Source organism: Myripristis murdjan, chromosome 18 (assembly GCF_902150065.1).
Source record: "Myripristis murdjan chromosome 18, fMyrMur1.1, whole genome shotgun sequence".
Lineage (NCBI taxonomy): Eukaryota > Metazoa > Chordata > Actinopteri > Holocentriformes > Holocentridae > Myripristis > Myripristis murdjan.
In genome coordinates this window covers 26783666-26855754 of record NC_043997.1, presented here as the reverse complement: position 1 = coordinate 26855754, position 72089 = coordinate 26783666, and the positions used below count along the sequence as shown (strand labels likewise).

The following is a 72089-nucleotide window of genomic DNA, read 5'->3' as shown; positions in this document are numbered from 1 at the left end:
CAGTCTGAATGGACATTAAGTCCTTTCTCTTAAACACAGTGTTGTAGATCAGTAGGGGTGTGATGATATCCTCAGCTCGCAATACATAACATTGGGTTCACATTAACAATACAATATAACGATATTTTGTACAGAAGTTGAATGATGAAAATATATTACTGGAAAAATAGTTTTTTATTTGAAAGACACAAATGCAACAGTGATGTTTGCCCTATAGTTCCATTTTGTAATGTTTTATAACTTCTGACTGAGCTATTTTCTTATTTGCTTGCAGTCATGGATGATTGGATGAGCGACCTAAACTCATCCCTCAGTTCTGTCTTCCACCAACAAGATTCAATACAGCGAGTAACAGAGGTCATCAAAAACCTTAGTCTGTTCAGCTGAGGACCTGAAGTATGTCGAGGCAAATGACCTTTCAGCAGTCTTGAAGCCCATTTAGGTCAGGAAAGTTATGGCCTGCATCAAATCTAAGTAAAATATTAGCCGTGAGCAGCTGATAAATATTCAGCTTCATATAAAGTATACAGTTCAAAGCAGTATATATGACATCTTTCTTATACTTACCATTGTTTTCCCTGGATATTTTTGAGACAAAGGTGGCAAAGGCTAGAGAATGAATGATATATGATATTGACTGACATGAATGTGTCCTTTTGTTATTTCACCCTCAGAGATGAGAGAAGATGATTCCTCCTCACTACTTAGTAGCCAAATTGAAGAGGCAAGCACTGGCAAAGAATCATTCATGAGTGACATTGACGATAACATAACTAGCATTCACTCCACGCCAAAGTCCACTGCCACAAGAAGCCCAGCTTCAGTCACAGCCGTGAGAAGTCAAGCCTCACCTACCGCGTCAGACAGTGGGTCCTCACCTTTCGTCAGAGAAGATGGTAGCTGGCATTACAACTTTGATATACCCTGAGTAAGATTCCCTCAAATACAATGAAGGTACTGGATGCTGAGAAAAGGCCATCTGCAGCCAGGAGAAGGGAGATTATTAGGATTGTGGTTGCTGAAATACTGACTGTGTGCAGAAAAACAGGAAAGAGGCACATCACTGAAATAGCAAGGAAGATGGTAATTCTCTACCCCAAATCCTTCCGAGATGATATTGAGGGCCAAGTTGTGGTCACTGGATATGACTCGCTTGTGAAACAGTTCATATTTTGGATAGATAACTATCAACGACTCAAAGCTCCTGCTGCCCAGAAAAGGCTTTCCAAAAGTGACAGCCCTGACAATGCAAAGAAAGTGTACAGAGATGCGTATGGCTGCATTAACCCTGAGCCAGAGCTTCCTGCCAGCAAAACAAAACAATTGCAAAAGCAAAAACAAGAAGAGCTACAGAAGATAGATTAGTGGGAACCATGGCATGAGTGAGAGTAGGATGCACTGCAGCCAAGAAACTAATGCAGTGTTGCAGTCAACATCCTTGCCACTTTGAAGCAAACTTGCAACTCAGAGTCTCTTTAAATTGCTATGCAGAAAAAGAATGTCATCCACTGTCCCTGGTTTCAACTGGCTTCTGCGCTCTTGGATCACAAATCCAGCCGTGGAAAAGTCTCGCTCACTTGCTGCACTGTGTGTGACTGGCCTATCACACAACGTGGACACAGTCAGCTACCTAATGAAGATTTTCATTCATCACAAGCACGGATATTGACTCATATTACTCGGATCATACTCGTACTCGGCAAAAGTGCTATATCCGTACCGGATACTCGTTTCAGCCGTATCCGGCTCATCCCTAATAATGACTATTCCAATTTTGTGTTAACTTAATTTTTACCTTTAACAAGACGTCACACTTTGTGGTGCACTGTTGCCACTTCATGTTCATCTGCAAGAAGTGTAAGACTTTTCAGCTTTGGATGCAGAAACATGGCCAGCTTGTGCAGGAGGTGGACGTCGTACTTGTCGAGCAGGAATTTGAGGCATTTTCCCTTCAGAGAGGATAATGTTTGGTTATCAGTGGAGGATGGTTGCAGGTGGTGTTTCAGGCGGTCAAACCACACAGCAGTGAGGTGAAGGGATGGAGTTTTGGATGCCTCCAGTGCCTTGGTAGCCTCCTTGAACTTCTCAAGAAACATCACCATTGCATGCAATGTTTCTTCAGGCAAGTCATTAAGACGACCCTCTTCCCCCCTTTCCAGCAGCAAGGAACGAACATCTTCATATTGACAGCTGATCGACTCAAGCATAGTATGGATTGAATTCCAGCGTGTTTCCACTGATACCTTAAGTGTTTTTTTCAGCTGCGTCTGGAGACTTGTGTGCTTAAAGTAGGTTACCAGAGAGTTTGCTCCATTGATAAGTGCAGAAACCTCCTCTCCAAACACATCTTCCTCACTTGGTTTCCCAAGCGTAGTGTATGGTGTTCAGCACATGTGCAGCACAGTTTAGTCTTGTGACTGTGCGAAGGGCTGCCACTATGTTTGAACCTCTGTCTGTAACATACACAAGTTTGGAGAAGAAGTCCTCGATGCTGTATCTTCTCAGGGCTTGGATGACTGCTGGTTTGATGTTTTCAGCCGTTTTGCGTAGCGTACTGTCCCACTCCGACGTAGAAAGCACTCGTTCCACCAGCTCCCAGTTGTTGTTGATATAGTGTAGTGTGTGACAGATGTAGCCTATTTTTCTATAGTCATCAGTCCACATATCCAAAGTGACTGCTCTGTTAAACTCACTTAACTGTTCTTTCAGCTCAGGAATGATGCTTTGGCGAATGTCTTCAGCATATTTACTCACTCTGCGAGATACAGTTGTTGGATCTGGTAACAGCTGGTAACAACTGGTAACAACATCAACACGGCCAGCCCGCACACCAATGTCGATTAGTCCCTGTGCTAATCCCGTGAAGCCGTCCCCACACACCGTTTCGAAAGATCTGGTGTCACTGCATACAAACTTTACTGCTAGTTTTGTAACAGTCTCTGTCTTGCTTTCTTGGTGCGGCGGCGACAGCGGCATTTCCAGAGCAGCTTGACTCCGACTCCGAGTGTTTCTTCAAGGATGAAGTTCCCAGTTTGCGGCTATCGTAAGACAACACTTTCCTGCACCTTTTACAAGCAGTGAATCCAGCGATTTGATTATTTTCTTCATCTATGATAACACCAAAATGTTCCCAGACTTTAGACTTAGCTCTCGAGGATGAATTGTCGGCTAATTTGTACTCTCCGCTCTGTAGCTTTGCTCTCACATCCTCCGCCATTTTTGTTGTTTGCTAACCCAGAAATGGCTGCCGAGCAAATGAACCGGAAATGGCGCGGTGCAAGCTGCAGTCACAGCCCTTGGATCATGTCACAGCCTTACAACCAGCTTACAACTTATGTTTTTATTTTATTGTATTTATTATTATTATTTTATAGTAATTTTGATGTATCAAAGTAAAACACGCGACCCGACCCGCATGTTATTTTTTCCACCCAGATCCGAACCCGGGAAAAAAAAAGTTTTTAAAAACCACCCGCAAATCAGCTGTTTTGGGTACCCGACCCAGTGCAGGACTCTGCTCTGGAGTTCTTACAGAGGTATAGATATAAATAGTTATAAAGTCAACAAAATAATTCAACAAAATAGATGGATACTGTATTCCTCAAGGAAAATAAAGAATCTCTCCTCTCTTCCATTACAAAAATTGTTAATTGGTCCATTAATGAAGGACAATTCCAAGAAGCTTGGAAAACAGCAATAATTACACCAATTTTCAAATCTAGGGACACAATGGCCATACACAATTACAGACCAATCAGCATTCTACCAGCACTGTCAAAAGTTGCTGAAAAATGGATATCTGAACAAATTATATCTCATTTAAACACATCTCCATTCTCATTGCATCCTATGCAGTTTGGTTTTCGTCGACACCATTCAACCGAAACAGCAAACTGCTTTCTAATAGAAAATATCAAAGCTAAATTGGATAAGGGAGGTGTGGTGGGAGCCGTCTACCTTGACCTAAGTAAAGCCTTTGATACTGTTAACCATGACATTTTAATTGCAAAATTAACTAAATTTAATTTTTCTTCCCATGTTTTAAAGTGGATCAAGTCGTATCTTGCCGACAGAAAACAATGTGTTCGTGTAGGTGGTAAAACTTCACAAATAATCAGTAATTCTGTTGGTGTTCCACAAGGCTCTACATTGGGCCCCCTGTTGTTTAGCTTGTATATAAATGACCTTCCTGAAGCTTGTCCCTCTTCAGTTATGTGTCAGATGTATGTGGATGACACAGTCATTTATCTACATTCTAAAACTAAGAAAGACACTGCTGATGCTTTGTCAGCTGCAATGATCAATATTTCCGCATGGCTGGCCAGTTCATGTCTACATCTCAACATCAGTAAATCTGTATGTAGTCTGCAAATAAAGAACCCGAGCCTGTTGTCACAGTGGCAGGAAGACAATTACCACTTGTGAATGAGTATAAATACCTAGGTATACTAATAGACTCAAAACTCACCTTTAAAAATCAAATAAAAAAAGTTGTGAAAAAGGTTCAATTCAATCTGGTTAACTTCAGACATATTAGAAATAATCTAACAACAGAAGCTTCCAAATTGTACTTCCATGCTATGATTCTCTCCCACTTAAACTACTGCCTTACTAGCTGGTCACAGACAACCAAAACCACATTACAACCAGTGGAACGACTTTATAAGCAGGCTTTGAAAATCCTGAACAATAAATCTAATACTTATCATCACTGTATAATTTTAGAAAAACATGGCTTTTTTAACTGGGAAAACATGATCAGATTCGCTGACATATTATTACTATATAAGATCTTCCATGACTTGGCCCCCCCTCCACTCAGTGAGTTCTTTACACAAACTCATAACAACTACAAGAGCATCTACCAGAGGAGACTGCAAGATACCATACAGGAAAACATCCTTTGCACAGTCAGCTTTTTCCTACAGAGCAGCACACACGGAACACCCTACCTACTGCGCTCAGGGAAATTGCTAATATACACACTTTCTCAACATCCACAAAACAATGGTTGCTGGGTAATCAAACCTGCAATCACATGTAATTTTTTATTTGTTTGAATTACTTTAGCCCTTTAGTAATTGCTGTCTTATATATTGTATGCTTGTCAATTGTCTGTTGTGACATACTTCTTGTACCTCTGTTAGTTATTTCTCTGTAGCCTGCCATTCCTGGGCAACATCAACCTGCCAGGGACTACAGATGCAAAATAGCCTGATGGCTAAATCTGGTACATTTTATGCAATGCATGTGATTAATGTACACTGTCCCTTCTAAATAAACAAATAAAAATAATAAAAATAAATAAATAATAAAAAAAAGCAATATTAAATGCTTTGTTGAAGTAAAGTGACCCCTTTCAACGTGAGTGATCACTGTAGGTCTTCTTTCCACCATACAATTTACTGTATAGCCACCCTGTGGTTATTTCCTGGTCGAACCTTTACATTTCTGTATGAGCCCAAACAAGCTCCTCCTCTGCCCTCCACTTTGCCCTCTCACCACTTCAGCTTCATCCAAAGTGCCTCTGGAAACATCACGGTCTGCAGATAAAATATCCAACTTTCAGATCAGTTGTGCGTGTGCCATTGTCACTACAATCAACAGTGCAGCAACAGTAAAAGTCCACTCCAAGCAGCTTTCCTTGTAAGTCTACAGCTTCACCACAAATTGGAGCTCAGAGACTAAATAATCCAAGTAATCCAACAGGAGCCTTTTGAGTGAATGAACCAGGTTAGAGTGTTCCTTGTACAATTTACATAGTTCATTTTCTGAGAATCTCTTTTATGTCCAAGCAAAGAATTGCAACTGAAATATCCCTGACCGTATCCATATTAGGCCCGTTTCCACCGCTGGAACTTCGGGGTAATTTTACAGGGCCAAGGCCGTTGTCGCGTGTCTCCACCGCCAGACTCTGAGCGGCCCCGAAAAACTCCTGGGTGGGGCTTGGGGTTTACTTGGTGCTGATTGGATTTACTCACGGCGTGATGTGGTGCCAACAGAAAGCAACAAAATAGAGTGGTGAAGTCCCGCCCACCCACTTCCAGTACATGGGTCCTCAAAAGCAAAAAATTATGAATGCGATCCAATGGGTAGATAAAAATTATTTTCTGGTCCCGTTTGAATTGTGCCATGGATTTCACATATGTTGTTTGTGATATTTAAAGAAGAAGACTACAATTTAGTGCGAAGAATATTAATAATGTTAGGTTTTGTGTGAGCCCGCTTTGTGAACTACAACTCTTCGCTGCTCTCGGTGCGAATGATATACGTCACCACCCGCACTGGAAGCCTACAACAGACATGGCGATTTCTCTGCTCCGCACTGAGTTTTTGAGGTTCTGAGTTTTTCCGCCCGACGGCGGGGTCCGCTCGCCCTCCCGCCCGGCTCGGCGCTCCGTCGGCCCTCGGAGACGCGGACAATCGGTAACAAAACACACCGGCATCTTGACTTGAATCTGGATGGAGGGAAACGGCGATGACGTGACGTCACATACGCGACACAGTATGTAGTCTTTCTAATTGTGTTTTCTCAACAGCATTTAACTGAACAATGGCACAATAAACGGTCAAACTCTTGACATGAAAATTTGTTATTTAAGCCTATAAACAACATTTGTGTAATCCATGGCATAACGACGGGGGGACCAGAAAATAATTATTTTCTGTCCATTGAACACCATTCATTTTTTTCGCTCCGAAAGTGAAATGTTCAGCGGCAACAGCAAGTCATTTACTTGACAGCTAGCTACCGCTAACGTTGTTAGCTGGCTAGCTAGTACGGGAACGTTAACATTAGTTTGTTATTTCATCTGCATCGTGCCAATCAAAAGGGGTGAAAATACAACTTCAATTGAGTAACCTGGCATGTTTCATCGATTTAGGCTATTGCAGGTGTTATGAAAAAGAGGTGTTCTCTGACGTTTATCACTTTGGTGCGTAGCCTGCCTGATGGGCAACTGGGCATGTTTGTGTGTCATTTCATTGACCATGTAGGCTAGCTGGTGACAGTGCTGCGTGTTTGCATCACCCCGTGGCACGTCCCAATAGCTCCAATCTCATGGTAAATTCCAACACATTGTTGGTAACACTGTGAGCATGTTCATGTGTCATTTGCTCGACTCTGTAACTGGTTATTACGGCATCATCCGTCCGTTCTAATAATTTCCTCTTTCATTTATACTGTAAATTGCCACACATTGTTCTTGGTAACATTGGGGCAAAATACGCACGCGTGTCTATCAAAATCGAGTTGTCGAGTTGATATAGAATAGTTAAAAACCATATTATGCGTTTTTATTAATAAATAAATGCCCCAAAATTTTCGAGCTTGCGCCCTTGCGGGCGATTGCATAAAATTGGTACCATAGCATGACTACACAAAAACGTCACCGCTCGCCACTGGTTTAATGGCAGTTTACTCCTCAGTGTCTGGAGCATTACCGCCACTTACTGAGTCTACATTGGAACAGGAGATTAGGCAGTCACAGACTAGAACCCCTTAGTGACGGAGAAATCTTAAATCCTTCCTATTAACCTTGTTTCCCGCACAAAATCCATCAGCCGCCCCAGACTAGTCTTATTGTCTACTTTAAGCAGGTTTATTAAATGAAATGTTTCCTTATCTTTCTCCATTGCTGCTTTCAAGGTCTTCCTTTCCTCTTCGTATCTCACACACTCCATCAGAACATGTTGCACTGACTCCGTTACCCCACACTTCTCACATTTTCCATTTGTATGTTTACCTATTTTATATAACCCCATATAATCCCATTCAATCCTGTATGCCCAATCCTCAGCCATGTTAATATTGTTTCTTCCTTCCGGTTCCTTCCAATCCTCCTTCCCTCTCCTACCTGTCTCTGTATTGAAAATAAATGTCTGCCTGTTTCCACTAATTCCCAATATTCTTGCCACCGGCTTCGACTGTATTTTTTTATGAGTGCTTTTCCTTCTGCTTTACTTAACCTGGTTTGTAGATCAATTTTCTGTTGCCTTAATGATGCATGCCTTTGTTTAGGAATGTCACCCGCACTAAGTCCAGCAGAAACACAGCGGCGTTACAGAGAACGCCGTGATGCTGACCCTGAGCGAAGAAGGATTTACCTCGAGAAAGGGAGAGAAAAATGGAGAAGGGACAGGGAGGAAGGCAAAAGGAGGGGTATAGATGAATTGTCTGAGAGAGAGAAAAGGGCAAGGAGAAAGAAATGGAGAGAGGTGAAGAGAGTCACCAGGGCCAGAGTCAGAGCCAGGCAGACACAGGACACGCCCCCTGCAACTTCAGAGAGTCAGACAGAGACTGTGTTTGGGCCTTCAAGGTTAGAGCTTGTAATAGGAAAAGTTCTGTATATTGAAAATACAGTTGGTTTTAAGACTTGTGTGTGCTTTTAAAACATGGTATTTCACGCCAGAATGTACAGGTATTATTGTTATTGTTTGTTTTCTCTGTTTTAGGCAACGCCTTAAAGGTGAAAAGAGAGCAAGGAGTGGAAAGAGAAAGCTCAAACAGCAGATAGCCTTTTTACAAGCCCAATTAGATAGAGAGAAAAAAAAGAAGGAAATGTGGAAAAAAAGATACTCAAGATGCAAGGCCAGCTCCTCTTCCCCACGTGCAATGGTGAATAGGATGCTACAAAATCAGAAGGTCACTCCACATGTCCGCAAGACCCTTACTTTCCACTCTGCCTTAGTTGCAGACATTGCTCATTCTTACAAAACCTCGAGAAGGGAGAAGGTGAAGCAAATGATCGCTAGAGTCACATGTGGTAAGTTACTAAAAAAATACAGACTGAAGTCTTTCGCTTGGTGTGCTCTTGGATTCTCCAAAAAGAGGCGGAAGTCATTCGGGAATGCAGAACTGACAGATTTTCAGAGAAAGAAGACTTCAAGGAGAGCAGAGAGTAAAGCAGGTATCCATACCTTCTTCCTCCGCGACGATGTGAGCCGTATGACAACTGGGCGCAAGCAGACCATAACTGTGAGGAAGAAGAGGATGCAGAAGCGACTGCTTACTGACACTATGAAGAATCTTCATAGGAGATTTGTATCAGAAAACTCAGACAACGTCTCATATAGTCTGTTTTGTACATGTCGGCTATTTTGGGTCGTAGCCCCTACTGATGCTGATCGGGCCACATGCCAGTGCAAAACACATGAGAACCTCCAGTTTATGGCTGACACCCTTTATAGTCGAGGCATTGTGGAGACCAAGAATCTAGAGGAGATGGCTGACCGCACTGTCTGTGCCACAGGAGTTAAAATCTGTGCCTATGGTGACTGCAAAGAATGCCGCCTCACCACTCACCCAACTCTGAGAGACACCACAGAGGAAGCTGTTCAAGTGGTACAGTGGTGTGCTGAAAGAACAGGGGAAGATGAAAGGAAGACCATAACTGTGAAGAAAGTGGTGCAGAGCACAGAAGCAGATCTAGTCGATGATTTCCAGGATCATCTCTACAAATTCCATAAGCACCTATTTAACATCAGATGGCAATACACTGCTTACAGACAACTGCGCGAAAGCCTCCAAGCCAACGAGTGCATGATACACATCGACTTCAGTGAGAATTACTCCTGCAAATATCACAATGAGATCCAGTCGGTGCATTTTGGGGGATCTCATCAGCAGGCCACCCTGCACACCGGTGTACTGTACACCAGTGACCAGGCACCTGTTTCATTTTGTTCAATCTCTCCGTCACGACGACATGACCCACCAGCGATTTGGGCTCACCTACAGCCTGTCCTGGAGATGGTGAAGACCAGATACCCACAGGTGGAGACACTTCACTTCTATAGTGATGGTCCTGCCACACAGTATAAACAAAAGGGCAACTTCTACCTCTTGTCTACTGTGCCATTCAGGCATGGTTTCAAACACCTGTCATGGAATTTCTCTGAAGCCAGTCATGGGAAGGGAGCTCCCGATGGAATCGGAGGGACACTGAAGCGGTCAGCTGACCGGATTGTGCGCTTGGGGGAAGATATTCCAGATGCTTCCTCATTATTCCAAAAACTGAAGGCACTGGATTTGACAGTGGAGCTGTTCTTTGTCACTGAGGATGATGTTGAAGCAAAGACAGAGGTCCCTGCTCTGACACCTATTAAGGGCACAATGAGAATGCACCAGGTAATCAGCCACATACCTGGGCAGATCAAGTACAGGGACATCAGTTGTTTCTGTCAGAGGTTATATGGTCGACTGGATTGTGCCTGCTTTGGCCTTAAAGTAGCCACTCTGGATGGAGCAGTGACACCCCCAATGCAGACACTCCCAACCAGGAACAGAGAGACCCCATGGCGACCAGAGGAGGTGGACAGCAACTACATTGGAGAGTGGTGTATTGTCAAGTATGACAATGGCGTGTACCCTGGCATCATCATGGACGTTGAGGAGCACAGCATTCAAGTGAAGTGCATGCATAGTAATGGGGTGAACAAATTCAAATGGCCAAGTCCACGTGAAGATGTAAGCTGGTATGCAGATGACCAATTTTTGTGTCTTATACCAGAACCACAAGCACTCAACAAGCGCTCTGTCCAACTGGAGAAGTCCACATGGAAATATCTGGAAGACCACTATGTAAACTAAAAATGTGGCTTAAATGTGACAGGGACCATCTAGGTCATTCATGAACTTTTTGCAGATGGTTTGGTGCTGGGCTTCCAAGATGTTCCTTTTTTTTTTTTTTTTTTTTTTTTTTTTTTTTTTTAGTTTTGCCCAACAGACATTCTCCAGCTGTTGCTTGTCTTTCCTTGTTTTCTTTTACCCTGGGTTTCACCTTAAGGCCAGTCTGGTTATATCTGGGAGTGGTTATCTCAATATATGCCAATTCAACCACCATTTCCTTTGTTTGATTTGTTTCAAGTTGAACTTGGTACATTGCACTGTTAGTATAGTAGTATAGTAGTATAGTAGTATAGTATATAGTATATAATTTGCCTATGAAAATGAAAACAAAATTAAATATTTGGAAATCTGTTCCTCCAGTTCTTCCCTAATCCATAACATATTCATTCTTATTGATGTTAGAATTAATAAAATGCATTTAATCACATTCAGGTTTTGTCATTGTCTGTGTTTTGTCCACTCTGTTATGATACTGTCCACTCTGTTAGACCTCTGACCACGCTGTTATTTTGATATTTTTCCATTATAGTTTCATGAAATAAAAAAAAATATTAACTATGTATTCGTAGTGACATAATGATATGGAGGGGGTTGATTATACATGCTAGAAATTTTTTTGTAGTTTGCATCATAATTCACTTTTCTTAAGAAATTAACTGGAAGAATATATCCCGTGATCATAATATGCACTTGTTTTTCTCAATATAAGCTAATTTAAAATAAATACATTCTCAAAAAAATATCTGATTAGAGTGAGGGACATACACTCTCTTTAAAATATAATTTCAAAAGCAATCATGCAGTGAAAACATTTAAACTGGTATGTCTATGTCCTTAACAGAGTGGACATATTCCATGTGTCACATGTTGTTAAAATATATAAATATAATATTATGTAGGTGCCTGAGCTCAACCAATATATTTTTCAGTGAGTTAAATATGTCCTTTATTTAGGGGGACATTCAAATCTGGGTGAATCAAATATTTATTTTTCCCAAGTTATGACGTCCAAAGGGACTTGCTCAAAGATAACATTAATCATAATATTAAATAGTGTTGGACTGCACATACTTCCTTGGGGCGTTCCGTTCTCTACACAGTACATTCTGGAGTAGTTAGTGTCCACCCGCACCTCAATCTTCCGTTCAAACATAAAACTTAAGACCCAATTGTACATATTTCCTGTGATGCCAAATTTGCTCATACATTGACCATAATCCCTCTTCCTTTGCGAAAGCCACTTTGATGCATTGGGTTACACGCAGATGGCTGCATGTAACCCAATGCACAACAATAGAGTAGGCTACCGTTTACCACGGATCTTTTGTAGCACTGCGGAGATATGATAATTATCTTGAAGGAGTAGGTGTTTACCAGTAGGCTTGACTCCAATAATTTAACAATATGTTAAATTATTATTTATTATTATTTATTATTATTATTTATTTTAAAAATGTAAATTACTTATCAAACAGACCTAACAATTCAACTACCAATGAATGAGCAGGAGTATGCATGTGATAACATAGATTGAATATGAAAAATAAGCCGAAGTGATACCTCTTCTCTGAATAGACAAGCTAAGCCAGTGTGCTGCTGTTAGCCAGTGAAAATACAGCAGAGTTACACGCGCTTTGTTACACAATCTATGTCAGTGCGCTGCTGTAGCCTGGAAAGTTTCTCTGCCTTTTGGACACATACGGTGCCGGTGCAGGTGTTGGAATGTTTTTTCTTGGTGGTGCAGTGAAACCACTGGAGGGGTTGTGCCACCCAGATTTTCTTCCCTCCATGTAATTTTCTCCAGAAATACGTTCATATCCCACACAAAACAGCATTTAATTCAAATTATGTCAAAATCCGCAATAAAAATAGATTCCGTGTTTGCGGAAATTATAGGGCCCTAGTTAAGTTAACCCTTAACTAGCGCTCCGAAAAGTTGACGCTTTTGCATCCCTGTAAGTTGCTCAATATTCTTAAGATTTGTACTCATTGACCCATCTATATTACATCAATCTATATTAATAGAATAGGCTCTGGTCGTGAGTAACAGCGGCAGCAGTGTTTTAAACGCCCGTGTGGGCGTCCATTCGACTTGGACCGGGACCGGAGGAGTGCAAACACACTCCTCTTCGCCGCTGGTGGTCGACTCAGGCTGTCGCGCCGTGCGTTTAAAAAAACACCGATATTTTTGCCTATTTTTCAGGCGGCTGGAGCCTACAAGACATGAATTATTTATTTCACGTACTTGGGTACAGGTGTGATTCTCCTCTGATCTCCTCTCTCTCTGTCTTCATATGGATGAGTGCGGGTACAGAAACGCGACATTAAATTATTTCTGTTGTGATTTTCTTTATTTTTTACTTTGAAAATTAATTTAGCGTGTCAGGGGTCGGGCGCTGCGCCCCACCAATAGATTGACAGGGGAAACACTGAATGTATTTTGCTTCCATCTCTCTGCCCTACTCCACTCTACTTCAACGATGTTTAGCTCTACCGGACGGTAGACTGCCGCATCCACCTGTTGCACAACTCGCACACGGCATGCTGTTCTTAGACCCTCCCCACTCAGCTGTTATTGGCCAACTGAGTTTGATAACACTCTACTATTGGGATCTACCCATGTGCTTTGCTGAAAATCAGAAGACTATTCGTTAAACACTAACTTATGCCAAATTGTTGCCACAAAAAAAAAAAAAAAAAAACAATGTCCGTCAAGCCAGAAATCCGGCACCATGCCAGAGTACTTTATTTATTTTATTTACTTATTTTATTCAATTTATAAAGGACAGTGTGCACTTTCATTAGCTATTCAAAGGAATAAAAAGATGAGTGCACCATATTTAGCAAGAAAGCTAATTTCCATCTGTAGTCCTTACAAATAACATTAAAACAATCAACACAGTAAAACAAACATTAAAATAATCAACACAGTAAAACAAACATTAAAACGATTAACACAGTAAAACAAACATTAAAACAAACAGACCTGCACCTATCACATACCAATACACACAACATAAACACTACAGGCAGGCCATACATATATAAATAAACAACCTAACCATTCCTAATGTAAAGCCCTGCATCCTTCCCTGGTGACGTCTGTTTTGCATTAGCTATTCCACTCTTCATCTCAAACATTCTAAATGGCACATACCCTCCCTGGACATTGGTTTTCTATTCTTAATTCCCCGTTTGTTTGTTTTTTCCATCATCTTTTCCCTGTTAATTTTGGCTTTCGGAGTTAGATTTTCAGAGCTATGCACCTTAACAAATGTCTTTGCCAGAACCTCCACTCTATCTACCCCCACTACTACTTGGTTATTGACCTGCAGCCCTGGGATTTCATATTTACTGCTAATTCCACTAATTTTCCTTATCATTCCCCATATATCTGTTAATTTTGTCTCTCACCCTATCCTACACTGCAAAAACGCAAAACCTTACCAAGATTATTTGTCTTATTTCAAGTCAAAAATGTCTTATTTCTAGTCAAAATATCTCATTACACTTAAAATAAGACATGATCACCTCAGAAGTAAATTGTTTTTAGACAACAAGCAAATTTTCACTTGTTTCAAGTGAAAATTCACTTGAAACAAGTGAAAATTTGCTTGTTTCATTGGCAAAATTTTTCAGTGGAAAAAGTGAAAATTCACTTGAAATAAGTGAAAATTAGCTAGAAACAAGAAACAAATTTTGCCAATGAAACAAGCAAATTTAAGTTTCAAGCAAATTTTCACTTGAAACAAGAGACAATTGTCTAAAAACAAGTTACTTCTGAGGTGATCATGTCTTATTTTAAGTGTAATGAGATATTTTGACTAGTAATAAGACATTTTTGACTTGAAATAAGACAAATAATCTTGGTAAGATTTTGAGTTTTTGCAGTGTATGGCTATACATCCGGATTTAGGCCGGACAGTCCGGAATTTAAATGCCTTGTCCGGCGTCCGGCGCCAGGCAAGGCCATGCTTACCATGTGACATGGTAAGCATGGAAATGACTTTCATAAGAGGTAGGAATCAACAGTTTTCCACACAAGACCCACAATGTGTCCACATTCAGTATGTACTTTGTTTTAAAGAACAGAGGGATGTCTTCAGAGTGCACATGCCCGATGACAAAAACATTTCCAAGTGCATATTTGACAGTATTAACAGATGCAGATGACACAGGCTGAAGCACTTTCTCCTTGAAATGAAGGTTTTCAAATCTTTGGTTCAATTTCAGAGTTTTCTGTAACTCGCATGGCAGACATGAAAATGGTATACTAATGCCTTTGCTGAGTGCATACTCAAAGTCACCTAGGAGCTTATTGGAGGAAAACTCCGAACATTGCTTCATCTGATGACGGCTGCTCAGAGTTGCAGTGATGTTAACAAAGTTCTTACAGTTATCGACAATACTTTTAAAGTATTGGTGCTTACTTTCAAATCTCATGCACCATAATGGACGAAGAGGACCATACATCAACATAAGTCTGGAATAATGAATCAAGAAATGACACTAAGCAAAACATTTCCAAAGACTTCTGTACTCTTCCCAAGAAATTCAACAAGCAATTTCAAATGAGCAAGGTCCTCTTTCGATGCCATTACAATGTCAACTATTTCAGAGCACAATAAAAAAACAAACCAATATTGAGTCCCCGTTGGTATTTGCTGTGCCATTAAAAAAGGTTGTAGTCTGAAAAGGCACCAAATCTGGCTTGCTGATCCAGCTATACCAGAATCTCAAAGGATTGTTAATTCCACAGGTTTGTTCTGTCTGTCATTCTTCTCCAGATTTATATGCTTCAGCTCATCATTGACTTCTTTAATAGTTATGAGCTTTGCAAATGACTAACTTCATTACAAGAGGTATGACTCCCTCCAGTAAATCGTGCATTACATCTGGCGGAAGACATTTCGTCACATCAAAGTAAGGCAGTACATCAAATGCACAATTACACAGTTTTTGTGGTATTTATGTATTTCTGATGTTCTAATTACAAAACACAATCAACATATTCTGCCACTACTGAAACACATAGAAAACCCGCCAATCATATGGGCAGACAGGTTGTCACATGAAATCGTGGCTAGAGAAGGATGCATTGTATGCTCCACACCGTCTTGAATCAAAGTGAAGCCCTCTGTAGAGAGCGTTTTGAGGTCATCAATTAATGGTTGTAGAACAGTTTCAAGCCCAACTGCTTTCACAAATGAATGGCGTACCAGTAAGGCTAAATGAATGTGACTCAAGTTTGAGCAGTACTTCCCACTTACATTTCCTGGTCCAATGGGGTTCACAAGCACCACCTCATCTTCATACAAATAAAGTCTTAGAGCTGAAGGGTGGTCTGTGAAAAAAGGGTGCTCTTTAAAGTACATCCCATCAGTGTAGTCTGTCAAAGTGTTTTCATCTCGTTTTCTGTGGTTATCCAAAACAATCTGTTCCCACACATCTTCTACCTGACAATATTTTTTCAATACCTGTGTGATTGGAACATAAGAATAACTACCAATTTTCTTCCCTGTAGTGTCTCTTACAGTGTAACTGATAGGTTCTGTCATGTCCATTTTTAATTTGCAGTGTTGTTTTACCATGTAAGGACATCGAATTGAATCAAATGCTCTCTGAAAAAAGTCTGAAGTAGATAAAATCTGCTCAAGTACTTGGAGAAGTAGACTGGCAGTTATTTACTCCACATGTAATCCTGAAATTAGGCTCATGGGCATGTACAAGTCCAATATGGTGAATCAGTTTCTTAAGTGTAACAGTTCCTTTTGTGCATTTTGAACAGCTACAGTGTACAGGCATTTTCAGAACAGAAGATTAACTACTCGAGTGACAGTCACTAGCAGGGGTGTGTCTCCATTTTCCACAATATTTGTAATGTGCCATTGTAGAAAGGCGAGTGTCTTCTTCAGGGATGCAGGATACACCATGTTGACAACGAAGTACATGCAGAAAGCTGCGATGAAGGCCTCGTCCACTGAAGTGCAAGAACATACCTCAAATCCATCTACACTGATGACACACTGACACCGTTTGGAGAGGGCAGCTTTCCAATCTTTATCAGAACATGAGTGAGGGTGTAACCAAGTGAAATTGTTGTTGACAATACAGTAGGTCAGACACAATAAATTAAAATTTTTCAACTTATATTATTGTTAGCATTTAGCAACTCAACTGTGCCCATCTGCTTCCAAACAGTCCCCAACTTGACCAAGAAGTCAATGCAGCAGGAGGAAGCTGACTGACAGGTGAGAGATTGTGAAACACCATAAAAGATTTTTTTTTCCCCTGTGAGAGACAGTGGCGGCCGCCATCTGGCTACGACATACAGTTGGACTCGAATTGATTGGTTGCGCTTTAGAGTTGGCAGCAAACAGAATTCAAATACTTTGAATGCAGAGCTCACTGGTCTGGTGTTGCCCTCGCCATTAACAAACAATGACAAAGCAAGCGTATGCGGTTTTACTGTTGATAATGCATGGGTTTATTCACTCACTGGATACGTTTCTACGACATGGTGAATTTAATTGTAAAATGTATAAGTTAGGTGAATGCCACCCCCCACCGCTAACAACGAGCTAACTTAGCGGTGGCGGCTAGCAGGGCCTAGTTGTAATGCACGGCTAACGTTAGTTCACTTCGGCGCCGACTCCCGCCCAAAAACATAAACGGCAACAACAAAAAAATTAATAGCAGTGTTTTTATTTTGTGCCCCCACGCAGAAGAAAGCAATAAAATACGACAGGTTGTGGTATATACTCAATAGCCAAGGGAGTTTTCGGCCTGACACAAGGGCCCAAGGCGGTTGTGTTTTATTTTAACATAGCCAGTTACTGTTGTGACTCAGCACAAAGACCCTTAGTGGTGCGCTAACAACGAGCTAGTGGGTATTAGCGGTGGCGGCTAGCGGGGCCTAGTCGTAATGCATGGCTAATGTTAGTTCACTTAGGCGCCGACTCCCGCCCAAAAACGTAAACGGCCACAACAAAGAAATTAATCACTGTGTTTTTATATTGTGCCAGAAAGCAATAAAATACGACAGGTCGTGGTATATACTCAAAAGCCAAGGAAGTTTTCGGCCTAACACAAAGGCTCAAAGCGGTGGTGTTTTATTTTAACATAGCCAGTTGCTGTTGTGACTCAGCACAATGACATTAAACTCTAAAAGCTAAGTTAGTAAAAAGATAAGTTACACGTAAAAGAAGTGATAAACGCAAAAAAAACGATTGCCCCGCAATACGTTGGTATGGTGCGTTCAGGTACTGTGGGAAAAACGACTTATGAACCGAAAAAGCAAATAAACGTGTTGTTTGTCACTCTGAGCAGTAAGATAAATATAACACATTCTTTGTAGCATCCAAGTTGTTTCCTCATTAACTGTCTGGAGTCGATGATCACACCGGCGTGATCTGTGTGTGTGTGTGTGTGTGCAAACATACAAACAAATTGTGATAAAATTAATAATTAATACCTTAATTCAATTTTTTTAAATAATCAGTCCTATGTTATATTAATAGTCCTATAGGCTTGCAGGCCTACATTTTTTCAAACAAACTGTTTCTATAATGTACCTTTAGAGGGTAAATATGTGTACCTTATACATATTTGTACTACATTTGGAGTACATATTTGTACCTTTTGCTATTCTGGAACATTTATGTGCCTTTTTTTCCCCCAAAAAGGTACACATAGGTACTTAAGAGTACAATAATATGCCCTGTAGGTTACAGTAGGACAGAACTGTACCTTGAAGTACAGAAATGTCCCCCCTCTGTACCCCTTTTTCTGAGTGTGTATGATCCTGTTTGACAGGGAGCATAAGTCATGTGAGGTCATTTCATGGGGACTTTGAATAATTCCAGTGTTAAAATGAAATAGAATAGAATAATAGAATTATTATTTTTAGTTTGTTTTGTTTTACTCAGTGTGTGTGTGTGTGTGTGTGTGTGTGTGTGTGTGTGTGTGTGTGTGTGCGTGTGTGTGCGTGTGCGCAATCGTGTACAGAGTCAAGTCAGCAGCTGTCTTTGATCAGCAGTGTTACTGTTTCTCCACACAGGAGGCAACTCTCCCTCCTCAGATCTGACACAGAGACACTGAGGAACCAAATTCAAACCAAACCCCAAACCCAAAGCCCGGGGACAGAGGCTGAGTGAATGTGGAGGTGAAGGTGTGGAGGTGGATCAGTGTGTCAGAAGAGACGCTGTAGAAGGACAGAGAGCCAGCAGGCCAGTCCAGATACACTGCCACTCTGTTAGAGGAGAGGGGGGTATGTATGTCTGTTCTGATGTTGTTGTGCCAGACAGCAAACCTTCCATCATCAGAGCAGTCTAGACTCCAGGAGTGTTCATCATATCCAAGCCCACAGTCATCACTGTCTCCTCCCCTTCTGATTCCTCTGTAAGTCACTCCCATATGAACCCGTCCTTTCCACTCGACCTCCCAGTAGCAGCGACCAGTCAGACCATTGCTGCACAGGATGTGATACCAGAAGTCAAACCTCTCTGGGTGATCAGGATGTGGCTGCTCCTGTCTCACTGTCACCTTCCTGTTGTCCTCAGACAGGATGAAGTCTCTTTTTGCTGTGTCTGTGTCCAGTTTGAGTTCACAAGAATCTGATGGAGAGAACAAGACACAACAGACCTGCTGGGATTATTATCTGCTGATTTATTATCAGTTTGATTATTGATTTGTTAACACTTTGATGATGACACATTGTGTCAACCATCCTCTTCATTCACAGCAGGATCTGAATGAATGGACGTCACTTACTGTTGTGGAAATTCACTTTTCATCTGTAAGAGCCATTTATACGCAAACTAAACTACATGTAAACATTATAGAGAGAAGTTAATAATTCTCTATTTGTATTATTTCCCAGGTTTTATCTACTTGCTGTAACTGTAAGGGATTGAAAAAAGTTGATATTTCCTGCTGAGCCTAGTTTTATAACACAGAAGAGACACAGACACCCCGTTTTTTTTTTTGTTTGTTTGTTTGTTTGTTTGTTTTTTTGTTGTTGTTGTTGTTGTTGTTTTTGTTTGTTTTGTTTTTTGATTATCAGAGCTATACTAATAGACTCTTCTTAAACACAATGTATGTTTATATGACCGAGTCAATAGATGGCACCATCGCACTTCTACAGTTGAAGCCAAAATTATTAGCCCCCCTGGAATTATGGAACATTTTCCTAAAATTCTTCCCAATGTTTGCAGCATTGATAAAATTTCATATAATCAAACATTCACCAGTGCTATTTAGTAGCTTTTGGTACATTTTGGAATTTAAAATGCATTTTTAGGCTTGCTTTATATCAAATATAGTGAAAAATGGGGTGGTCAAAATAATAGCCCCCATGATGGGGTGGTCAATAATATAACCTCCCCATGTGAATTTTTGCTTTCAAAACACACCTAATAAACCAATCAGCTTTCAAATCACACCTCTTCTGGAGTTGATGTTTCAAGGAACACAGTTGTGAGGGCTCTCCATTGTGGTGGCCTTCAGGGCCATCGTCCCAGAAGAACCCCTTTACTCAAAGAGCGGCACATCAAAGCCGGACTGAGGTTTGCCCGTGAACATTTGAAAGGTAAGGATGAGTTTTGGAAGTCTGTGCTTTGGTCTGATGCGACTAAACTGGAACTGTATGAGCACATGGATGTTGCTTATGTTTGGCGAAGAAAGGGAGAGGCCTTCAACCCTAACAACACAGTTCCCACAATTAAACGTGGTGGGAGCATCATGCTGTGGGGCTGTTTTGCAGCCTCAGGCACAGGGAGCCTTGTTCGGGTGCATGGCATCATGAAAAAAGAAAATAATGTTGAAATTTTGCGGGATAATATGCAGAAATCTGCTCATAGTCTAGCCTTAGGTAATCGCTGGGTCTTCCAACAAGACAATGACCTGAAGCATACATCGAAATTGGTCCAACAGTTCCTGAAGGATACGAAAACCAAGGTCCTGGAGTGGCCCGCACAAAGCCCAGACCTCAATCCTATTGAGAATCTGTGGCGGGTGCTCAAAGTGAATGTCCATGCTTGGAAACCACGCAATTTGGACCAGCTGGGACAATTTGCAATGGAAGAATGGGCCAAAATCCCTCAGGAGACCTGTGCCAACCTAGTAAATAACTACTCTAAGAGGTTGTGTTCAGTTGTGGCTCAGAAAGGGTACACTATTGACTATAAATGGCCAGGGGGCTAACAATTTTGGATGTCTCATTTTTGCCCTTTTTGTTTCAGTTCAGTGTATCAATAAAATATCCTAATCAAACTTAGTGGACATTTTGTCTTTGTTATTTTGGTAACAAATACACTATAAACACTTGTTGTAAATGTTAATTTCCATGGAGAAATCAAGAATTTGTCTAATTTCATAAGGGGGGCTAATAATTTTGGCCTCAACTTTATGTCATTGGGAGTGACTGGGGCTTCAAGCCTCTTGAAAACACGAACCAGAAATAAACTCACACTGGCTTGAATTAGATGTCCATTCATTGGGTTTCTAATGAATGGACAAAAGTACAAAATGTATATCATTCAACATTTTCCAGATATTATTCATATTTATTTATAGATGGTTCCAAAGACCCAGAAACTGGACGCACAGGAGGAGCATTATACATCCTAAAGTATAATGTAGCTGTTAAAAGAGAACAAATACTTTATCAGTTAACTCAGTGGAAATGTTTGCAGTAGTGCTAGCATTACAGCAGGTGGAGGATAACAACTACCACAGTGTAACAATTGCCTCAGACAGTACTTCAGCACTTACCAGTATTAAATCAGGAAACTCATGTAGACAGAATATATTACTTAAAATATTTACTCAACTGTACAGTTTGCATAACAGAAATGTGGATGTTTTTTTCTCTGGGGTCCTGCTCACATAGGTGTTGAAGGTAATGAGGAAGTAGACATATTAGCCAAGCAAATACAGTTTTTTCCAATTGCTAACACACTAAAATGACATGCATAGCACAATTATTTAAACTGACACAGAGAGCAAAACCTCTTCTCAAGTCTCAAAAACTCTAAACACATTTTCTGCTTTACAAACATTTTGCAATTCAAAATGGTACTTTTTAAATGCAGTGAACACAGTTCTCTGTATAAGACACAACAATCTGACATAAAGTCACATGTTTGCCATTTCAAAACACTGCCATTCAAAATGGCACTACATGAGCTAATTGGCCAATATATGTGCCATCTGGCCAAACAACTCAATAGTTATTTGGGTGATACCTGTTTACTTTATGATTGGCTGATGTCATACACTAACTGTACAAGTTTCCTGTACAATTTACTATACTGTGGGTGAAATATCTTGAGGCTGCATTGTCCAAGCCCTATATTTTTGTTTTTTTGTTTTTCTAAAGGACTGACAGAAGCAACCTTTGGTGTAGGAAGGGGCCAAATGTTCACCGGGGTACAGGAAGCTGCCTTTGTAAACTTGGTTTTGGAAAAAAATGAAATCAGATTATGAGAAATTCAAAGCCATATCATCCAAGACACCATATTCAACAACATTCAACAAGTCAGTCTGTCCACATTGGCTTGCATTTTCAAGCAAAATCAAATCAGAATGAAACAACTTCATAGGTGCCTTTTGAGAGAAACTCGCAAAGACACAAAGAGCTCATACAAGCATATGTGGATGTAAGTACAATATTGACTGCAGTACACTACACGCAACATTGTTTCCCAGTGTACTGGATAACACCATATTGACGGATTTTTGTTCTTTATTTTCAGGGAGTACTGGAAATGGATGCTCATGCAATCCCAGGAGTTCATCTTTATAGATGAAGCTTGGTTCAACCTAGCAAAGACCAGAAGAAGGGGAAGAAACATCACTGGCCACAGAGCCATTATAGATGTTCCTGGCCAACGTGGTGGGAACATCACAATGTGCGCTGCCACCTCCAATACGCATGATGTCTTCCACCGTCATGCCAACCTTGGACCACACAACACAGCCCATATTCTCACAACATTCTCATACCACCAGAGCGCATGAATGATGCAGACCATCAAAGAAACTGGTATGTTGTAGTATGGGACAGCGTGAGGTTTCATCGTGCAGCCCCAGTCCAAAACTGGTTTGCTGACCACCCTCCATTTCTTGTGCAATACCTCCCACCATACTCACCATTTCTGAACCCCATGGAAGAGTTCTTTTCAGCATGGTGGAGGAAGGTATACGACCGGCAGCCCTTTGCGCACATGCCTCTTGTGCAGGCTATGGAAGAGGCATATGATGAAACTGATGTGGGTGCGATTCAGGGATGGATAAGGCACTCATGGCGTTTCTTCCCTCGATGTCTGGCAAGGGAAGATATTGCCTGTGATGTGGACGAGGCGTTGTGGCCAGACCCAGCTGTGCGGCAAGATGCTGCCCAATTATTTTTCTTGCCTCTTTTTTTTTCTATATATTTTTTCTGCACATTTTTTCTGCAATTTTCTTTTTCAGTTTACTGTTTCTTGTGAGCATATTTTTGTTCACTCCAATGTAAATATATCTGCTGTGCATATGTTGCACTGACTTGTTTGGTGAAAAATAAAAAAATAAATGTTTCAACAGCATGTGTGTATATACAAATATTTCTCTGCATGTGAACAATCTGAAGAATTTTCTACAATTTGAACTATTTTAGTATTATGGCAAAGCATACTAAAGATGAGAGTGCTTTTCATTAGGTCCAACAGAGGTTAGACAAAAATCTGGTAATATGAATGAAGTGTGTGCCATTTGGTGCAAAAGTTTGATTTTGATAATGCTATACATAGTTTTGGCTGCAGTGCTTCATTTTGCAGGATATATGAGGTATTTTGCAGTTTGGGTGTGTGATTTTGTGAATTGTGTTAAGTATTTTGATAAAAACCAACCTAGTTTGCAAAACTGTGTTTTAGCAATTGGAAAAAACTGTAATAAAATCAAACTCAATCAACATAGAAATCCCGTTAAGCAAGGCTTAGGTCAAATCTCTGATCAAAGAATGTATGCACAACCAGTGTCACAGGAAAGCACCTCAATAATATACAAAAACAAGTGGGCAGAAGGAGGATACGGAACCGGAGAAACTATAGTCAAATTATTGTTTTATTTTGGTCATTTTAATACTTTCTGAAGAAAGGTAATACCAAGATAAAAATGTAAATATTAAAGGAATAAAGTTTGTTGTGGAGCATCAACTGTGTTTTTGTTTGGTTCAACAGGTAAAAGCAGCTGAGAACAAACAGCAGAAACTGCAGCTGCACCATCGTAACAGCTGAATGTTTTGTGCTGATGAACAAAAAAATTATCCACACTTACACTTCCTCAGACCTGGTTTCAACCACTGCTCTCCACCATGGTCCACCCTGGAGGAAGGAACAAAGTCAGAGCAGCAGATTCTCTTTGATGATGGAAACATGGGCAGTAAATAACCTTCCCTATGAATGACTTACCAGATGACGTCATATCCATCATTCAACATGAAACAATGCTCCTCAGCCCTCTATTAGACATTGTGTGTGTCTCTCCATACCTGAGAGCCTCCAGTCTCCAGGTTGGATCCTCCAGTCCAGCAGAGAGCAGCTTCACTCCTGAGTCTCCTGGATGATTGTAGCTCAGGTCCAGCTCTCTCGGATGGGAGGGGTTGGAGCTCAGAGCTGAGGCCAGAGAAGCACAGCCTTCCTATGTGACAAGACAGCCTGACAACCTGCACAAGATACATTACAGATAAATGTTATTTTAGCTCTCAACAAAAGAGGCAACAAGCAGCAGAAATAATGAAACATAATCATGGAAAGCAGTTCACACAAGCTAGGAAGTAGCACTGAATGTTGATATCAAACTGGTTTGAGGAATCTGTTCAGTGACATGAAGCTACATGTAAATCAGGATTGAACTGGTCATGTGTTGAGCAGGTTGAGGAACCCTGACCTGAGAGTCTCCAGTCTGCAGTGTGGACTCTCCAGTCCAGCAGAGAGCAGCTTCACTCCTGAATCCTGCAGATCATTGTTACTCAGGTCCAGCTCTCTCAGACTAGAGGACTGGGAGCTGAGAACTGGTGCCAGAACAGCACAGCTTCTCTCTGACAGATTACACACACTCAGCCTGAATGGACAAGAAAAGATGACAAAATGTCATTCTGCTATATGTCTTACATGGTGATGTGCTTTGTCTGTCTTTGTGTTTTGATCACTGCAGAGTTGTGCTCTGCATAGTGTGCTCATATGATACTGTAAGGTCATTTGAATAATCACATAGCCTACACGCACCAGGAAAAGCCACAAGCCCATTCTCTTCACCAGAATCCGGGTGGCCACCCAGCTCCAAAGCTGATTCAGTAACGGGTTCACAGTTAGTTAATACAACTGTAGCAGCTGAGCCACAGCTTGATGGCCTTATACATACAGCACACACACACACACACACACACACACACACACACACACACACACACACAAGCACTGATGCAGAATGTACAAAGGTATTATGGCATGAGTGCATTATGGGGACCCTAGTCTACTTTTAACTCTATTTTTTCATTCTGTTTACCTTCACTTTTGCTGGACATTGTATCTTATTTTATTGTATATTTATATTTGCCTTGCTGTTTATTTGGTATTGTTACTTCTTAACTTTCCTGCTGCTGCTGTGTCACTTTGAATTTCCTCTTTGGGGGATCAGTAAAGGTGAATCTAATTTAATCTAATCTGAAAACTAAAAAAAATCTGTATGTCCCCACGTTCTATCCCAGCATCATCCTCCTCAGAAAAGTAATTGGAGTGTTGTGTTCTGGTCTGTTCTGCTCTGTATCTACTCCTTTTATTTCATACATTCCTAGTGAAACATTCCATAACGGGAAGCAGTTAATGGACCAAACTTGGTTTTCCATCTCAAGGCCAACATGATCCAAAGAAAACACCTGGTACTGGCTACAGCTTTTGGATCTTAAAATGATCTGTGCTGTTGTCAATTTGATGGTAATGGGACCAAATCAGTGTAAAAAGTTGGGGTAAAAACTGAGTTGCAATAAAAACACTAAGAAGTAGCATCCATGACAAACATCAACAAAAACAGCAAAAGATTAGACATTACATGGTTTATGTTTAATTCTTCCTACGGTTTATTACTGTGTTTCTTTTCTGCATCACTGTCTGGAATCTGATACACTGATATCATCCATTGAGCATGTTAAGCTGCATGTAAAGCAAGATTTAACTGGTCATGTGTTGAGTAATCCTGACCTGAGGGCCTCCAGTCTACAGTGTGGCCTGTCCAGTCCAATAGAGAGATGCTTCACTCCCGAATCTTGCAGATCATTGTGACTCAGGTCCAGCTCTCTCAGACTAGAGGACTGGGAGCTGAGAACTGAGGCCAGAGCTTCACAGCTTCTCTCTGACAGATTGCAGCCACTCAGCCTGAAGAGAAAGTAATCATGAAATTAACTTTAAATAGATTGTTATTTTGCATAGAAAGTATCATATATTTAATATATCCAGTTATCTATGGACCTACACAGATTTCTTGGAGGCTTTGACCACTGGCAGCAACCTCAGAAGAGCCTCCTCTGAAGCAGAGTATTTCTTCAGGTCAAACACCTCCAGATCTTCTTCTGATGTCAGTAAGATGAAGACCAGAGCTGACCACAGTGCAAGGGACAGTTTGTCTGTGGATAGACTACCTGAACTCAGGTACCACTGGATCCCCTCCACCAGAGAATGATCATTCAGCTCATTCAGACAATGGAACAGGTTGATGCTTCTCTCTGGAGAGGGATTCTTCCTGATCTTCTCCTTGATGTACTGGACTACTTCCTGATTGGTCTGTGAGCTTCTTCCTGTCTGTGTCATTAGGCCTTGTAGGAGACTCTGATTGGTCAGCAGTGAAAGACCCAGGAGGAAGCGAAGGAACAAGTCCAGGTGTCCATTTGGACTCTGTAAGGCCTTGTCCACAGCACTTTGGTGAAGGTGTTCAAGCTTAGGCTTCTTTTTGAATCTCTTAGACCTGGAGGGTGATTGTTCCTCTGACAGCAGATTGACGCCAGAGTTGATGAATGTCAGGAAGACATGAACAGCAGCCAGAAACTCCTGAATGCTCAGATGGACGAAACAGAAAACCTCTTTTTTATACAGCCCATACTCCTTTTTAAAGATCTGTGTGAACACTCCTGAGTACACTGATGCTGCTTTGATATCAATGCCACACTCTGCCAGGTCTTCTTTATAGAAGATCAGGTTGCCTTTCTCCAACTGCTCAAAAGCCAGTTTTCCCAGAGACAGGATCATCTCCCTGGTCTCTGTAGTCCAGTGTGGATCTGTCTCTTTGTTTTCATGATACTTGATGTTCTGCAATTTGGACTGAACCAGCAGGAAGTGGATGTACATTTCAGTCAGGGTCTTGGGCAGGTCCCCTCCCTCACTGGTTTTCAACACGTTCTCCAGAACTGTAGCAGTGATCCAGCAGAAGACTGGGATGTGGCACATGATGTGGAGGCTTCGTGACGTCTTGATGTGGGAGATGATTCTGCTGGCCTGCTTCTTGTCTCTGAATCTTTTCCTGAAGTATGCCTCCTTCTGTGGGTCAGTGAAGCCTCTCACTTCTATAAACATGTCAACACATCCACGAGGGATCTGATTGGCTGCTGCGGGTCGTGTGGTTATCCACAGGTGAGCAGAGGGAAGCAGGTTCCCCTTGATGAGGTTTGTCAGCAGAACGTCCACCGAGGTCGACTCTGTAACATCAGTCAGGATCTGGTTGTTCTTGAAGTCCAGAGGAAGTCGACACTCATCCAGACCGTCAAAGATCAACACAACCTGGAACTTTTCAAACCTTCTGATTCCTGCTTTTTTTGTCTCAGTAAAATAGTGATGAAGAAGTTTCACCAAGCTGAAGTTTTTCCCTTTCAGCAGATTCAGGTCTCTGAAAGTGAATGGAAATGTGAAGTGTACATGCTGGTTGGCTTTGCCTTCAGCCCAGTCCAGAGTGAACTTCTGTGTTAAGACTGTTTTTCCAATACCAGCCACTCCCTTTGTCATCACTGTTCTGATTGGTTGATCTCTTCCAGGTTTGAAGATGTCCACACATGTGATTTTTGTTTCTGGTTTCCTGGATGCTGTTTCAATCTCTCTGATCTCATGTTCAGTATTGACCTCTCCACTCCCTCCCTCCGTGATGTACAGCTCTGTGTAGATCTGATTCAGAGGTTTTGGCCTCTCATCTTCATCTGTGATTCCCTCAAACAAATTCTGAAACTTCCTCTTCAGATTGACTTTAAGTTCATGCTGGCAGTCAGCAAGACTTTCTGAATGAATAAACAACAGATCATATTAATTACAGGATGTTTTTTTGTTTAGTTGTACTAAATGTGATGTTATACTAAATGTGAGTGGTGCCAACATTTCTGGTCAATGAACACATTCCCTATTCCATGGAATCTACCCAGTTCATTAGTGGTTAGTGGACAAGCAGGCCCTGAGTAGGTTACTGCATCAGGAAGCTGTTGTAGCGTGATTTATTATTCATGCAACAAATCTGACTCCTTAAAAACATGTTCACACTGTGATGATCGTTCCTATAAAGGTAGGGGAGAGTGGGGTAAATAGTGCCAATTTTTACTTAAAGTGCCTTTAAAACGAGGGGATTACAGCAATGCCTCCAACTAAAATATGCACATATAGTTTAGGATGTTGTGCATCCCTGGGAACAATCACTTTGGATCTTATATAAACTGATTGAGAAATATAGCTTTAAAAAAAAAAGTGGTTTTGTGGCACAACTTGCCCCCGGTGCGGGGTAAATTGTGCCATTAGAGAGAATAGACTGGGGTAAATTGTGCCATTGATAATTGAAGTAAAACAGATCATTTTAGTCTCACAAATGATAATGCTATATAAAAGCAAAACAAATTCAATACAAAATTATTTATTTAACATTTATTTATTATTTTAACAAGATCACAGGCCACTTTTCTATAACAAGGCCTAGCGCCACATGAACACATACCCAGAACTAAATAAAAATTCCAAAATGAGCACCTGCAAATTATCTTCATCTGAATCTGAATAGTTTTAGTGATCAAAGGTAAGAAGACAATGTACAATAACAATAAAATACAATAAAGTAATATATAGTATATAATCACAAGTTGTACCACTGGCACAACTTACCCCAAGGCCCTTTGGCACAAATTACCCCAAGCCCACCATTTTGAAAAAAATGCATCCCCCAGCTGTTTTGAGTTAACATCATGCTAACTGTATAGACTCATGGTGTAGCTTACTAAAGTACTAAAACCTGTGTGAACTGTTTTCAAAGTTTTCTATAATTGTTCAAACACAGCAATCAAAAAACCTTGATCATGGAAATTTTACTTTGGAGGGCAAAAAAATGTTTTTTGAACTTAAATGTGCTTTCCTCTCAAGCCATGTGTCTCCCTTCTTTACAGGATGAGTGAAATGGATGCCTCTTCAAAAATATGTGGTCACATGACCAACTTCTTCTATGGTTTTCTAGATAACAGGGGTGGCACTACTTGCCCCTTGGCACAAATTACCCCACTCTCCCCTATGCCATCTGATTGCATAGCCAGTTTTTGTGTAACTCTCTCTCACTTTCTTCAGTTCAAGATCATGGTTGCAAATTACTTTGGCATGTGTATGTTCTATTTTTTGTACTAATGTGTATGTATCTGTGTGTGTGTGTGGGCCCACCAGGTTATTTAAGATTTGGTTCAAGGTACCAAGGCAGTCATTTTGTTTATATGTTTTTTGCATAGATGGTATTTGTAGTTAAACAACAAAAGTACACTGAAAGGTATTAGAAAAAAGACTAATACACAAGACTTAAAAGGGGCATAGACAAGGTCCCGTATTACAAGTGCAGTTCATTCATTCCAGTGAAAGGTCTGTTGAATGCTATTTTCTTGACTTTACTGTTACTGATGGTGACGTGAACAATTCATTTATTTTGATATTATAATTTTTACGATTATTTAATAAATTTAAGTTCATTTTGAGGACATAGTGGTTTCTGTGGTTTCTCAGGTCTTAAAAAAGGGGGTTATAGTGAAGCCATACTAAAACTGATACTGATAGATACACACTGAAAAAATTAATAAGGGAATTAATATGTCGAACTCAGGGCGTTATCTATAGGTAAAGGTGAAGGAAGCGCTACATACACATGCATTGGCAAGGGTGTTAATACCTATGTCACACCCATCTTGAAGAAGAAACTGCCCACTCATCTGTAATAATTAATTAAATATAATTGAATAGATTATTGAATACCATATTGGTATTGCCAACTGTATAAGCGATGAAGTGCTCACCAGCAACTAAAAGCCAGTCCAAGATTTACTCCAGTTTTGTCTTTTGCTCGGTCACTCTCTCTTTTATCTTCATTGCTTCCTCTGTCAACATTTTTGTTGGGTTTCTTGGGCTCTGTTATGATTTCTGTACTGAGAACAGCTGGTGGTGTTGCTGCTGCTTAGGTGATGATATCATGCCGTAAAGTGGTACGCCTGTCTCCAGCCCAGTCCACCAAATTTCAATAGTGGAGGAACAGGCTTTCAGAGAACACAGTGGCCATGACAGAGGCACCATTCTACTCATTACATGACAGTGTAACATTAAAATGATGCTGTTATTTTTAGGCAAAACTGTTACATTGTGTTTTAAAGTGAGGATTAGCATTAGGTTCAGGTTATCGTTAAGGTTAGGATTAGGCATAAACTGGTTATGGTTAAGATCAGGGAAAAGCTGTAGAGAATGAATGTAAATTTGTTGCTGTACTAGGAAACACAAACTGACTTTCTGTTTCCATGCGGAAAATTCATTTCCCCGCAATGCTTTGACCTGATGGAGGGCCAAGCCAGACCCGGAGGTCCACTGGGCTTGTAAAACACTGATGGAAACCCTGTGCTATAAATACTGATAGATGATAATAACCAGTGTTATTGATAACCAGCAGCAGCTCATTCAGTTAGCTGTTAGCAAACAGTTAGTTAAACAAGTTGAGTTTGTTTCCAGATGAATGAGATGTTCTGTAAAATATTGTTAATACTGTTAGGCAACAAAACCACTGAGACAATCTGTACAGCTACAAAACTGTCAGGTTTATACACATATTAAATAATATTAAAATTTCTCCTGGTGTTGCTGTCACCTGTGGATTGATTTCACTCTCCCTTCACAGGTTTTCTAACTGTGCACGGCGCATCTTTCACCTTTAGGGGTGCATCAGTATGGTGGCTGACTCGCTTCTAGTGGCTTCAACTATAGTGTACCTCGACTTCTTCATTTGGATAAAATAACAAGTGGTAAAATCCAGGAGGCATTCCAGTTTTGCTGTTTCCCTGATGACTGCATAACATTCATAAGTACAGATCCTGAAAAGGCAGCTTGTCTCTCTTCACCTGTTTACTGTCTATATGCAGCCTAATAAAAGTAAACTTAAAAATGATACAGCTTTCACTCTATATAAACTAATGGTATAAAGTGCTTGATCACATGATGTGTGAGTTGTATCTTGTCTGGTGTCTCTTTTTATAATCTTCCCAAGACTTACCCTCAGTTCCTGAGCTGGTGCCTGACAAATGCTGAACAAGATCATTTTTTTTCATCTTACTCAAAACCTTCTTGGTGACCTCTACAGTGTCTTCATCATAGGTCTGGACCATCAGGTCCACGGTGTCCAGCCTGTCTGCCGTCTCCACTTCACATTTTGGGATGGCTGGGAAGGGACTCATTATCTCAGCGTCCTGCAGGAACCACTGGAACTCTTTTAGGTCTTTATCTGCCAAAGCCTTCAGAACACTGAGGAGCTGCTCTTTAAGTGTCGCCATTGTTGGTCCCTGAGAAAAAAAATACAAACAATCCTCCACTCAAACAACAGCCATGCAATTTTCTGGCAGGAGTAAATAAAGATTCTTGTTATTGCATGTCATCATTTCCAGCAGCATTACCAACTGTAAGCAACACTGAGGGCACCAGGCTCCTGTCTTTATTTTAAAATCATTTTCAAGACACCCATCATGTATGGTATATGTCTCCAACGGGGGGGAAGGGCGCCAGGGAGTAATTTCGCCTAGGGCACCAACATGGCTAGAGCCGGCACGGGTTCAGACATGCACTGTGCAAAAACAGGTCAGGTAACAGGTTGTGTGTGTTGGTATTGGTGGGGTGACACTGTTTTGCTCTGTTAGTGTCAGTGTTAAAATCGACTTCAGTCAAGCTTAGCCAAGCTATCAGACCACTTCTGTTGCTTCCTGCATTTTTCATCGATGAAGTGTTGAGTTTACAATCTACCTGACACTGACTGCATTCAGGTAAAACATTTTAAAACAACTTTTACAGTCCGCTCTACAGTCATCCAGTTAGAAAAAAATGCAGGAGCCTGTTCATCAAACATTTATGATGATCCCTGGTCGGGTCTTTACCGGCTGAATCACAGCCACCTCAAATCAAAGAAACGCTGTAGCCTCACCTGGAGAGGAAACACAGAGAGAGAAGACGATGCTGATTGTCCTTCGTCACTCTGGAGTGTCTGTGCACTTCTGATCTGATATTAAGTCACTTCCTCATTGCTTCACTATTAAACGTCATCGTCACACCATACAAAGCCACCAGCGCCCCCTCCTGGTGGGAAGGTGTAGAGCTGTGCACCTGTGATGGCGAAGCAAAGATGAAACGTTCTACTTCTTGTCATTTGAAAATTCCACAATAGAAGCTGTGCCATGTAAGACTGCAGCGAGCACCATTTAGACTCAACTTACGCGCTAATTCCACAATTTTAGTGTAATGCCCCATTAAAAGCATTTAGTCTGCAGCGTGTTCTTGCCTCCTTTTCTAACTGCATGGAAAAGATCACATCTAACACAGTTACTGTTTGGAAAAAGGAGCTCAGTCACGTTTACTGCCCGGACATGTAAGAGAGGGTGAAGCCACAGGTCGTGCAAGTGTTGGTGATGTGACTTGACTGGCGTGCTCGACTCAAAGTCTTCAGAGTTTGATGGGGGCCGACCCAAAACAGCCAATGAAGTCATCAGCACTCACAAATAAGTTGAAATATATATATATATATATATATATATACACATATGTGTGTGTACATATATATATGTATATATATATATATATATATATACATATGTGTGTGTGTGTGTGTGTGTGTACACTCCTGATCAAAATCTTAAGACCAGTTGAGAAATTGCAAGAATTTACATACAATACAATAAGGAACAACTGGTGAATTTTTCAGAATTTTTTTTTCAGAATATGTATCTCAAAGCTCTGAAAAAATCAAGAAGCTGGGGCATATACAAAGTTGTTTTCTGAAGGCCCAAACATGGTCGATCATGAAACCCATGTAATTTTTTTTTTTTCCATTTTTGAGGGGCTGGCATGCCTACCAGTTATGATGTATGACAGATGTTTTTGTATATTCTGAATCCACATTTTTTGAGCTTTTAAAGGCTTTGGTCTTAAACTTTTGATCAGCTGATGAACAGCCTATTTCAGTTTAATGGTTGTTTGCAATAAATTGCGAACTCAATTTTTTTTTTTTTTTTTTTTTTTTTTTTTGTCTCACTCCCATTTCTTCTTGTTGCATTTTGAAGCTCTACTTAGAACCTTCTTAAGATCCAACAGTGCAAAATGCAGTGGCGGCTGGTGAAAAAAATTCTTGGTGGGGCTGGTGTGCCAACACATTTCCCTGCCTAGTCTAGTATAAACATTCAAATGAACAGTCAGAAAATTACTAACAGTTCCACAATAATATTTAATTTCCTTCTCAAAATCAACAGTTTCAAAGATAAAATAACAATTTACAGCTATTTTTTTTTTTTTTTATTTCAGGAAGCCGTGTATTACATCTTGGCATAGGGACTACAGATGAAAACTAGCCTTCTGGCTAACTCTGGCATATTTACAATTGTTTTTGTTCTATTAATATGCACTGTCCCTTGATTAAATAAACTAAACTAAACTAAACTATATTAGACTTTATGCTATCAAATACTATACAATACAATAATGAGATAAATTTACAGAAAGGGATTTCAGCTGAATCTATACAAATCAACATTGTGAGTGCGTGAGTGAGTTTACAGCAAAGTTCTTTTCAAAAATTAAAACATAATCAGATGATTTACCCTATCTGATCAAGAAAAAATGCAACATTTGCTTGAAGAAAACAGCATCAGTGCCATAGAAGCAGCAAAATGTGTCAGTGCATGTCACAAACACAACAAAACAACAGTCTCCACAACTACACTCTGCCAACAGAACGTAAAATACACTTTAATGTAAAATATTGAATGTATTTTTGTCTGCCTATTTAATATGAAATGTATTTAATGTAAATTATTTCATGTATTTGTATTAATATTTAATGTATTATTGTATTATAATTGAATTGTATGTCTGTATGTTCTGCTTTCAGAAACAATGGTTGATAAAATTCATGCCAATTAAGCTAATTTGAATTTGATTTTTGAGAGACAATGAAAGAGTGTGTGTGAAGGATCGCCTCAGAATCAGACACACACATACCACCTGTGTCTGTCTGTCTCTCCCTGTGTGTGTGTGTGTGTGTGTGTGTGTCTGTCTGTATGTGTGTCTTTCTTTCTGTGTCTGTGTGTGTGTTTGTCTCTCTCTCTCTGTGTCTGTCTGTCTGTGTGTGTGTGTGTCTGTCTCTCTCCCTCTGTGTCTCTCTCTCTCTCTCTCTCTCTCTGTGTATCTCTGTGTGTGTCTCTCTCTCTGTGTCTGTCTGTGTGTGTGTGTGTGTGTGTGTGTGTGTGTGTGTCTGTCTGTCTGTCTCTCTCTCTCTGTCTGTCTGTCTCTCTCTCTGTCTGTCTGTCTCTGTGTGTCTGTCTCTCTCTGTGTGTCTGTCTCTCTCTCTCTTTGTCTGTCTCTGTGTGTGTGTGTCTGTCTCTCTCTCTCTGTCCAGGGACCTGTCCACGTGAATGGATGACAGCTTCCTCAGACAGAACAAGTACTGCTGCCCCTTTTTACATAGCATGTCAGTGTTATCCTTAAAAGTCAATTTTTTATCAGTAAGAGACGCTAAGTACTTAAACCTCTCCACAAACTCTACCACCTGGCCCTTGATGGTAGTGGCCTGGGAGGGTGTGGGCTGCCGCCTGAAGTCGATACACATATCCTTTGTTTTAGCAACGTTCAGCTTCAGGAAGGATTTATCACACCACTGTACAAAATCATCGACAATAGGGCCATGAATAACATAAAATAACAGAGTCATCCGCAAATTTTAAAATGTATTTGTTATCATACTCACTCCGACAGGGTCATTTGTGTACAGTATGTAAAGGAGCGGTGAGAGGACACAACCTTAGGGGGAACCTGTGGATGAAGGTAAAACATCTGATAAGTGTCCATTTACCCTGACTCTCTGTGTTCTGTTGGTTAAAAAATCGAGCATCCAGCCCACAACATTAAAATAGCTTGATGATTAAAATATGGGGTTGAATGGTATCAAAAGCCGAAGAGAAATCCACAAATAGGAATCGGGCGTGTGTTTTGCTCCCTTCAAGATGAATAAAAACAAGATTTAAAAGTGTGGCAGTGGCATCCTCCACCCCACGACCAGCTCTATAGGCAAATTGCAGTGGGTCGAGCAATGGCTCTAAGTGAGGGAGAAGTGCTTTCTTCATAAGTCTTTCAAAGGACTTCATCACCAAGGAGGTCAAGGCGACAGGCCTGAAGTCGTTTAGTTCTTTGGGATGTTTAATTTTAGCCACTGGGACAATAGGGTTTATGCGGAACGCTACGTCACCCACCCGGAAAACAGACTAGTCCACTTCCAGTGACAACTTCCGCTGCCCATAGCTAGTCATCTAACAGTCGCTGCGTGACAGTTGGGCTAGCTAGCTGCAATAATTGGGAGCAAAGTTTGGTTACTGGTTAATGAACTTTAGTGAACTTATTATATCTTGTGTTTATTATTTATTTCGGCATGTCTGCAAAACGGGTCCAAGGAAAATGTCACGATTCAAGAGGTTTAACATATATGCAACGGATAAAGCTGAACAGCGATTTTTGCTGTGTCCCTCAATGTGCGGTGTCGGGGAGGTTCAACTCAGCTGTTAGCTTCCACCACTTCCCAAAGACGGAAAACAACGAAAAATATGGACACATAATATAAAAAGAAAGAATTTCATCATTTCCAGAAGCACAACTGTATGCAGCAGACATTTCGTTCCGTCAGATGTCATTCAGGGTGGCCGACGACGTTTGAAAGAGGGGGCTGACTACGCTCAACCTACACCCAGACCAAGTGTGTGGGAGCGGATGGGGAGGAAAGTGGATGGGCCCACTGAAGAAATGGATGTTGCTCCTCTCCTTCAATGCCACAACTATGATGTGAGGCCTGAACCATCAGCTTTGGACCTAGCACAAGAGAAACTCGAGGCGCAGCAAGCTGAGATTGAACAACTTCAAAAGAAGCTGGGGGAAGTGTCGTTACAGCGGTCCTTTTGCTTGGAGAGGTTTTCTGCATCTGATGACCAAATACGGTTTTATACCAGGTAAGTTAATTTGCCCTATAATGTTAGTATTGCATGGTATTGTAGTCTATGTCATATTCTACTACACTATACTAGATTGTTCGGTATAATATGTAGTTATCATTCATATGATAGATATCTGTCATAATACAGTAGAAAATGCTTTGCTTTAGATGGTCATGCATACAATAAATTACTTTTTTCACATTTAGATTTTCAAGCTACCGCCATCTGCAGACATTTTGGAAACTGATTGAACCTGCAACTTGGAGACTCGTTCGTTATGATACCCAGTCAACCATTTCCACCTGCACAGCTGAAGCTTCTGACCAGAGTACTGGCCCTCATCGGAGTTGGAAACCAGCTGGCAAGAAGAACCCAGGCACTGATACACCTCGTCGCCCGGTGGGTAAATTTCACATTATTCAGTGGTGTATAAACAACACTGTAACCTAAAATAATCTATGGTGTATGGAATTCCTAAAACTGGAACTCCCAAATCAAGATAACATTTTCAAATAAATTCTCATTCCTCCCTCTTCCATCCTATACAGAGCCGATGCCTACCACTCATTGATGAGTTCTTCCTCTTCCTTGTAAACCTGTCCTTGGGCCTGAGGGAGATGGATCTCGCTGATCGCTTCAACATCCACCAGTCCACTGTCAGCCGACTCCTCAAGACATGGGGGAACTTTTTGTCCACTGTCTTGGGCGTGGTTGGGATCTGGATGTCTGTTGATGAAGTACGAGCCAAAATGCCAAGTGTGTTTGGCAAGTATTCAGATACTCACGTGATAGTTGATTGCACCAAGATCAGATGTCAAACCCCCTCATCTCCAGTCTTACAGAGTGAGGTATACTCAACGTACAAATCCCACACTACCTTTAAAGGACTAATAGGTATGTCTCCCCATGGCGCTGTCACTTTTGTCTCCTCCTTGTACTCTGGCTCGGTCACTGACAAAGAATTGTTCAAGCAGTGTGGTATTTTCCCTTTACTGGACAAAGACATGGCTGTCATGGTTGATAAGGGTTTTAGGATTGATGACTTAGTGCCCTGCAAAGTGTACCGGCCACCTTTTCTAGTTGGAAAGTCACAGCTCTCAACTGATGAAGTGCATGTCACACAGGGCATAGCACGGTTGAGGGTACACATTGAAAGAATTAATCGCAGAATAAAAGAAAACAAATTATATGACACAGTTGTGCCTCTGACCACTGCAGGAAGCATAAACCAGCTCGTTGCAGTAGCTTGTCTCCTCTGCAACTATCAGAACAAAGCACTGGTCAAGTCTTGGGCCAAGGAACTAGACTGAACACACACACACACACAGGAGTTTGGTAGGAATAATGCAGTAATGCAACATTATCTAAATGTCTGTGATCCAAGTATTCTTTAGTTTCAATACTTTACCTGTCAGAAGTAACAATTACTTTTCTACACATATTTTGTGTGAACAATGTAATGATTGTAAGGACACACACTCCAGCCATCATAAATTGTGTATCACCTACAAACCTTCAATTAAATCATATTGTGTATATTATAAATACCTAACAATAAAAATGAATAATAAAATAATAATAAAGACAAATCGTCTGTCAAAATCTTTCATTCCTAGTGCCATCAGGCTGCTGAACCTCGATGGCAGAATGTGGAATGAATAAAAAACGTAGGCTACTCCCTTTTTCTTGGAGCTTGTGTTGGACTGCACCAAGCTCACAGTGCTGCGCACTGTGTATTGAAGGGCCTGTCAAGGCTACACTACTGTATTATTATTATTGTATTTATTATGATGTATTTATTTATTTTCATATTTTATGGTCCATTGACTATTGCCTGTTGTGTATCTGTGCCACACACTGACTGTCCCTGCTTGGTATGGGTCTGTTTTTGTCTGTTTCTCTTTTCTTGTTTTGTATGCATAATCTGGGTACACCGCTAAACCGAAATTGCCCCTAGGGGATAAATAAAGTTGTCTGATTCTGATTCTGATAACAATAACAAAAGTATAATAATAATAATAAACCAATAAAACCAATAATAAAAATGAATAATAAAATAATAATAACAAAAGTAAACTAATAATAATAATAACTAATAATAAAACTAATAATAAAAATGAATAATAAAATAATAATATTAAAAGTAAACTCATAATAATAATAATAATAACTAATAATAAACTAATGAACTAATAATAAAACTAATAATAAAAGTGAACTTTTTCACATTTTAATAGGGTTGAAATGTGAAAAAGTTCACTTTTGTGGAAGTATTTTGATTTTTTTTTTTTTTTTTTTTTTTTTTTTTTTTTTTGAAGTATTTTGATGTTTCACATATGCCCCTACTGAATGCATTGAAAAAGGCTTTTGGGAAAAGCACTTTTCAGATGAAATTGCCTTGCCTGTATTGTATTATTTCTTTTGATTTTTGATACTGGATACTGATTGTGAACACTGGCTAATAAAAGTTTGCTCGCAGTGAAGCTACGGAGTGTCACCCTTATGATTTGTTTTTTGTGGTTGACAAATTGTGCAGTCATATTTCTATCCCCATGCATGTAACAAAGGTCTTTGATGCAGGTGCAGAGAAAGGCAGAACTGAAGACAAGGGCAGAGAACATTCAGTGGGGTTTACTAGCAGGTTATATTGCTTGACTTCAATCATGTTTATCAAAAGTTACAACACATGAAGATACAAATATAAAGTGAACAGGGACACTTAGAGAAAGCTCAAGAGCTTGTGGGCAGAGCCCATGAACATGTGTACACATTTCTGTATAGTACACTACATCATTTTATCTACAGTGCTTCTGGGACAGGAGTACAGTCAAGAACAATGGGAACGATCCAGAGCAAAATGTAGAGTGGATTTGCTGAAAAAATATGGGGATAGATCCCACTGTTCTGTTGGTATATGAGATAAACATCAAAAACATCAAAATAAAAAAGTCACAAGGGACAGGATGAAGTCTTTATGAAGACTGGGGATGAGGCCTGGGCCGGCTATCCACCCTCCCACCAACTAAGGCCTTTTGGAGATGGCCAGGTACTTTGGCATGTACACATTTAAATAAAACCTATCTACCTTCTCTCTGATAACCGCTGTTATGTTGAAATCAACATAGATCCGCTGCACTAGCATGTCTTCCTGTGCAAAAACTACAAAGTCGCACCATTGCAGGCCAGTGAGCAAGAGTTGCCCCTGTACCTGCCAGTAATACATGTGGCTGTCACAGAGAGCCAAAGAGCCGTACTTCATTTTAAGGTAAGAACAGTCTACATAACTCTTTACATTAGGACATTTGATTTCAACAAGGCCAAATGGTGGCTGTGTGGTTGGATCGAAGACTAGCCCATCGGGTGAGGTTCCTAGCCATGCTGCATCCGGGTGGATTACAAGACCACATGGTCTGTAACTGATGTTCTTCATCTTGCAGTATTTTGTTGCCACGGTGAACTCCATGTCTCTGCCTCTTTTCATCTCAGCCGTCTGCCTTGTTCCTTTCAGGATTCTCTCTGCAAGAGACTCTGCACTCTGATCACCCTTCACAAAACACACCTCTCTGTAGCATGAGGAGGTGAGCCTAACCCTATGGAGCTGATGCCATTGTTGGTCTTCTGCCTGTTCCCTTGTAGACATCTCGATGTTTCTGGCCATGTCAAGTAGAAATGCACTGATCCACTTTTTTCAGGTCCGATACCGATACGAGAATGTGAATATTGGCCGATAACGATACCGATACCTCCGTTTGTTTTTTGTGGCAGGACATACCTCGGCTCTAGGTGCTCGATAAGGCCACGAAATCCAACATTTTCCACCACAGAGTGGTGTTTTTAATGCTAATGACTAAAATGTTAATGACTAGAATGCACACAAATGAAATAGAAATTAACTTAAATTAATTGAGGTAACAAATAAACAACACTTTATTTATTTGTTTATTTAATGATTACATTGTTATATCAATAAAAGGTGAAAATGATATGTTATTAATGATTGAACAAAAAGTAACTTTGTAGAAGTGTATTTGTATGCTTAACCGTGTTGGCTATGGGCTTGAATTTGCATTATTCATATAGGCTAACAGCAGAAACTGATTGTGGATCAGGAAGAGGATCGGTGACGTCGGGCCGATATCCGATACCTGAATTACGTCAATATTGGCATCCGATACCGATACTGGATCAGATCGGTCCCATCTCTAATGTCAAGTGTGACCGTCAAGCTCTTCAGATGGAACTGCTCCTCTTCAGTGCAGACGTGCTCACTGTCGGAGCAAGCCTGTACTCCTCAAGAGTAGGGGTAGGTAGGGGTCTGTCTGTGAGTAGGGGCCCCTTTGAAACTTCAAAATACTTCCACAAAAACTGATTTTTTTTTTTTTTTCACATTTTAACCAAATGTCAAAAAATTCACTTTTCATGGATTTTTTTTCACATTTTAACAAAATGGGAAAAAATTCATTTTTCGTGGAAGTATTTTGAAGTTTCAAAGGGGCCCCTACTGAATGCATTGAAAAAGGCTTTTGGGCCTGAGTCAGCCCGGTCCCTCACTCCCGACAGGAGCAATTGCAAAAATTGAAAATCCCACCACTCATTTAGATAAAATTAGATGAGAAAATAGGGTCCAGCTTGAAAAATACCAAAGTTACCCTTTAAATAAATACTCAAACTCCAGATGACCAGAATATACAAAATACAGTGTTGTTGCTATAAAGATTGGTTGGGGTAGAGCAGTGTTCTTCATTATGCCTTTAGGTGGAGCTCTAGGCTACAATATGTTATGCACCATACAATCACTGCAAGAGACAAGAAAAATAATAGTACAGGGAAATCTTGACTGGAGAAGCCTTGGATACCGTTTCCTGTTGGTTAAACATTTAGATATTTATTCAGTCTATAATATGGTAGCTCAACACTTACAGCTGTCCTGGGCTTATGCCACTGTTGCTCTAGTTCAGTGCAGGCATGGACAGGTGGTACAACCTGCATATTTAGCTGTTAGTAGTAGGAGTAGGTGGCTGTTTGGTAGAGAAGAGCAACAGTGTGGTTGCAAACAGCAGTGCCAGCTTTACAGGAACACCTTTGAAAAATCATCATCACGGGACTGGAATCTCTAAGCACTATCTGTAAAAGGAATATTTTAAAGTGAATGTAAGAACATCAGACACATGACACTGTCCTTATAGCAAAACATAACACCAGATATACCTATTGACTAGCCTGTCCAGCCTGACCCTCCTAAGTCATCAACATTTCTCTCCTGCAGGGGGACTCTCCAAACAAATGTTGATGACATAGGAGGGGCTGGCTGGCCAGGCTACCGATAGATTTCCATTAGGCCTATGCCTAAGCCATTTACAACAATGCAGTTAGCCTAGCGTCGGTCCGACACCAAACCAACAACTTTGAATACTAGTTGAACACAGAGTCTGTTATTTATGAATGATTTATCAAACTTCTCAAAATAGAGGAGATGAAACGTGCTATTTAAATCACATCAACAATAACCAAACCTACAAACTCTGGAGTAGCGAAAACGGTGACAACACACTAAAACTAAAACCCTGGTCGACATGTAAGGGGACTGTAGCCAAAATAAGTTACACGTTTGCAGGTGTGAATAACTTTGGATGGTTTAGGGGTCCTTTCTACTTTGAGAAGTTTGACAGCGTGTTACCACCCTTGATTTTGAACTGATGGTAAACGCGAACAGATGTTATAGGTACTGGTGGTGCTTGCTTACTAAACCATCATCACTACTCTCAGGCTGTGTGGCTTCTCGTTCTTGGCCATCGATCTGTGACAGGCTGCCCTGACGCTAACCTCGCCTGTCTTGCGATCTTTGCTGGACACTGGTGGGAAATAAGAGGGATGACAACAACAGATGGACATAATGTTTGACAAACGTTAACCATGTTCACTAACTACCAGCAGACAGCTAACGTTAGCTAACGTTAGCGAGCAAACTCGCTAACGTCAGGTAACGTAATGAATTTTAGCTAGCTTCCTTTGCTAAAAGTAAACACTTACCCTCATAGTCATTGGATATATGACGACGCGTATAATTTAAATCCTTTATCCATTAAACTCGCGGGGGCGGTCCTGGACGACGAGTTTACAATCCTGTTGACATCTGAAATTGAAATTTTCGGAAGCTCTTGCAAGCAGCGACTATAAAACGATGCCATAGCTGCGATACTGACCATTCCTGGACAGACCGGAAGTGGATAGGTATGTTTTGTAAAAGGCGGAAGTAGTTCCGCATAAACCGTATTGTGCTGTTTTTCCAGCACTTTGGCACCCTCTGCTGATTGATTGACATCTGAAATATGTAAAAGAAGATGGGGCCTAACTGATCAGCACAGGTATGAAGCAAACGGCCACAAATATTGTCAGGTCCAGGGCTCTTCCTGACATTAGTCTTTTTAACCCTCCAATTCTGTTCATTATTTTGACTATAACAAATACTCAGATGAAACGTACTGTCTGTCTGTCTGTGTGTGTGTCTGTCTGTGTGTGTGTCTTTGTGTGTGTGTGTGTGTGTGTGTGTGTGTGTGTGTGTGTGTCTGTCTGACTGTCTGTGTGTCTTTCTCTCTCTCTCTCTGTGTCTCTCTCTGTATCTCTCTGTCTGTCTATCTGTGTGTCTGTCTCTGTGTGTGTGTGTGTCTGTGTCTGTCTCTCTCTCTCTGTCTGCCTGTGTGTCTCTGTCTCTCTCTCTCTGTCTGTCTGTCTCTGTGTGTGTCTGTCTCTCTGTGTCTGTCTGTGTGTGTGTGTGTGTCTGTCTCTCTCTCTGTCATGTTTATGAATTAGCTGAACTAATGCTTCTTAATAAATTATGTTACATGAATGAAGGCTGTATTTTTTTCTCATTTCATCTGATTTCACCTGTTACCTGCTGTGTGTGTGACTTCACATGGGATTTTATAATAAATGCATGACTATACTGCATTGTCTTTTCAAGAGTAGTGCATATCTCATGATGTCAATCATCTAGATTTCTAAATATTTATACCTCCTGTCCGTATAGTAAATCATTTGCTTCAGTTTACAACAGTATTGGTCTTTGATGGCAGAAAAAAAGAAAAAAAAAAACTCGCCTAAAAACATCATATATCTCTGCTAGTTTTTAAATGCACCTGGTATTCCCAAATTGTTGGATATCTCTCTCCATGATTGGGCTTTTATTAATGAGATCACGGTAGGGCTGTAGTCTGGTGTCCAACAGCTCTGCACACAGAGAGAAAGCCACAGTGATGCTTTCCTGTTGATCTATGGTGAAAACAGCAAGCTCGAAAAGTCAACCAGCAATTAAGGCAGCAGTACCATTAGTGCATAAAAATATCAATGAAAATATTGCAAACCAAAGGCAACAATGCCAGTGGTGCCTGAAAATATATATGTCCGTACTGTGGGAAATGATGAAAGCTTTCATAAGAGGGGAGATTATCTCCTATAGGGCCCATCAGAAGAACCCTAGGAGTTATCCCAGCGCATTGCACTTTTAGATGCTCTACATGCAACCTCGAAACTACCAGATACTTATAAAGAGTGAATGTCCTTGCAAACAGAATACAATCTTATCATGTCTCAGTATCCACAATTTTCCTGGGGGAGTTGCTGGGGAAACCATTATCAGCAATTATGTTCCAAACTTCCGGTGCGCCAGCGGAAGTAGTAGTTTAGGCGGAAAAAGATTCGAGCTGGCTGGCGGTAACTGGTGTTTACGTGTGGTAAAGTTTCGTTTCATGGATTTCATGTTGGTTGGATAAAGAAAACGTCTGATTTTTTCGGTCGCGCCATTGGTTCAGGAGTTACGGTACTGAGAAGCTCATATTACAAACATGTGACACACCGGGGACTCTTCTGTGATTGGACGGTAGAATTGTCAGTAGTCCTACGGAGTTACCGTAATGGCAGTAGGGTAAAATCAGTAGGGTAAAACTAACCTGTCTCACGACAGTCTAATCCCAGTGTGTTTCTCCGGTTTCCGGCGTTTTTTCTGTATGTCATAAACGGTCTAGGAGATATCGATATGTAAAGTAGGCATGCCGAATCCTGTCAGCACCGACATCATCGGTTTAACATCTTTGCTGTCTTCCTCGGGCTTCATTAACCTGCGGTCCATCCTGTGGGCTGCAGTAGTAGCACTGTAGCACTGTAGTAGCTCCGGGGTGGCGGAGCTCAGCTCTGAGGTGGCAGAGCTGAGCACAAAGTAGCGAGCTAACTAACGTTGTAAAAGACGAGACCGTAACGTAAACAAATAGCTACTTCCGCGTTCCGCCCGAGTCAACCGGATGTTTCACCCACAACCCCGGAAGCACTCTAGGAAAATTGTGGATAGGTCTAAATAGTTTAAGAACCTTACTGCACCATTTGTGGGAACCCCATTCAGTGCAATATCATCTTTTCTCTCTCCTGTGAGCGCTGTTCTTGCGCGAGCTGATAATTTCGCAAAATATGCGAAATACGCGGGAATTATGCGCCCTTTTGGAAAATAATTGACCCCGCATAATCAGCGACATTTTGGTGATTTATGCGGGAATCGCATATAATAATAATAATATATAATTCCCTTTATTTCAGACCCAGGGGATCCATATCACAATAAAAAGAAAACAGCACAATAACAAAGAAAAGAAACAAGAAAAATAAAACAAAGCTTTCCACTACTGTCTAACATACAGACTTGTTCTCCAGTGACTCCACAGTTTTGAGGAAAATCTGACAGAACTGCGTACAGGGTTGGCCAGAACAGCAATTAAGTCATTTTTTGACTCAGATACCCTACACATAAATCTATACATCAGGTTACGTAGAACAGCAGGGCAGGTAGGTACTCCAACACTGACAAACATATGACTTGCACTGGAGCTTCTTGGGGCTCTCAGCAGCAGCCTCATGCTGTCATTATAGGCCACTTTGAGTTTTCTAATGCTGCCTTGTTTGTACCGACACCAGAGCTGGGCAGTATACATGGGTGTACAATATGCTCTAAAGAGTGAGATTTTCACAGATACCGAACACATACTAAATTTGCGACACAGCATATTCGCTTGGGCATACAACTTCCGCCGCTGCCTGTAGTCTTTGTCATCAGACAAGTCATCTGAAATAATATGGCCTAGATACGTAATCTCACTGCACACACTGAGTGCAGTGCCACACAGGTAGAAGTCAGGAAAGGTTGCCTGTCTGTCCTCTCTGGTTCTGACCATCATGATCTTACTCTTTTTAGCATTGTACTTTATATCAAAGTCAGCACCATACTGTGAACATACTTCCAACAGCTGCTGGAGGCCAGCACTATATGGACTAAAGATGACCAAGTCATCTGCATACATAAGGTGATTGATTAATCTGTCACCAACCCAACAGCCTGTACCACATGCATTTAAGAACAGAGACAAATCATTCATATACATGTTAAAAAGAAAAGGAGACAAAATTCCACCCTGGCGGACACCATTGGACACCTGAAAGGGAGCAGATGTTACATTCCCCCATCTCACTCTCATGGTCTGATGTGAGTACCAGTAAACCAAGATTCTAATTAAAAAACCAGGCACCCCACTTTTAGATAGTTCTAAAAACAATTTCTCATGACTGACACGGTCGAATGCTTTAGAAGCATCAATGAAACACATGAACATTGTGGAATTTTGCCTATTATACTTATCTAAAATTTCCTTTAGCGCAAAAATACATAAGTCAGTGCCATGCTTCCGCTTAAAGCCAAATTGGTTGTCAGAAGTCAGGACATACATCTCAAGCCTACCCAGTAGAACTGTCTCCAGCACTTTGGACATGACACTGGCCAGTGCTATTGGTCTATAGTTATCTGAACTATTCACCTTCCCCACTTTATCTTTTATTACTGGTACCAGCACAACAGAGAGCATAGAATCAGGTAACACTCCATGGACAAGAAAATCTGTATAACATAAAGCCACCAGTGGGCACAGTTTCTTACTGGCAAATTTAATATGTTCAGCTGTAATATTATCTAGACCACAGGCCTTATTATCTCTCAACTTCAGTATTGCTTCGTAGACTTCAGCACAAGTAACAATACAATCATCATTATACTCAACTTTATCAACTACTACCAGATTACTTTTTACACAGTTTAACAGTTCATAATAATGTTTCCGCCATAACTGTGAAATTTCATCAGGACCACTCACACCATCTATATTAGATGGAAGAGATGTTTTGCAATTATTAATAGTTTTTATTTCTTTCCAGAAGTCATTAACATCATTATTTTGCAACTTCCTTGCCAGTGAATCTGCCCTCATAGTGTTTTCATTTCTTTTGATATAGCGAAGTGCGTACTTAAATTTAGCATTAGTGCATTTTTTATTTTCAAACAGAGGGCCATGCCTACTTTTGCCTGACTCAGCCCATTTTTTAAAAGCAGTTCGAGCCTCTGCATGAAGCTCTTCTACATAATCCTTCCAACCCGGCTTAATATTACACGCTTTTGTCCTATGTTTATATAGATGCCCACTTGAGATACCAAGAGACTCCACGATAGCTTCGTAAAGGGAGCATAATTCCTTACAGTGTTGTACATTCTTACAGTTCATATCCCGACACAATAAGGCACCTTTTGGAACCATAATATTACCCAGCAAGGCATCAGAATGATTGACATACTTATTACGATCTTTCATTGACAATTTTGACCAGTCTATTTTCCCTACATCAATGCCATTTTCCACAGGCACCAACACTGGTAAATTGCCTGTGTTCAACACCATGAAAAAGGGTATGTGGTCCGTAGTAGCCAACTCATAATCAATTTTCATCATATCGATAGAGTCATGGGCATAAATAAATCGCATAATCGCGTTTTTCTGGAGGGTGTAGTATATTGGCATACCTGGTGGGCGGATATGGGAATCTCAGGTCTAACCAGTCTATGGATCTAACAGCATCACCACACTAACAGGATGTGCTTACTATACAAAACAAGCGCTCCCTGACTCAAGCGGAGGAGGGAACCGAGGGCGACGCCATTTGCTGTGTGCTTACAGTGCGAGACAGGTGTTAATTGCAAGGTGAGTTATGATAACAATATGTAAAAATGTGTCATAGTGAACTGAGACAGTTTTATTTGATTTAAAAGCAGCATGCCATCAGAATATTAAAAAAAACGTTTTTCTTAGCGGCCATAGGGACACATTTATATGCCTTATGCTGGGGGGGGGGGGGGGGGGGGGGGGGGGGGCAAAGTTAACGTAACAATAAATTATCACAAGCCTTTTGCACGTTATGTAATTAAAAAGTAACAGGGGTTTTGGTAATGCTTGTTGTAACGTTAGTCGGGGGAAAGCTTCCTTATAATGTTACTAGTGAGGCAATGACTAGCCAAAGTAACGTTAGCCTAATTACGTTGCTAATTAGCTAATATGTGCCTGTAGCTAGCTGCACCAGGCACATTTATGGTTACAGAACAACGTGTTTGATGAGCTTTTTCAGTATTTGAGTAAATAAAACATTAAAACAACGTGTTTCATGTTTAACATTATCGTCCATGTCAAAGTTCATGGTGAAAGTCCAATCGAGAGGTGGACTTTCACCCCTCTGTCGGTCTTCGGTGCTCCGGTGGCTGTCAGCACTCCCTTTCCGGCTGCTGTGTCCACTGCACCCGCTCCTCCTGTGGGAGCCGGCTGTTGCTGCCGCCGTCGCTCCTCGCACCGGGCTCCACGCGCCGCGGAAGCGGAGAGTCGGCCTTATCGCTCCCACTGCTGCCGCCGGTACTAGCGCCGAGCTCCCGGCGCCGCCGGAGCGGGAAGCCCGGGTGCAGTGGACACAGCAGCCGGAAAGGGAGTGCTGACAGCCGCCGGAGCACCGGAGACCGACAGAGGGGAGACGAATTGTTGACCCATGACACAACTCTAGCCATCAGTAATATAATAAGTGCGATACAGGTTCACATGAATGAAATCAGATTATTTATCTATTACAGTTTATTTATGAATGGCAATTTAGCTATTGCAGACTATGGCATTAAAAGAGATGACCCAGTCTCATATATGTGCCTTTCTTTTCAAGGACAAATACTAAATTCATTCATCTTCTAAACCGCTTATCCTCACAAGGGTCGCGGGGGGTTGCTGGAGCCTATCCCAGCGCACATAGGGCGGAAGGCAGTGAAACACCCTGGACAGGTCGCCAGTCCATCGCAGGGCAAATACTAAATTGTTGGCGAATATAAAAAAATTGTTAAATGTTATTACACCTACTTAGTGCATGATTTTCTTTTTGAAGTATTGATGCATCCCGAGAAGATGGCAGTTTTGGAACTATTTGCGTTAAGGGATATTTTGGCTGGAGAGAAAATTACTTAGAACTATGGAGGAACTCACTGGCCTTGGAGGCAACAGGTTTGTGAAAAATAAAAATGTTGCTGTATCTATTCTGTTTGAAAGAAGATTGCCTGCTTGAACATCAAAAAATATGGTTTTGGTTGTTTGTGTTTTTCATTTCTGGTGTTGAACTGATTTCCTCAGGCTGGAGAACGATCCCTGAGTGTCACTGCGTTTTCTGAAGCTGATATCTCCACAAACACAGACCAGGATCCTCGGAGCTCTGCAGTCACCTTGAACCAGGTACTGACTTGAGTCTTGATTTGATTTCCTTTGTCATTTGTTCAAAGTTTAGATTTTAAGCCTCGGCTGTTTTGAGTGTTGTTGAATTATTTTTATTTGAGGGCCATTTAAGTTTTCTCTACACATACTGTATCTAACTGTGAAGTCTTGACTATGCAGCCAGACACCTTTTTGGTTTTTGTGATTTAATGGGGTCCAGTCACAGCATTTGTAGAAGACCACAGTCACACACATCTGTCAGCTCTGATGTTGTTGTGGGGACCACGGTGGCTGAATTACACTTTACACATTTAATGAGATTTCTAGTGTCTTGACTGTCGTTAAATTAAAAAAAATACGCATGTGTGAAAGTTCATGTCCTGAACATGTATCCAGTTGTAACTAGGGTTGGGTATCAGTTGGGTTTTATCTGATACCGGTGCCTACTCTGTATTTTTTAAACGGTTCCGGTGCTTAAATGGTTCTCGAACCGGTACTTAAAAAAACAAAAACGCACACACTTTGTCGAAAAACAATACCCTTTCATTTCCAGGGCCAAATTGAATACAATATTAACTTAAATATTTAGACAATATAAATAAAATAACATATGGCAATAATAAACTCGTGCCATTTGTGCGCAACTGCGGGGGGTGGGGGGACAGTCGGGCTGCACTGCCCGGCTGGGAATGTCTCGTGCCCCGGTACCGGTCCGCGGACCGGTGGTTGGGGACCGCTGACGTAGGTTATCAAACATGGTGCATTGTTTGGCTTTTAAATAAACTGCATGTGTGTCAGATGTTTCATTAAATTCGACGTGTTACCTCCCTTGCATGACATTGCTTTAAGGAATCTGTTGCATGTCGCAGTCTGCATCCTCCTGGGACGTGAAATGTAGCCAAACCTTGGAGCGTTTTGCCTTTTTGGAGCGTTTTGCATCTTTATTGATCCTCTCACTATCAGTTCTGATCAACAAGTGTGCTGAGTAGCGGCGCTGACGTCACGGTCAACAACCGCAAGTTGACGCCGGAACACCAGCGGCCAGCACCGAAATGAGGCACTGAAATTTTCATTCTTATTTGGTCTGGTTACTACCGTTTACGTCGGAACCGGTGCCCTGTTGGCACCGCGTTTCGGTACCCAACCCTAGTTTTAACCCTTACAGCTGAGAACAAGTTAACATGAGGTGTGACAAGAGAATCCTGACCTGTAAACAATAGTTGGTGTGACTGGTAGCAAGCAAACTGAGCTCACCTTCAGTGGCACAAGCTATACATACTGATTTTTCATCTGTGTGAACACTCAAGAGACTAGAAAAGTGATGAAACCTGCAACATACGATCAAATCGCTGTGGTCCCCACGACAACATCCGAACTGACAAGGGAATGTGTGTGTGAGTGGCCTCCAGTCATGGCACGTGTAGAAGACCACAGTCACACACATCTGTCAGCTCTGATGTTGTTGTGGGGAACCACCGTGGCTGAATTACACTTTGCACATTTAATGGTATTTCTAGTGTCTTTACATTAGAGTAAGTTAAAAAATCAGCAGGTATAGCTTGTGCCATTGAAGGTGAGCTCAGTTTGCTTGCTACCAGTCACACCAACTATTGGTTACAGGTCAGGATTCTCCTGTCACACCTCATGTTAACTTGTTCTCAGCTGTAATGGTTACAGCTGGACACATGTTCAGGGCAGAAATCAGAACTGACGGATACTTTCAATCGCTATAATGATATTGAGTCAGATACAGGAGACAGGTAACTAGTACTCCCACTCTCTCATTTCTTGTTTTGTGTATCTTCTTATGGTTATTGTTGAGTTACAATAAGGTTGATCAGCTACTCAGTACGGGTGTTGAACTGATTTCCTCAGGCTGGAGAACGATCCCTGAGTGTCACTGCGTTCTCTGAAGCTGATATCTCCACAAACACAGACCAGTGCCTCAGAACAGGACCAGGATTTTGTCCCCAGGCTCAGGAGGACCAAAAGCTTACAGGTCAGTAACACACAATGTAGAGAATGGTATAATGCATGCCAGATGTGAGCCATCATGATGCAGCACCACAGCAGGACACCATGTCATCTCCAGAAGCCTCCACCATGACACTGCCACAAGCCTCCAAACGTCAGTCAGCGACAAAGGAGAAAGGTAAAGTTTCTGAGATCAAACTATACTCCTGGAGCCCCTGCTGTTATCCTGCTTTGAACAGTGTCATCTGGGGGAGCAGAGGGAATGTTGGGCATTGTTGTTGTCAAGTAGCAGTAAATGTATGGCACAAATTACAGTTTGACCAAGATTAGACTCTGCAGATCCTCAATACCCAAGAGGAACTTGTGTTTGAGGGAACACTATACTGCATACTATATACGCCAGTATCCATACTTTTGCTGTCCATGCTAATAAAGTTGATCTTGCTAGAACAGCAGTCTGGTTGCAATGGTAATGAATGACATCTGACTCTTAACTGCATTGCAACTACTCTTACAAGTAAAATTTACTCAAAGTTATGTAGGTAACACTTGAACAGCCACACCTGCCACTTCTGCCTCTGGCTGCATGTTTGTGGTGCATTGTCAGTACAACAGTATTGTTTGGAGAAGCTGTCTTTCCATTTGATGAGAGGTTGTTGTCGTGGTCCACCCTGATCCAGCTGTTAAGAGCCAAGTAATGTGACTTGTTGCAATGTGCTGCTTTGTCTATAAGTGAAAATAGCAGGGTTGCCTGGAAATGATAACACAGTACATGTGCACCTGATTTAGTGCTTTTATTATCAAAATTAAAGTCATTTCTCATGTTTTAGCTCGTTATGACTGTGATCTGACAGGTTATCTGAGCGATTATTGTTTTGATTAGTAACATAATGTGGTCCCTCCCCTTCTCAATCTCTGATACACATGCATGTATACACTGCTTTAAAAATTGAATCAATTTCATCGTCTTTAGTGTGTTTCGCACTCATTCAGTTTTGTTCATTTTTGTCATAACACTTCCATAGAGAAACATTTACATCTGCATGTATTGTTTTGCAGGTCGCCAACCTATCAGAACAAAAATGTGGGAGAAAGAGGAGGTTCTTGCTGTTGAGAAGCACATGATGTCTTTCATCACATCATGTTGTGTCCCTGGCAAAAGTGACTGCAAAACCCCTTGGGATGAGGAGAATTACCTCCTATTGTGAAATACTCTCCACCCTGCTGCTACGATGTTTCTGCTGTTTACACTGTTTATTCTGTTTTATCTATTTATTCTCTCTTGCACTCATTATTATTTAGCTCTTGTTTTTTTACACACTAGTTATATAGATTATATTTTAATTATTTAAACTGCCCCACAATTCCATCTCTGTTGTAATCCGGAAGCCAAGCAACGACATTTCGTTGCAAAAAACTCACTGCTGTGTTTTTTTTGTGCAATGGCAATAAAGGAAGTCTAAGTCTAAGTGCCTTCATTGGAAAAAGTCGCACTCAAAAACAGAAGTTGGTCAGTCATAAAATTCTATGTCAAGAATTGAATCACGGCTCTCAAAAACCAAGTTTAGAGAAGTCATTTAATGGATGTTTGCACATGTTTTTATGTTCTCTGACATACTTCCCAAATGTTACTGATATTAAAGTTCAGTACTTTAAAATGAATCCAAGTGTATGTTTCAGTTTGGAGCAGTTTCTGTTTATTCAACCAAGGAAATGAAACAAATGTAGGACTGTACTAGAGTTACAGCACCAGCTGTGTGGATAATCAGAAGCAAATGAGGCACTGAAGTAGAACATTTTATTACACCATACAATTTTTAACTATTCTTTGCCTTCCATTTTCATTGTAAGCAGTTGTTACAATTTTTGATGTTGGTCTGATGGTCTATGTGTACTGCCAGTTTAAGCTAAATTTTGACACTGCCAAGCTTCAGTGGATGAATACTATATTGTATCATGGTTACACAGCACTCATCTTGACAGTCAAAGGTGTTATGTGGTTCCCTTAAGTAACTTTTACCTGAATGTGTGTAAAGAGGTACTCAGATAGATAGAAAACCACAGTGTGTATGTTATGACCTCACACGTGCCTAAAGACCCGAAAAGTCCCCAGAAAGGTAGTCCTTGTCAGATCTGGGAACTCTGCTTTGCCTGATTGGCTATTTGAAGTGAGATTGCTGTTAACGCCCACAACAGGATGCTGCCTGATTTTTTTTCAGAGCTTTAAACCCACCAGAAAGGGTGGTCCCCAGAAAGCATGGCCTGGTCCTGCGTCCCCACAGTACCATAAAGACAAGGATGTGTGTGTGTGTGTGTGTGTGTGTGTGTGTGTGTGTGTGTGTGTATAAATCATATTAAATACACTCCTGAGATTAAAAAAAAAGAGTGCCAATTGTGAATGAACCGGGTTTGATCCTGGGATACAAGTGAGGGAAGAACGATTTCTAAGCGCCTGGCCAGCAATTTAGACAATAGTTTGAAATCTACATTTAACAAACTAATAGGACAATATGAACCACACTGTAACGGATCTTTACCTTTTTTTAAGAGGAGCGAGATGCAGGCCTGATTTAAAGTTTGGGGAAGTGTGCCTGAATTAAATGTAAACATCTCTAACAGGTGTGGGGCTAAATGCTTCCAGAATGTCTTATAAAAGTCGTCTGGAAAGCCATCTGGGCCCGGGCTCTTACCACTTTGTAATGATTTAGCTGCCGCCTCAAGTTCACCTGATGTGATAGGACGCTCAAATTCCTCCGCCACTTCCTGATCCAGAGTAGGAATATTAATTTGATCAAAGAAGGAGACCAGATCTGGGGGGCCATGCGAGAAATCAGATTAATGTAACGATTTATAAAAATCCATAAAAGTTCTATTTATTTTTAAAGGGTCTGATGTTACTCCTGTACTGGTTTCAATTTGGGGGATTGAGATGCAGATATTTGTCGCAACCCATGAGCCAAGAGCCTACCAGTTCTGTCTCCCTACTCATAAAATTGGGATCTTGAGTGCAGTAAAAGTTCAGTGGTATAGTGAGACATGATAAGATTCTATTCTGTTTGCAAGGACATTCACTCTTTTTTTTTTTTTTTTTCAATATTATGTTTATTGGTTTTTGTTCATTTTATATAGACAAAACAAACATTAACAAAGAAACATCCCATAACCCCACAATAACACAACAGTCTCGGTTAGAAAGAAAAAAAAGAATAAATGGACATTCACTCTTTATAAGTATCTGGTAGTTTTCGAGGTTGCATGTAGAGCATCTAAAAGTGCAATGCGCTGGGATAACTTGACCAATTTCTCTCTCCTAGGGTTCTTCTGATGGGCCCTGTAGGAGATAATCTCCCCTCTTATGAAAGCTTTCATCGTTTCCCACAGTACGGACATATATATTTTCAGGCACCACTGGCATTGTTGCCTTTGGTTTGCAATATTTTCATTGATATTTTTATGCACTAATGGCACTGCTGCCTTAATTGCTGGTTGACCTTTCGAACTTGCCGTTTTCACCGTAGATCAACAAAACTGACTGCCATTTCCAGTGGTGCAACACTCTAAAGCGGCTTTCACATAGCATGTACACGGCGCAGACCTCGGGCAGCGCAGCCATTCATTGTGTATGTGGGGCACAAGAGCGTACCGGTCTGCACTGAGCGCAGCGCGAGGCTGGTGCCTGTACACACTACACCCAAGTTGAAAAATTTTTACTTTGGAGATAATAGTGGAATGACAAAAAAATCTGGCGGATTTTGGCAGAACAGCAAAACAACAATGGAGGAAAGTATCACTGTGGCTGTCTCTCTGTGTGCAGAGCTGTGGGACACCAGACTACAGTCCTACCGTGATCTCATTAAAAAAGCCCAATCATGGAGAGAGTCCAACAATTTGGGAATACCAGGTGCATTTAAAAACTAGCAGAGATATATATATATGATGTTTTTGCTTTCCACAATAGGCGAGTTTTTTTCTTTTTTTCTGCCATCAAAGACCAATACTGTTGTAAACTGAAGCAAATGATTTACTACACGGACAGGTGTAAATATTTAGAAATCTAGATGATTGACATCATGAGATATGCACTACTCTTGAAAAGACAATGGAGTATAGTCATACATTTATTATAAAATCCCATGTGAAGTCACACACACAGCAGGTAACAGGTGAAATCAGATGAAATGAGAAAAAAATACAGCCTTCATTCATGTAACATAATTTATTAAGAAGCATTAGTTCAGCTAATTCATAAACATAACAGAGAGAGACAGACAGACACACACACAGAGACAGACAGACAGAGAGAGAGAGACAGACAGAGACACACACACAGACAGACAATACGTTTCATCTGAGTATTTGTTATAGTCAAAATAATGAACAGAATTGGAGGGTTAAAAAGACTAATGTCAGGAAGAGCCCTGGACCTGACAATATTTGTGGCCGTTTGCTTCATACCTGTGCTGATCAGTTAGGCCCCATCTTCTTTTACATATTTCAGATGTCAATCAATCAGCAGAGGGTGCCAAAGTGCTGGAAAAACAGCACAATTGTCCCAGTGGCTAAAATTAAACATCCCAATATCCTCTGTGGCTTTTTTCCACATGTCTAATGTTCTTGGTTTAGCATTATTAATCCTAGCTGACGACCACTCCAGATAAATCACATCAAGAAGAGTTTGTAGCCAATGTTTTATTGATAATTGGTGTGGTGGAAGCCATCTCAAGACTATAATTTTCTTTGCTGCAGTCATGCTAGCCAACCAAAGCTTACATTTTGTCTCAGTGATCTTGAACCTGGAGTCATCATTTAAAATAAGAGCAGGTTCCAGAGGGAATCTCTTTCCCACCAGACCAGACACTTTATCCACAACATTAATCCAAAATCTTCATACATCTGGACACTCCCACAGGACATGCATCAATGTACCCACAACACCCTGACTACAAAGTGTACAGTAAGGATTGGGAGCCAAACCCATCAAATGCCTTTTTCGCGGTGTTAAGTAAGTCCTGTAACAAATCTTGTAGTGGATTAACTGGTGATTTGGGTTTTTAGATGCCCCAAAGACATTATCCCATACAGTATCCAAATTAATTGTCTCTGTTCCTAAAGGTATATCGGCCTCCCGTAATCTGCGTTCAGGTGATTCTGCAGGAGTGTGTGACATGAGGCTGTCATAAATGTAAGAGACTGTTTTCTTTTGGGGTGCTCTCTCCATCAGAGATACTATAGGGTGATTAGTTAGTTCAGATCCCCAAGGAACCCTAAGTGAATTAAGTGCTGACCTTATTCTGAAGTAGAGAAACTCAGGAAAGTCTAAAATTGAATTTTGACCTGAGATATCTCCCAATGTTCAGATGCCATGTTGGGCCCATATTTGTGAAATAAATGGCTCACCACCTGTCAATAAATTTGCATTATGCCAAATAGGAGAGTGTGTATGCCATTTTGATTTGAAACCCACAAATTTCTCCACATTCAACATGGTTTGTATTGTGTATGATACAATTGGTCCAATTGTGAGAAACACTTCTTGTGTTTTAGTCCAGAGAAAGCCACATCACTAAGTCTTAGAGGGTGAACCAGTTCCTGCTCTAATGTTTTCCAAGGTGAATGTAATTCTGCATCAAACCAATATTTTGAATAACGTAATACAAAAGCCCAATGATATAACTTAAAATTCGGGTAAGCCCATCTGCCCTGAGGTTTGTCCCGTTGTAAGGTTGACCATTTAATGCGAGGTTTCTTCCCATTCCAAATGAATTTTCTTAATTTTAAGTCAAGTTTCTTCCAGTAACCTGATGGGGTTGGTAATTGAAGCATAGAACTTATAAAGTTTATACGGCGGAGGACGTTTATCTTAACTGTAGCAATACGGGCAGGCATTGATGATGGGAGTGCTGCCCATCTCACAAGACCATTCTCAACTTTTTTCATGAGAAATGAATAATTATTTCTTGCTATTGTCTGGATACAGGGGCTAATCTCTATACCTAAATACACAGCCTTTTGTGCCACTGGTATACAAGGTTGGGTGTTCAGGTTTATGTTCAGCAGTATTAGAATTGATTTAGAATAGTTTATCTTGTAACCAGATAATGTTCCAAAATGTTCAATGATTTTTAACACATTCGGGAGGGATCGTTGTATATCGGAGAGGTATACAAGTGTATCATCAGCATACATGGAAATGGAGCGTGATGTAGATCCTATTTTAATTGGAGCTACTAATGTGCTTTGCCGTATATACCGGGCTAATGGTTTGAGCGATAAATTAAAGATAGAAGGTGATGCTGGGCAACCCTGCCTAGAACTGCGATATATATATATAAAAGATCGGAAAAGTGCCCAGCTGTGATAACCCTGGCAGAGGGATTAGAATATAATACCTGTATCATTTTAATAAAATTTGGATCAAATTTGAATTTTTCTAGGACATTCCACAAATATCTCCATTCCAAGCGGTCGAATGCTTTTTCTGCATTAAGAAATAAAAGTCCACAGGCTAAGCCTGTTTTCTTTGTTTCAGAGATAACATGTAAAAGCCGGCAAACATTATCTGATGCCATCCGTCCTTTAACAAAACCAGTTTGGTCTGGATTAATTAATTTCCCAATAACCCTTTCTAAACGCATAGCAATAACTTTAGAATAAATTTTGATATCCGCATTAATCAGCAATATAGGGCAATAACTTGAGCAATTCTGAGGATCCTTTCCAGGTTTATGAAGTACTGAAATCAGCGCTCTATTGAGATCTTTGTGGAAATAACCCTTTTCTATAGCTGAATTGATAGTATCCAACCAAATTGGACCCAAAATACTCCATAGTTCTAGATACAGCTCAGCTGGGATCCCATCAATCCCTGGAGAGTGCCCTCTGTTGGTTAGTTTAACTGCTGTGTGTAATTCATCTAATGTTATAGGGGCATCCAGATTTTTAGATTCATCGTCAGATAGTGTAGGCAAATTCAAATTGTCAAAAAAAGAATCAAATAATTTCTGTGAAAATTGGTCTTCTGAGGAGTATAGGTTCTCAAAAAATGACGTAAAGGCATTATTTATATCGGCTGTTTTAGAAACCAGTCCCTTCATCGGACAATTTATTGATGGAATATTGAATCCGTTTTCTTGCCGTTTCAGTGTTAATGCAAGGAGACGGCTTGGTTTACTGCCATCGGTGTAATATCTATGCTTAGTAATATGCATCATAAATTCAACCCTGTGCCTCAGTAAATTATCTAGCTCTATCCTTGCTAACTTAAGCTTTGCTTCCACCTCATTGCTATAACTGTCTTTAAGCTCCCTCTCTAAGTTGCTACATGCTTGTTCCAACTGGGTAATCTTTTGTATTCTACACTTTTTAAGATGAGATGCAAAACCGATTGCATTATGACGCAGAAAGCCTTTAATTGCTGACCATACTATTGCTTTATCTAAAACTGAATCTTTATTAATATTAATGAATTCTTCAAGTTTAGGTGTCACTTGTGAGAGGTATTCTTAGTTTTTAAGAAGAGTTGTATTGAACCTCCACCTGGACGGTGCAGAAAATCTAAATAAAATGAGGTCATTATTGCGTTATGGTCAGAAATGCTACGAGGTAAAAATTCAACATTATCCACAGTTGGAATCAAGTCTGGTGTGGATAAAATATAATCTATTCTTGAAAACATTTTATGATTTGGGGAAAAGTATGTGTAATCTCTCGTAGTAGGGTTCTGTATCCCCCTCCTCTGTATCCACCAGATTTACATCCTTAACAAAAAATTTTTAAAGATTCAGAGGATAAAGCTTGTGTGTGCGTGATAGATGGATTAGACCTATCTAGATTACAATCAAAAAATGTATTCATGTCAGATCCTACAATAAGTGCATAGTTAGAGAGACTCAACAACTCTTTAGTTAACCAAGGAAAGTGGGATGGATCAACGGTTGTGGGGGCATGTATGCTTACAAAGGCTACTTTGTATAGAGACTCCACAGTAAGACAATCTCCCTGAATTATTTGAACTAATTTTCTCAATTGCCACATTTAAATTATGTTTCATTAAAATCATAACCCCTTTGGTTTTTGATGCATCCCCCGAAGATGCCACCATTTTGTAGTGTTTGTTTTGCATACGTCGAGCATCGGCTGGTTTTAAATGGGACAACGTTTTTTCTTTTCAAAAGGTCCAAGACTTTTGTACACTTGAATGGTGAATTTAACCCTGTAACATTAAGTGATAATATAGTGTAGTTAGCTATCCTGGTAACCTCTAATTAAGATATGATGTAATCCTGAGATGTAACAATCTAACAAACAAAAAGATCCCCCCCCCCACCACCCCACCCCCCACCCCCATCTGTGATAAACACTTAACTTCCTTCTAGCCATACTCTAACCTATCTACTCTCCCTGGGAGAACTCTCCAGTGTTTACTTCTTAAGATAGAATGTCAAATATAATGTAAATATAAGCCTAAAGAAAAGACAAGAAAAGAAAGAGAACCACAATAAATATAGTAATAATTAAAATAAAATGAAGTAGGGGCGTTTGGTTCAGGTCATAAAGCCCATATTATAGGATGACATCGCCCTCTTGTGGTTCACCACGGTACCTAGAACTCTGTCATGTTGGCTATGCTCCGGCACAGTAAGTAACCAGAGCACATCCAACATCAACAATGCGGCCAAACTCCGTACAGAGGTAACCAATGAAATAACCCTCCAAAAAATAAACATAACCAAACAAATAACGATACAAAAATGTCGTTATAATACCACTGCAATGGAAACGTTTCTTTACTCCTGATTTCGCCTGTTAGAGACGGCAATGCTGCAATGATCACCGACCAGACACTAACTAGCCTAAAACTTTTATCTGAGTTAACTAGTCACCGTATAAAAATAATTCAACCAAAATCACCCAACAGGTCATTGCCATTCTATTTGAAATAAAAATAGGTTAGCCTATAAAACAAAATGAAAGTGCCCTTTAGAGAGGATGAATAAAATAAACAACAAATAAAAACAAAAACAACGCTGGCAGGGAGCGTCTCACTTATTAATTGTAATGATCATATTGGTTTTAATCAGATCGTAGAGGCACTTGTCAGTATGAAATAAAAATTAAACAATAAAACAAAATGGAATGAATTACGAATAGTCAGTGTTAGGCTATATATAAATCTAAATAGTCTACCCTACACACTGAAATGATATTCAAGGATAATGAATAAAATTTCAAATAAAATAAAATAACATCGGTAACCCTCCTCTCAGAGAGCATCCCATTTATTCATTGTAATAACGTTCTTTTAAATGGAGAGATTGTAGTGTAATCATATAGAGTAGCCTATATCACCTTATATTTATTGTCATCAACACTTGCAATGTTCTGTCGTCATAGTAATCCGCTGCCGTGGTAACATGACTTGCTGGGATGGGATGAAACTGATGGGAAGAAACTTATGACCGAGTGTATTTCGCTGGGTGAAAAGTCCCTGTAGATATCAGTCACAGCAGCCCACCGTCCATACCATTCACCAGTTTAGCTCTGCGTGTTCGGGAAGATAAAAATTTTCTTACCCTCATAGAAGGGCTGACGTTTCTTTATTGCCAATGTACAATTGGAGGACACGTTCCCTCTCCTGAAATCGGTGGAAACAGAGGATGAACGGCCGCGGACGTGCATTAGGACTGGGCTTAGGCATGGGTGCTCTGTGGCATCTTTCCAATTCTGGAGGTTTGGTGAGGCTTTCATCATCCAGCACTTTGACTAAAAGTTCAGACATGAACTTCAGGGGACATTGTCCCTGCTCGCTGTCCTCCCCGACCCCCAGGACCCTGAGATTCACTCGTCTCGCTCTATTCTCATACCTGTCCAACAAGTCTCTCAGACCGTTGTTTTCTTTCTTGAGGTCCAACACGGTGGACTCGAGCTCCGTTACGCTAGTCTCCAGCGTGGCAATCCTGTCACTGTTGTCCGAGAGGGCAACCTCTGCCTCACTAAAGCGGGACTCACATGACTCAACTTTGAGTTTAACAGATTCCAGTGTCGTCTGTATTGATGAAAGTAAGGTCTTGATTAGATTTGTCAGCTCCTCTGTAATATTAGTGCGGTTCTTTTCCAGTTCCTTCACCAACATGGCTAGTGTTAGCGGCTCGGACATTGTTGCACGTGTAGTGCGTCCCTCTTCAGGATTCTTAACCGCTGTTTTGTCTTTCTTGCCCTTGCCTTCCAACATCCCTGTCGTGTATTTAGTAAAAAAGGGGGTCGTTGGTGTAAAGTTAAAGTCACTTTATAGGCGTAACTGTCGAAATAAAGTCAACAATGCTTGGGAGCTCCCCTCTGCACGTCTACCCTAGCACGCCATCATACCGGAAGTCCATCTTCTGTTGGTGACTATGGTTGTGCATGACGGATCACCATTCCTGCCCTGATGATACTGTGGTTTGTGCTATTGTACATGTCTGTTACTCGCTCGTGTCATTTGTATGTTCTTGTCGACTGCAAAACTAATCGCCCCCTATGGGGGACATAATGAATAAAGTTGAGTTGAGTTGAATGTCCCACACCAATCCCAGATGTCAGTCGCAGTGTTGTTTGAACGGAGGTGAAGATGTTCCCTTGGATGAAGGTGAAGCGGTGACTTGGATGGAGATGTGGATGAATGAAGACAGATGAGGTGAGGTGGACAGATAGTGATGAGTACTCCAACTGAAGATCCCCACAGAAAAATAAACCAGCCTTCACACATGTACAGGGCAATTGTTCAACAAGTCCATCATAAATGTCGAATGAAATCTATTTTAAAACAGTTCCTGCTCTAAAGTGTCTTTTTTCCATTTTCATTAACTCACATTAACTGTAAACAGGGGCGCTGTATATGGGGGAAAAGTTAGGACAATTCCAAGGGCCCTTGCCTGACAGGGGACCCAAAAAATAGGTAAAAACTAATATAAAATTATTAAACCATCATCGAGTAAATATTATACACACACACACACACACACACATATATGTGTGTGTACACATATATATATATATATATATATATATATATATATATATGTATATATATATATATTACCTGTAATAGTATGACAAGATGGCGGCTTGCAGTGGCTCCTCGAGCTCCCGGGATTAAGCCTTGACCTTTGAGGCCACTTTTAGCACTAGTTCAGTGCTAAACTTGCATGTTAAGTACAGCTCAATCGAACTGATGGTCATCAGAGACAGTTCGGTTACTACAATTTCACCGGAGCTGAAATCTGCACTCGGAAGAAAGCGCCTCCTCAGAACAATGGAGTGGCACAGTAGAGTACGGGAAGCAGTGGGCAAGAGGAAACGGTGTGCCCGTAAACAGAAGAGAGGAAAGCGGGCAGGTGCACTAGCCCAGCTAAAGGCTAGCAGACCGCCGATTCCAACTCTCTTTCTGGCCAACATCCGCTCACTGGATAATAAAGTGGACTCGTTACGTCTGTGTTTCTACAGAGATGAGGAACTGTGCTGTTCTTTGCCTCACGAAAACCTGGCTTAACAACAGCATGCTGGACTCAGCCTTCCATATGGACAGCCTACAGCTTTTCCGAGCGGACCGTGACCACCAGTCGGGGAAAACACGGGGAGGAGGACTGAATGAAGGTTGGTGTACAAACTGTGGACTGGTTAAAAGCTACTGCTCTGAGGCGATAGAACTGATGACTGTGAGATGTCAGCCGTACTATTTGCCACGAGAGTTCGCCGTGGTGTTCGTCACCATTGTTTACATCCCGCCGGGTGCTAATGCTAACGAAGCATTAAAGGAGCTACACGACACCGTTAGCTCGCTGCAAACAAAGCACCCGGAGGCGTTTTATGTGGTTGCAGGGGACTTCAATCACGTGAAACTGACGGACACTCTGCCCAGATTTTACCAGCATGTCACCTTTCCTACACGGGGAGATAACACTCCGGACTGTGTGTACAGCAACATTCACAGTGCGTACAGAGCTCTTCCCCGCCCCCATCTTGGCCTCTCCGACCACATCTCCATCCTGCTGGTGCCAACATACGGCCCCCTGCTGAGATGGATCAGGCCAACAAAGAAGACAGTCACTGTGTGGCCCAGGGATGCAGCCTCTGTGCTCCAGGACTGTTTTCAGTGCACAGACTGGCAGGTCTTCAGAGAGGCAGCTACATATGAGGGAGAGGTGGACCTGGAGGAATACACCTCCTCCGTCCTCGGCCTCATCTCCAAGTGTGCCGATGATGTCACCACCACTAGGACAGTAACCTGCTATCCGAACCAGAAACCCTGGCTGAATGCTGAGGTGAGAGCGCTGCTGAAAGCTAGGGACGCTGCGTTCAGGGCAGGTGATGCATCAGCACTCAGAGAGGTGAGGAAGGGACTGACTGCGAGGGCTAAAGCCACATACGCCCAGAAAATCCAGGGTCACTTCACCACCAACGACCCCCGGCGCATGTGGAAGGGCATCAAGTGCATCACAGACTACAACATCAGGGACGCACAATGCCCAAGGGACCCCTCCTTGCCAGATGCACTCAACCACTTCTACGCCCACTTTGAGAACCCTGCCCCACCCCACCCCCCACCCCCCCCACCCCCAGCACCAGACTCACACCACCACCTGGCGACACGCCCCTCAGTGTGACCACAGCAGATGTGAGGAAGACCCTCCAAGGAATCAATCCCGCAAAGCTGCAGGCCCTGACAACATCCCAGGGCGGGTATTGAGGGACTGTGCACACCAGCTGTCTGAGGTGCTGGCGGACATCTTTAACACCTCACTGTCACTGTCATCTGTCCCTACCTGCTTAAAGACTGCCACAGTTGTCCCCGTCCCCAAGTGCTCCACAATGATGTCCTTTGAAAGGCTGGTCATGACCCACATCAAGGACTCCATCAACATCACTGTGGACCCCCATCAATATGCCTACAGGAAAAACCGCTCCACTGATGACGCCATTTCATCGGTGGTCCACACAGCCCTCACCCATCTGGAGAGCAGGAACTCCTACGTCCATCTGCTTTTCCTGGATTTCTCCTCTGCCTTCAACACCATCATTCCACAGACCCTGGTGCAGAAGCTCTCTTCCCTTGGACTGAGTCTCACACTGGGGAACTGGGACGACACAGCAGTAGTGGGACGCATCACCAACAATGAGTCCAAATACAGAGAGGAGGTGGAACACCTGGTGCAGTGGTGCAGTGAAAAGCTCTGCATCAACGTGAAAAAGGAGATGGTGGTGGATTTCAGAAGGGGCAAATGCCCTCTCCCTCCCCTGCACATCGGAGGAGCAGCTGTGGAAGTGGTCTCCAGCTTCAGGTACCTGGGTGTGCACATATCCAGTGACCTCACCTGGAGTGCCAACACTTCCCGTCTGGTCAGGAAGGCCCACCAGTGTCTCTACTTCCTCAGGAAGCTGTGGAAAGCTGGACTGGGGAGCTCTGTCCTGAGGAGCTTCTACCACTGTGCGGTGGAGAGCGTCCTCTGCACCTGCATCGCCGTGTGGCATGGCAGCTGCATTGCTGTTGAGAGGAAGGCTCTGCAGAGGGTGGTTAAGGCTGCACAGAGGACTGTGGGGAGCAGCCTTCCCACCACCTCGGACCTCTACACCTCACGATGCAGGGGGAGGGCCCTCCGCATCATGAAGGACTCCACCCATCCCGCTCACAGTCTGTTTCATCCCCTCCCCTCAGGCAGGCGGCTGAGGAGCATTCAGAGCAAGACCACCAGGCTCAGAAACAGCTTCTTCCCTGCAGCTGTTAGACTGTTGAACTTGAGCCATGCTCTGTAGTCTCCCACCCTCTCCCATCTCATTCTGTCTTTCTCCCTTTTTCTGCACAAATCACTTTCCACCATAAGTGCAATATCACTAACATGCGTGTTTAACACTCATTAGCTAATTTCAGCACTGTCTGTGTATCAAGCCTAACAGTTCCTGAATCCCAGTACCGGGCGTCGGGTTCTGTCACTTGGTCCACTTTCTATTCATATACACTGTTTATATTATACTGTTTATATTTATATCGGCTGTATATATATATATGTGTGTGTGTGTGTGTGTGTGTGTGTGTGTGTGTGTGTGTGTGTATATATATATATATATGTATGTATAATCAGACATCTCCCTGCTTCTCCTGCCAACCTACATCCAGCGGACAAAAAGGGTCAAACCAACTGTAAAAACTGTTAAAGTGTGGACAGATGAAGCGGCTCTACAGGACTGTTTTGAATGCACGGACTGGCAGATGTTCAGGGATGCTGCTACCCAGGAGAAACATATTGACCTTGAAGAATACACATCATCAGTGACATCATACATCAGCAAATGTGCTGATGATGTGGTAAAAATAAGGACAGTTAAATCATTCCCTAATGAGAAAGCCTGGATGAATGGAGAGGTGAGAGCTCTATGTAGAGCCAAAAAAGCTGCCTTTAAGTCAGGTGACAAAGAAGCCTACAACACCGCCAGAGCAAAACTGAAAGCTAGCATCAAGGAGGCAAAGCGAAGGCATCAGCAGAGACTGGAGAGAGACCTCAACACCAACAACAGCAAAGACTTGTGGCAGGCGGTCAAACGTGTTACAGGTTACAAAAGCAGGAGCGCTCCCATCATGTGTGAGGCCACGTTACCAGACGAGCTAGACACATTTTATGCTCGCTTTGACCGCTGCAACAGAGAGTCAGCTGTAAAGTCTACTCCGCCTCCAGAGGACCGGCCACTGTCAGTATCCAAAGTGGATGTGAGGAAAGTCCTGCTGAAAGTGAATATGAGTAAAGCTGCTGGGCCTGATAACATCCCTGGCCGTGTACTAAAAACATGTGCCAACCAGCTAGTAGATGTCATTACTGACATTTTCAACATATTGCTGTCACAGGAGAGTGTTCCCACCTGCTTCAAGACAGCCACCATCATCCCTGTGCCTAAAAGGTCTGCAGTGTCTAAATCTATCTAAATGACTACCGCCCTGTGGCACTCACCCCCATCCTAATGAAGTGCTTTGAGAAACTGGTTCTCCAGTACATGAAGAACAACATCCCTGCCAGTCTGGACCCTCAGCAGTTTGCATTCAGAACCAACAGATCCACAGAGGATGCCATCTCCAGTGCTCTCCACTCAGTCTTCACTCACCTTGAGAAAAGCAACACCTACACCAGAATGCTGTTTGTTGATTTCAGCTCAGCTTTCAACACAATCTCCCCCATGAAGCTGATTGGAAAACTGAACACTCTGGGCATCAGTACCACCCTCTGCAACTGGACACTGGACTTCCTCACAAAGACCCCAGTCAGTTCGGATTGGCAGTCTCTCCTCCTCCACTCTAGTGCTCAAGTGATACACACAGTCCCCAGGGCTGTGTGCTCAGCCCCCTCCTGTTCATGCTGTACACTCACGACTGCAACCCCTGACATGGAGAAAACTCTATTGTGAAGTTCGCAGATGACACTACCATCAGGAGGAAATCAACCATCTTGCAGAATGGTGCACAGAAAACAACCTACTGCTCAACGTCAGCAAAACCAAAGAGCTGATAGTTGATTTTAGAAAAAAGGAAGCAAAGACACACAACCCTGTCTACATCAATGGAGCTGAGGTGGAGCAAGTGAGCAGTTTTAAGTTCCTGGGAATCAACATAACAGAGAACCTGACATGGACTTCACATATCTCTGCCCTGGTTAAAAAAGCTCAGAAACAGCTGTATTTCATAAGGAAACTTAAGAAAGCAAAATTCCCACGCCAAGTTCTTGTCAGCTTCTACAAAGGAGCGATTGAAAGCATCCTGACTGGAAACATCACAAACTGGCATGGGATGTGCACGGCCCCGGACAGGAAGACTCTGCAACGAGTGATTAAAACTGCCCAAAACATCATTGGTACTCATCTACCAAGCATCAGTGATATCGGGGAGGTGAGGTGCCTGCGCAGAGCCAAAAGGATCCTAAAAGGCAACACCCACCCCAGCCACAGCCTGTTCACCCTGCTTCCATCAGGCAAAAGATACAGAAGTATCCGCTGCCGTACCACCAGACTACAGAGCAGCTTCTTCTCTCAGGCTGTGAGACTACTAAATGCACCATCTGAACTCCTCCAGGCTTAATAATTCTATTTTCTACACAATCAATCAATTAATCAATCAAGAGGGAACCACACTTTAATTTCATTATTCAACCTGTTGTGTAATGACAAATAAACTTCCTTGTATCCTATATACTTTTTATATTTATACAGGCTGTTTATATTTATTATATACATATACTGTTTGTTTATATTTATATAGGCTGTTTATATTTATTCATATGTACTTCATTTATATTTATATATCTTATTTTTTATATTTACACTTCTTTCTTTTTTTTCCTTTTTTTTTTACCTTGCTTTATTTATTTATTTAGGTTTATACCGGGACCTGAGTCCTTTGTATATCTTATTTTTTATATTTACACTTCTTTCTTTTTCTTTTTTTTTTTTTTTTTTACCTTGCTTTATTTATTTATTTAGGCTTATACCGGGACCTGAGTCCTAATGTAAATGTGAGCTGGTATGACAATAAAGTTCCTTGAATCCTTGAATATGTATATATATATATATATATATGTATATATAAACACTACTCACAAAAAGTTAGGGATATTTGACTTTTGGGTGAAATTTATGTAAAATATAAAAAGTTCACGCTACAGTGATATTATATCATGAAAGTAGGGCATTTAAGTAGAAGCATACACTGGTGATTTCCTCATCTCAAACTATTTCTTGAAACAAAAGCCAACAACAGTGGTGGATATACCACAACAAAAAATGTCAGTGTCAATAACTTGTCATGTGCCCTTGAGCATCAATTACAGCTTGACAACGACGTCTCATGCTGTTCACAAGTCGACTTATTGTCTGCTGAGGCATGGCATCCCACTCTTCTTGAAGGGCGGCCCTCAGGACATTGAGGTTCTGGGGTACAGAGCTCCGAGCCTCTACACGGCGACTCAGCTGATCCCATAGGTTTTCTATGGGATTCAGGTCTGAGAAAGTGCAGGCCACTCCATTTGAGGTACCCCAGTCTCCAGCAGCCGTTCCCTAATGATACGACCTCGATGAGCTGGAGCATCAAACACCCGATGTGAATTTTGCCGTTAAACTCCTTGTTAGAGAACAGTAACTTGTGCAAAAAGTACTGAAACATTGAACAGTTGGACATGTGCATTCAAAAGTTTACAGAAGGTCACATTAAGTTCACCTGTAAAGGTTATAATGCATTTTAGGTTCATCCTGAAATTTCACCCGAAAGCCGAATATCCCTAACTTTTTGTGAGTAGTGTATATATATGTTTTTTTTTTTTTTTGTTTGTTTGTTTTTTTTCCATGGGGCCCAAAATTCCTGGCAGCGCCCCTCCCTGCTGAAAAAAACAGCTTAAACCAGCTAAAGCTAGTAGCAGGTCCAGGCTGGTCTTAGCTGGTTTTAGGCAAGTTTAGCTGGTTTACCAGGCTGGACAAGCTGGTCAGGCTGGTGTTGCTGGTCCATCAGTACAGGTGGCCAGCTTGGTTAGCTGGTCACCAAAGCTGGTGGTCGAGCTGGACCAGCTGGATGGCCAGCAAGAAAAAAACAGCATAGACCAGCATGGATTCTTTGCTGGTCTATGCTGGTTATTGCTGGTTAGTGCTGGTCTGATGCTGGTGTAGCTGGTGGACCAGCATGGGAATGCTGGTGGATGCTGGTGGACCAGCATGGGATGTTGTTGGACCAGCATCCCCCAGCAAACATGCCCCAGTGGGGCCCACGCAGGCTTTTTGTGGGCACTGTGGGCTAGGGCCAGCCCACACCAAACCTACACCGGCCCAGTGCTGGCTTGCCCAGGCAAGGCCCAAAGCTCTGAGCTCACCACGGGCTCTCCGTAAGCAGCCCATAATAGTGGATTGCCCACAGAAAGCCCATGTTGGCCCAGTGTGGGCCAGCCCATTTGGGTCCAGAGCAACTTTTGTACCTTTGGGCCCATGCTGGTTTTGTGCAGGCAGCCCAAAGTCATTTCCCACACTTTGGCGGCTTTTTTTTTTTTTTTTTTTTAATGTAATTTGAAATTCAGAGAGAGACTGCATTTATAGCCTCTGCACAGAATGCATAAAAAATCCATTATTTGAATTGGATTGTGTCTACACATGATCACTTAAAAACTCATGAACAAATATTACTTTTTGTTTTTAACAAGAAAAGCCTATAATTTTTAATAGATAATTGATGTTTTAAAAGGTTTAGCAGGGTTCAGAATTAACAGTTTACCATCTTTTTGGTCAATAGACCTCATTTACATAAAATTATACCTCATTTTTTTAGTTAAAAAAAATAAGGAGAAATTCTGAATTATTTTGACAATAGTTAAACTCAGGCATATAAATGGATGGATTATCGCAGACTGGTATATGTGAAAATGAAATTGACCAGGGAATATTACAGGAGGGGAGAAACTGAAAAAAATAAATAAATAATTTAAAAAAAAAAAAAAAAAATATATATATATATACATATATATATATATATATATAATTCAATGCAAGTAGTGATCATCAATTTTATTTGAAGTGAGTGTAACAGAGAACCATCTGCCATTTTCAGGCAGTTATATGGAAGAAAATATAATTTTAAATATAAAAGAAAAGTGAACACTGCCCTCCCAAATTACGTCCGTGCTTGGAACTATTTTCTGCTGAAGAGGTGCCATATATCACTACGCACTTGAGCCTCTTCACATCACCACCGGAACAGAGCGCGACCGTTACGTCTTCTGGCTGAAGGTGGTATTTTCCCGAGGTAAGTTTTAATTGTAATGTTTCATCTTAAAGTTTAATGTTACAGCAAATATTGTCATAGTGTGTGTTCTCCTGGGATTGTATTTGAGTATGGTTTTAGTTAATTCAGACCATTAGCCATTTTTTCGAACGTTGACGAATGTTAGCTATCTTTGTCAGCTAGCAAACCTTGACATTGACGGTTGGCTTAGCTTAAACTTCACTCAGCGGAAAATAAATATAAGGTTGGGCTAGTGGTCCCTATCATCCTGTTTCTCATATTCCTCACCACAGTGGCCTGCGAGAGTATTTAATTTTCTGACAACAGTCGGGGCTCCAAACTGAGACCAGATCGTGGCATTTTGCCGTTTTTGAGACAGCGCCAATATTTTCACAGCTGCTCTCACAAAGCACGCGCGTCGTTGTGCGTCGAATTTGCCGACGTTTTTCTTTTACTATAATTTTAATAATCCATGTTGAGGGGGGAGAGAGTTCACCTGTCTGAGTGTGTGCGTGAGGAAGGCTGAGGGTCCAGCTGCGTGGGTCACACCACCTACACTCCTCGGTGTGGGTCTGTGCCTTTTTCAGCTAACGTCACAGTCTCTCCGTATGTACTATGTTTTTGCGGACAGGAGACAGAGGGGGCATTTGTTAAACATGGCCTTACACCCTCTACTTACTCAAGTCCACTTTGTTTGCGCCGGTTTGCGCATCCTCACGGCACTTCACGGTTTACTCATGCTAGTCGTGGAGGATCCACAGTGTAAAACGGAGTTCAGTACGTGTAAGAGTGAGGAGGCAAGCACAGTGGAGAAACACAGCGAGAGAAATGTATTGTGTACCAAGTTTTAAAGGCTACTGTACGTTAAAATAGACTATTAGCAGTCAGGGCTTAACGTACACAGCTTTTTTTCTGGCTAAAAATGAAGTGGTACTTGGAGGCCGGTGTCTGATGCATGTAAGTGACTTGTAATGGGCAGCATGGTGGTCAGTATTAGCAGAGATAATATTACCAAGCAGCTGTTTTTATTCCAGAACTACCAGTCAGTTTTTAAATGACTGCATTAATCAGAAATAGTTTTCTTTTCATCAGTAGCTACTTCCCATGTGAACTGTTATGGATTTGGATTATTTTTATGGACTTAAGTCAGAGAGAGTAGATGAGTCTGTTTGCTAGGGGGAAAAAAAACACTTCTCAGGCTGACCATTGAGCGCTGATAAAAGTGATAAAAGAAAATTTTTCCTGAAGCATTTAGCCTCAATAAAGTGTGATGAACAAAAGACACTTTTATAAAATTCTGGGTTATTAAACCGTGACTTTAAAATCAGGACATCAGTGAAAACAGACAATACTAATAATCAAAAATATTAATGTTTCTTTTCAGTAAAACTTATTTGTGTGCCGCTGCCTGACACAGTGCGCAGTTTAAATACTGCATGCAGGTTTTTATTCAGTGCAGATGTTTGTTGATCAGGTAACAGTACAGAGAGAGAAACTCATATGGCTGTGAGCCTAATATTACAGCACTGATGTGCTCAGACACAAACAGCTATTGAACTGACTGACAGCTGATCCAGATGTGATCAGGTCCGAACGACACCTCCCTAAAACTCCTTCCCTTCATAACCGCTAGTTCCTGGACATTTTTAGACATAAAAAAAATGTCGGCAAATTTACAAGTTGCACACGTGCAAGTGGTTGCCAAATATGCTTGCGCTGTCTCAAGGGTCGCTGCAAAAAGTGACCATTTGGTCGCAGTCTGGAGCCCTGTACAACAAATGACAACAAATGACACACCCAAATATGCTCATAATGTCAAATGTTATCTTCAAACAAACAGTGTGAATTCTAGAATAAACTGATACTGTAATGTGCTTTTATTGTCTTTCACAAGGAAAATTACCCACGTCTTGGCCTTCTTTCTCTACTCTCCTTCTCTCTCACTCCATCCCTCTGTTTCTCTCCCTCTTTGTTCCCACCCTACTCTCTCTTCCAGAACAGAGACAGAAAACCAAGAAGTACAGACAAAAGAGGAGTTGATCTTGACTTCCTGGTTTGTGACACAGAGTAGAGAGATTAAGGTATATCTCTGTCTCACTCAAGCACACACACACACACACACACACACACAAAGAAGGAATACGTCCACTCTGTTGGCATATTTAACATATTATTCACTGCTACACTGTCTAAGTGATTGAACATGGTGGCAGCTCTGGAAATAGAAAATGAATATGTGGAGGACAGTGTTGATATTGTGGCGGCCCGCCAAAAATAAATGACTGTTTGATAACACTGGTATTAGAAATAGCATATAGATACTGCTCACTACACACAGTATTTTATATAGGCCCCTTTACTTTTATGTTTCAGAGGCTGTAAGAAAATGCTCCCTCCAGCCAAGTCCTCAGGAGTCTGAAGTTGAGGATGAGATGAAGGTGTGGCTACGGAATTCAAGAGACAGCAGGTGGACGAATGGAGCGCTAACATCGTCGGCTGACTACCCAAGAGACTTGAGGGGAAGAGTGAGCTTTGCCAATCAATACATCACCTCAATTGAAATACGGACATGTTAGCAGCACACAAGAATAT

The 72089-nt window shown here is 41.3% G+C and overlaps 1 long non-coding RNA gene and 1 pseudogene across 1 annotated transcript; both read right to left on the bottom strand.

Annotated features, from left to right (window-relative positions):
* Window positions 1-18613: 18613 nt before the first annotated feature.
* LOC115376941 (NACHT, LRR and PYD domains-containing protein 3-like) lies at window positions 18614-31545 on the bottom strand (annotated as a pseudogene).
* Window positions 31546-33527: 1982 nt separating this feature from the next.
* Window positions 33528-40608, bottom strand: LOC115376795 (uncharacterized). The gene is made up of 3 exons (XR_003929859.1): window positions 40599-40608; window positions 37578-37582; window positions 33528-33605 (listed from the first exon to the last, which is right to left on the bottom strand). It is a non-coding gene; the product is annotated as an uncharacterized LOC115376795 (long non-coding RNA).
* Window positions 40609-72089: the final 31481 nt, after the last annotated feature.